This window comes from Bactrocera latifrons, unplaced genomic scaffold (genome assembly GCF_001853355.1).
Source record: "Bactrocera latifrons isolate USDA-ARS-PBARC rearing strain unplaced genomic scaffold, ASM185335v1 scaffold_175, whole genome shotgun sequence".
Lineage (NCBI taxonomy): Eukaryota > Metazoa > Arthropoda > Insecta > Diptera > Tephritidae > Bactrocera > Bactrocera latifrons.
Window position 1 is genome coordinate 509289 of NW_017535241.1, and position 69807 is coordinate 579095.

General features: G+C 33.3%; 1 protein-coding gene across 2 annotated transcripts; it reads right to left on the reverse strand.

Annotated features, from left to right (window-relative positions):
* Positions 1 to 11043: 11043 nt before the first annotated feature.
* LOC108967078 (diuretic hormone class 2) lies at positions 11044 to 57501 on the reverse strand. Of its 2 annotated transcripts, none has more exons than XM_018930322.1 (4): positions 57225 to 57501; positions 16101 to 16249; positions 13807 to 13917; positions 11044 to 11477 (listed from the first exon to the last, which is right to left on the reverse strand). In XM_018930322.1, the coding sequence occupies exons 2-4, from the start codon at positions 16196 to 16198 to the stop codon at positions 11342 to 11344; spliced, it is 345 nt and encodes a 114-aa protein (XP_018785867.1). In that variant the 5' UTR covers positions 16199 to 16249; positions 57225 to 57501; the 3' UTR covers positions 11044 to 11341. The 2 variants fall into 2 exon arrangements, with proteins under 2 accessions (XP_018785867.1, XP_018785868.1); XM_018930323.1 differs by lacking the exon at positions 57225 to 57501 and adding an exon at positions 28995 to 29078.
* Between the last annotated feature and the right edge of the window lie 12306 nt (positions 57502 to 69807).

Here is a 69807-nt window from a genome sequence, read left to right on the forward strand (position 1 = left end):
GCCAATCCCTTACCTTTGACATTCCTTTTTTCAAACCACCTTTTAGCTTGTGATCGTTGTCGTGCTGGAACGTCCAAAAAATCAGATTTTCTTCACCGGCATAGGGCAGCATGGTTTTCGGGAGTATTTTATAATAAATCGGTTCTACACCTTGTCAAGAAAAAAAAGAAACCAAACCGGTATTGGATGGACTTCTTACATATTGAAGCGATCCCTTTCCGCCTTAATTAGCAATCTTCGATTCGTCCAACCATAAAATTTTCCGCCTTTTTGTCGAAGATCAATTAAAATTTCCTTCAGCGTATCAAAGTCTTTGTTCAACATCTGTTTAGGCAATATGACACGACACTTTTTATGGAACGTGGGCACCCAAGTCATGATCACGCAAACGCTGGCATATAATTTCAATACTTCTAGTTACACTAAAGGTGTCGTTTACCTCTTTAGCAGGCGCAAATGGATTCTGCCTTGGCTATCTGACAATGTAATTGACTTCTTTTATTGACATTTCTGGCTTGCTTCCACGTTTTTTATTACTTGTATGGTATCTGATACCATTACATACCAATATGGATCAGGAATATTTTGGGCTCCGCTTTAAGTTTTGTCCTCAGAAATCAATTTACAATTCTTATTTTTCGACATTGCTAAATGAATAACTGTAAACTTTTAACATTAAAATCAAAATTTTCTATTAGGTTTCACCGTCGTTTTTAAGTTTTTAAAAAAATTTTCAGATAAATATAATTTTTCAAAAATTTCTTCCACGCTCTACTCACATTTTAGACGACCCGAAAACGTTTTGCAAGTAAAAAGTTCCGTAATTGTAACAAAAACCACTAGCCAAGTGAAAGAAGTTGTTTTTCTGTTGACGTAACCGATTTTGAAGTGCAACCAAAAAAAAAAAAAAAATTAAGCTGTAATAAAAAAATATGATCACATACATTTATTAAATGAATGCCTAGTACAACTACGAATTTGACCGCAACTATGTATTGAATAAATAAATAATATGAAATAAAAAGAGTTTATAAAATTAAATATGTCAATTAAAAAAAAAAAATAATAATATTTAATAGTATGGAAAACTAAAAATAAAATATGAAATAAAAAAAATAAAGATCGACATTCAAAAACTGAAAGACTAGGCGCTGGCTCGTTTCGCTGATCTTTAATTAGATATTTTTTAGGGCTCCGACGCTTCCTTTTGGATATTACAAAATTTTGTGGACAACAGGGTATGTCGGTGTATAAAAAATTGCAACAGCAATAAATAAGTCGATCGCACCTTAGTATTTGATGTTAATATGAAGCTACGTTTAAACTTCCTAATGAATATTAGTTTTTGGCATCCCATCCTCTGGAATCATCGTTGCTCTGTTCAAAAAATGTTCATTTGATAAAAACGCTTTTAGAATTGTAGGCGCTAAAGCGAGCTGACCCGGACAAAGCAATACAACAAAGCATTGGACAGGGACATTTCTTCGAAACTTTATCGATTGAGATTTATTTTTATAACTGTAAAGTGTACAAAATTTTTGATTGCTTAAAACTCCGCTACTGGCCTAATAATTTATTTTAAATATAATATAATAAAACAAAAAAAAATAAATAAATAACAAAAAAGTTATGAACTCCAGCATGATGAAACAAATTAACTAAAACATCAAAGAGATCAAGAAGAAATATAATTTTTCAATAACATTTGATTCTAAATAATATAAAAAATTTAATTAAACTATGTAAAGTGAAATAAAACATGAAATAAAAAAGCTATATAACAAAATGCCATGTATACAAATATACCATAAATTAAAATATTACCATATAAACAAGTTAAATATTTGAATAGAATGTATTATTTTGTATTATTATAATAAATAATTATGATGAAGAACAATATAAAGCTTCTAAAATTCAATTGATGTAAAAACACATATTACATAATATTAAAAAAAAGGACAACGTCACTTTGCTTAGACATTAAGTTTAAGCTACTGATATACTTGTAAGCCGCGGTATGATTGAAAACCTACTATAGTTATAGACTATTAAGGTGAGCCAAAAACTCAACTATCAATTTTATGGGTTAAAATGAAGCTGTATACGCAGAAAAAATATCGCGGCAATAATTTGTAGATTTGTCATTAGGGGTTACATTAGTTTCCTCGGACAAAAATTAATTTTTGCAAAAAAAAAATTCTTCGATCAGACCGAGTTTATCTATTTATAAAACTAATTTGTTTTGTCCGACTGATTTTAGATGAATCTTCAAGCACTTATGGTTGTCACCGAAAGTAGCTTTTTTTTGGAACTGGGTCAACACAAACAACTATAACTTTGGAAATAAAATTATTTTTTTCTTTAATTTTCGTGACTTCAAGTCAAAACATTCTATATTACCACTTTTGTAAAATAACACGATTTAATAGCAAAAAAAAAAAAAAATCTGAAAATTCGTGCCTCTGACTATCCCTAACCCCTTAATGCTACGAAAAAATCTGGATAAACGATACTTTAGAACCATTGATTTAATTTTTTTTTAATCAATATGAATATTTTTTATCAAAAAATATTTAAACAGAATATTAGAATGTTTTCACTTCTCAAAGCTTTTAAATATGCGAAGTTTTGAACTAAAAGAAATAGCACTGAGTAAGACTTTTTAGGAAATTTTTTGCTCTACAAGAAGCCGCATTGTAAAAACTTGTAACATAGACATTTCAATACAATTTTTATCCTGCCTTGCAGGACTAATATTTTCTGTATATCGGCTTAATTTCACACATAATTTTGATAGGTTTGTTATTGGCTAACCCTTATATATATATATCGTCACCTGAAATTCAAAATAACGTATCATCAAAAATGAGTGTCTTATTGCTTACGCTTCACTACTTCAAATTACGTACATAATATTACATATGTTCAATATTTTCAGGTTCTGAGTTCAGTTTTTACCAATATTAAAATTTTTTTTTCACTCATGTTCCATTTTATTTCGTGTTTCATTCATGCCTCTGTAAATTTCCGAAAATGTTGTTACGTTATTTTGCATTTCAGGCGACGATATACATAAACATAAAAGTATTTATGAATTCTCATATTAACAGTTAAGATATCACACAGAACACTAAACTAAGTATTAATGTAAAAATATCATTAAATACATACATATATATATAATGGAATAGTGTCTAACAGCATACAAACCTAAAGTGCCAATCTTCTCACTAAGATATTCAAAATATAATAAAGGAATATGAAGTACTTACCAACTTATGACATATTAGTTATAAATTTAAAAAGCTCATATAATATTTTTGAATTGTTTTTGGACTGTACTTACATATACATATACGTATATGCGCGTATATGCATGTAAATCATACAACTCTTTATAGAAAGATATATAATAAATAAGCATTTCTAGTACTCATAGTTAAAAGGATCACTTATGTAACATAAGCACAGTACCCGGTTGCATTTAAATGATGACACAAGTAAGTAATTATGAATATTTTAAAATATTTCCGCACAAGTATTTAAATGTCATTACACTCAAAACCGCGTAATTTGTTGAAATATCGATTAATGAAATAATCACAATAGATTAAGGCATCGTTAGAGGAAATAGTAAATCCGCACACCATTTATAACTGTATTTAGTTAAGCACACATACACATATGTTTCCACAGCAGCGCTATAAGATCATTAAAAACTAAATATAATTATATACATACCTACATATAATAGATTATTAAAAAAATAGAATACATACTCACCATTTGTAACATACAAAAGTATACACACATATTATCATATATGTTAAACACACTCTCGTACAAACAAACATACAAATGCGAACTAATTAATATACGTACATACATACTATACATACATATAATATATGCTAGGAGTGTTGTCAGCTAACATGACAAGCAATAAATGTTCGAAAGTGCAACTTTTGTATTAAAATACACGCAAATTAGTTTATACAAATCGATATTAATTGCAATAAACAGAAATATTTTTAGTAAAAAAAATTTAACTTTTTCAATATTATTACATATAGTATATTATTAAGTTCCTATTTTCATTTTGAGCACGTTTAACATTTTACTGAATTTTAGTGCTTTATTTACTTAATATAATCTCAGTGTCTCAACACTTTTAAAAGTTATGTCAGCATAACATAACGTTTTCTGCTTTTATTGATAAAAAAAATGTTATTGTCGCTACGTGACGCCAATTCGAGACACAAGTGCAGCCAGGGCCTTCTGCACCTTATCTTTCCCTACAAAATTGAGGTCTTCCTCTGCTTCCACCGACGGATATTGAATCGAAAACCTTCGACGCTGGAGTGTTCTCTTCCATCCGAACAACATGACCTAGCCAACGCAGCTGCTGTCTCTTAATTCACTGAACTATGTCAATGTCCCCGTATAACTCGTACAACTCATCGTTCCTGGAGTTGCCATAGGATCCATGGTAATTGGCACAGATTGTGGTCCTTACGTTTGCTGTGGTCTTTATCAGAAGAAGGGTTTTTCATCCGAGGCTGTGATACGACTGTAACTGCTTAACCAGAAACATGACTATACGCCATTACATCCCTCGTCATGCTGATCATTTATATATAGTTTTTATATAGTCTGTGAGGTTTCTTTTGGTAGTTAGAAACTTCGTTACAAACTTAGTATATCCTGTTCAAGATATAAATATGCTAGTTGTGAACCATTGCCGATTCTTATACTAAGAGACCAAGGATTTTAAAGAAAATAAGTATTAGGACTCAAAGTAAGGCAATTCGAGAGCCTCTACTTTAAAAATTTACTCTAGAATATTAACCAATAAAATTTTGAAGACTAATATACTTTTCCTTTTGTATTGATATTTCAGTACAAAATCAGTTTATATTTAGTGAATTTTAAAGCTTTGACTGGATAATTCCAATTCTTTTGCATACAAGTTGGTATATCTTCTATGTACTAAATATAAGTTCCTGAATTTTAATAATTTGAAAAAGTTTCTTGAACTTAGGTTAGGATAGGTTAGGTTGTAGGGCTGATCGTGGCATAAAATGTAGATCCCACTTGTAGAGCTGTGAACGCTGGTTCTTTGTGAATCCCAAAACTCCTACGTACTTATGAAAGTGACTAATATTGACGCTAGCCACTTCGCCAGAATCACCGAAAGCCATTTAGCGAAAGCTGGGAAGTCGTGAAGAAAGTGCCTCGATTATTCCACCAGGCTTTCTTCCCTCCAGCTTTGGCATGTGAGCCTATTGGACACACCAGAACACTATCACTGCTATCGCAGCAAGAAATACATACGAGCAAGTAGTTCGGAAATCTCCTGCGTTCCACTTAAGGCAAAAGGATTTCGTTGCTGAAGAAGTTTTGGTATTTGACCAGCGCTTGTCAAGCTTGCGGGTGATCCATAGATCCAATATTAGAGCGAAAGAGGAGAGAGCCCATCGGCTTTGCAATTTCTAGCGATCTCGCTGTGTTCCATTACCGAGGTCTCGAGATATTTTCGTGGCATACGATTTAATAAATAAGACAGACGAAGTAGTTAGCACGTAATTTCCATTATATCAGTAGTTTTATTTTTTGTATTTTTCTTCTAAACATTTTTCCACAGAAGTTAATCCCCAGCTATTGCACTCGGAGCTATATGACCTACCTCAGGAATTCTATCTTTTAACCCATTCCAAATGCCATTATTAAATAAAACTATTATATTCAGGAGTAACTGTTGCATGACCTCATCACAGATTAATGGAAGGTAATCATTCCCAAGTAACGCATGGATTATTTTTCACATTTCTTCTAGGAGTTTATTTCAATATTTTACAAGCATACGAACGTATTGAAGCAGCATTCACTATTACAGGTTTAGTTTATGGTTCCACCTGTTGCTATGAAAAACTCACCGCTGATTTCAGTTTTCTATGAGAGAGGCAGTTTTGTGTGAGTCTAGAAGCTCTTTTATACACCGTGGTCTATCAATTTCAATAGGCCTCTCGTCATATAAATTTTCAAATAAATAATAAGCTCTGAATTTTAATTTTCTTTCGGCGAATCAAAGTAGCTAGTTTTTTGTCAAAAATTTCTTAGAAAGTTTGTAGTTTTATAAATATGCATTATTAAATTTTCCATTTTCCATTCAACAAACTAGTTGAGACCCTCATGGAAATAGTTCACGCCTAGTTTTCCAAATGTACCAACAACAATTGAAGAGAATATGAACTTATCCACTTCTGAAGCCATTACTTTAAGGAATCTACTTAAATATAAGTATATACATACAGACACATATCCATAAATTCATATCCACCACTGAATTCCACCTTTGCGATGGTGCAACAATTTGTTTGCATTAGCGTACAAGCATTTGGCAATCTGTGTTAATACTAAAAGGATAAAGATGTTCAATTAATTTCGCAAATTAATTGCGGCAGACCAGACAACAAAATGCCAATAAAGCCTTAAATACATACAACTCTGGGTAGCCACCACAGACAAGTATAACCCAATTTTCTAACAGAGTGAAATATTTTGGTATTAAAAAGAACAGGTGAGAGTGAAAACTCGATTTGAGATAAATATTACGATCAATTTAGAACTCATATTTATAGATAACTGCCAATAAGTATCGAGTTTTGAAGAAGATGGCTAGCAAATGGTCAAATTTACTTAGTACTTACCTCTCCGGATTTGTCACTGTAAAAAAAAAAAAATTTTTTTTGGTAGTTTTTACACCATAATCATGGCATAAAAAGTGCCGAAAATATATCTTTGAGTTAAGCAGCCCAAGTTACCTTCCAACAATTTTAAACACTTCCAAACTAACACTTACGATTTATTCCCTTTAATTACAACGACATTTGGTTTAGTTGTCTTTGCTACATAATTTTTTTTTTACTATTTTGTCAATTTTTGCGATAGTATAAGTACTTTCACGAACTTCCAAGCTGTTATTTTTGTATACTTTGTTAATATCGTAGACAATACAATAGTAGTCTGAAGGTACATATATATGCATATATGTACTTATATATTTATACATATGTATATGCGTGAGTATATGCAACCTTTAAGAAAATTGTACTGAATATTTAATATTGATTTAAATTAGAAGCACACTCATTGAGATGCTTATGTGTGTGTATGAATGTGCTTGTGGTTCAAGCAATGCTTGCTTGGAACACTTTCATTCAACTACTCACCAGACACTTCCGTGTGACTTCTATGACTTTCTCGAGTTCCAATTTTGCAGCAGATAACAACTAAGATGAGTTTTGGATGTTTTCATTATATTTATATACTATATATATAGGGTTTTCCAATGGTAATGATACGATTTCTAAGCGCCATTTCGCCATTTTCAATAAGTATGTCATGATCTGTAATTTTTTTCATTGCATACAGTAATGTTTACAATTTCATCGTAGAAAACATATGAAAGAACAATTAAATAACATTTTTCTCACTCATGAACTGAAGCAATTAGATCACCGCAAAGGTCGTAAATTTATTGATTGCCTTGAATAACTTAAAAAGAATAAGCTTTTTTTCAAGAAAATCATCTTCTCTGATGAGGCTCAGTTTTATCTGAGCGTTGCGGTAAATAAACAAAACTGTCGATTTTGGTGCGAAGAAGACCACAAATTATTCATGAACAACTATTACATTCACCTAAATAGACAGTTTGGTGTGGTATTTGGTCTGGTGGAATCATCGGTCCGTTCTTCTTTCGAAATGAAGCTGATGACATCGTTACTGTCAATGGAGAGCGGCATAGATCGTTATATAACCAAACTTCTATGGTCGTAAGGGGAAGAAGTTGATTTTGACAACATGTGGTACCAAAAAGACGGCGCTACATGCCACACAGTACGTGCAATAACCGAGTTTTTGCCAGACAATTTTGGAGATTCGATTATTTGAAGCAATTGTGATATTGAATGTCTTGCAAGAAGTTGCGATTTAACACTATTAGATTACTTTTCGTGGGTTATTTGAAGTCATTGGTCTTTAGCAATAAACCAATCTCTCTTCAAGCTCTAGAAGTCAATATTAAACATGCTTTTCATGACATACGGTTTGATTTAGTAGAAAAAGTACTTGAAAATTGGGTTCACCGAATTCGTTCCTGCAAAAAAAGTCGTGAAGGCCAATTGAATGTTTTTCTAAGAACTTAATTGCATCGATTGTTCTTCACACTAAATGGGAAACATTTGAATTTCTTTAACAATTAGTGTGTTTTGAAAATAAATCATATACTCTTATTGGAAAACCCTGTATATATGTGTGTTTGTGTATATGGCAAGGTGTCTATTATACAGCTGGTATTTATTTATTGCTATATATTTATTCGTATACCATATATTGGAATTGCGAAAGTAATTAACATTAAAATTAATGCATAAACATTTGATTACCAAGAGAGCAATAGAGTGGGAGGCAGATAGAGTGAAAGGGGTGGGGAGCACGCAAGAGACTTTAACAAGGAATAAAGCAGAGATGGCTTCACAAACAGTCTTGTATGCAGCCTCACAGAAACAGTGTACGCAATTAGTATGTGACACATTAATGTAGGTGAATATACATATTTATATGCATATTAAAATGGCGGAATATATGTATTTATTGAATAAACTGTATATTAATAATATTTTCACAATTAACTCATTTATAGCAATTATAGGTCAATACTGAAGTTTGTGAGATTAAGAAGTGAAAAAATTATAGCAAAATGAGGCTCATCGCTAGAGAGAAATAAATACCAAATATGAAAGGAATGGTTTAATAATGTCTTTTTGTACTTTCTGAGAAATGTTACTAGAATAATTTTTATCCTCAACACCCTTAAAACAAGCAGATTCCAACGAACACAAAAACCAGCAAATAAAAAAATTCGGTCGAGCGCTTTTTGCCATTTTTCCGCTAGAGACTTTATTCCATCAGTGTAAATCGAAATATCGAAATTTCCAGAACGGAAGCGATCGATCCATTGTTGTGCTACACTTATACAGCATTGTCTGTGTAAACTTCATAAATTTCATTGGTGTTTTCCGTAGCATTCTTCCCTTTTTTATACAAAAATTTCAAAATATAACGAATTTTTTAATTATTTTCACTGATTTTTGAACAGCTGTAACTTTTTTCATCTTCGTTGAATTTATTTTGTTTTTATTTGGTACATGAATAAATAAAATCTCATCTTTCCAACACAATGTGACTGATAGCACTGGATGTACGAAAAGTCTTTTTAGACTACCAATATTACGTGCTATACAACTGTACTTCTATATATTCTATTGTATATAGCACAAAATTTCCCACATTTTATTTTTCAAGGAAACGCTATAATATCTAAAGATATTTCCAAGATAGGATCACTATATCATTTGTCTGCTATATGAACTGAACGAGCGAAATGAAGTTCTTGTAACGAAAATTTTAATTTTTGAGAAGATATCTTCAAGAAATTTGGTATATATTATTGCTCAAGGCAACGCTACAATATTCAAAGAAAGTTTTCAGATCGGATCACTATTTCATATAGCTGCCATACAAACTGAGCAATCCAAATGAAGTTCTTGTAACTTTCTTATTTTCAAAGATATCTTTATCAAATTTTGGCTTAGGTCATTTTTGAAAACAACGCTATAGTATTTAAATAAATTTTCTGGATGTGATCCCGATATCATATAGCTGTCTTACAAACTGAACGATGAAAATGATCTTTTTCTGTGAAAAACTTTTTTTATTTGGCAAGGAATCTCCCCAAAATTCATATCAGGTTATTTTTCTAGACAACGTTATAGTATCTGAATAAATTTGTTAGTTTGAAATACTGTATCATATTGTTACCATACAAAATGATCGATTAAAATCGAGATAGGATTTTTTTTTAACTTTATATGCTATAAGAAATACAGTTGTGCCGATCATTCTAGTTTCACTGTAACCGAAATTAACGTTTTTTTCGTCATTTTTTATTATTGTTTCTTTCTTCTGCAATGGGTTTTACCCTACTCAGATTTCTATTCTCTCGAAAATTATCTTCGCAGCTCTACATATTATAATGTGAAATACGCTTTCTTTATTGTTTTTTCTCAGTACAATTTATTTTCATTTAATTTTTTTTTATTTTGCTCATAACTGTTTCACATAGTATGTATGTATGTATTTCGTCACTCTTCATATTATACAAGTAAGTACATATACATTTATATATATATATATTTTATTCGTTTCATTTGAATTTTGTTTTTGTAATATTAAATATGTGTCCATGTTGGTAGTTGTATGCTGTTTGTGTTATAATACAGTTAATATAATGTTGCGAAATTTTCTAAAATTCTCACCTTCTCTCGGGGGCCTTAATGTGTTTGTGTGTGTGTGCAATTTTTCGTTTGTGGCATTTTTTTTTGGTGGCTTCGGTGGCTTTGCTGCTGTTGTTCGTGTTGTTTTGTTGTGCTGTTGTTATTGTTGTTGCTGTATGTCTGCTTAACCTACATACCTACTTAAAGATTTTTCTTTAAATAATTTGCATTAAATACTCTTTAATTTGTTATTATTTTACATGTGTTTTTTCGTCTACTCCTCGTACGCACTTCCTGCTTTATTTTTTACTAAATTTCTCTACTAAATTTTTCTAAAATATTTTTTATGCATTTTTTGTCGCATGTTTTGTGCACACTTCTTATAAGCTAGAGAAAATGCCAACATCGATCGTTTCGTTTCACTTTATTTTTGCAATTTTAAAACTTTTGGAGCAACAGTTTTTTATATATATATTTTTTTTGAGAATATACATATGTATGTTGTTTTTGTTTTTAGTTTGCAAATATAATTTAATGTGTTCAACACGCATAATTTTCATTAATTTACTTTATTTAATATTTATTTATTTATAATAAATACAATAAATTGAAGCTAAATACTTTTCACATTTGTTTTTTCTTTCATAAATATAAATATGTTTGTTTGTAAATATGCTTACAGTGTGTGTAGATTGTAAATAAATACGTATGCTTTGTTGTTTTTGTCTTGTACTAAATACATATACATACATATATATTTAGGCTAATAAAAAATAGTCACTATATTCTTTTAGGATGCAAGAGGCGCTTTGGTCCGCTGTTGTTTGTTTATTTATTTGTATGCTTGTATGTATATATGTTGTATGTATGTATTTAATAATCAACAAATTCTTATAGAGTTCTCTAATAAATCCGGCATAAATTCAGAAATTTTCAAATCAAAGTTTTCATATTTTCATTCGCACGCTTGCTTGCCTGCTGCCTGGGCGTTCTGAGACACTTTAGACTTCGGTTTCCGATCGTCGCCTCCTGCCTGGACCGCCGGGGAAATTGGCAGCGGCCAAGCCCATACGATGTTTCGCCTCTTGTGTGCCTGAGTAGCCGCGCGCCAAGCCAAAGTCCACAGTGCGTTTAGAGCTGCGGAATATAAGTGGAGAAAATAGTGATGTTTTATAAGGAGAAATCGAGAAAAAAATAATATATAGCATAGCATTGATATATAATTTTTTTTTATTCCAATTTAAAAGTGCCTCAATCTCACTTCTACCACCAAATACTTTCTCACAAATCTTAATTACTCAAACACTGTTTCGACTTTGCCAAAAAAGTAGCGACTGCTCCTTGAACGTTTCAATATTATATTGTATCCATAACTATATTCGTGTGTGTTTTTTTTCAATTTGAACCTCTCCCAAGGGTTGTGCTCCGGGGTTGGTACCCGCCACGTAATAAACACTACCTATGAAGAGAAGAAACGTCGTCCGAGTTTTGAAAGTGTGCAATGAAGTACCCGCCGGAGTAAACAGTTAACTCGGCTATAACCACGTAAACAATGTCTACGCGGTTAAAGAAGAAGAAGAAGAACGTGTGATTGTCCATTTTCTTCATTTCCTAAAGAAGAAGAAGGTTGTCCGTCTGAAGCTATAACATTTTCCCATCTTTCTGGCTCATCTGAAGATTCCATCACTAAAGAACTGCGCTGGCCTAGAAAACCAAGCATGAATAAAGCTAATTCTTGATTTTCTGTTCTGATCTAAGCCATGTTCCAATGAATTGCAATGACCGGAACAACTGGTAGTCAGAAATAGACTACATATAAGGAGGATAAGACAAAGAAGATAAGTCTTTTATTCCAAAACGTTTACGTTTTTCCAATGATTACCGTAAATTTTACTGGCATTTGTATATTCTATTCCAGTTAGCAAAAGGTTGCTAAGAAGGTTTGAGGGTTTATAAATCGTTGTGTGACACCGTGAACTTTGTTCGAACTGAAGCGTTGAGGACGGCATTTGATACTACACCGAATTTTTGATAAGGAGCAAAGTTGGTGGCTTTAATTACATATATTTTCCGATTAGATAATTTAGCTTCGGTTTAGTCAAAATGAGGCCGATACTACCACGCAATAGCTTCTAAATATCTAAAATGAGTTTCTCAATATTTTAACTGGTTTGCGACTTTATACACTCATACAAAATGTTGCCTACATTTAGGAGATTAATTGATCAATGAAATCAAACAACACTGGAATATAAGTAAAAAAAAGTTTCCCCATCACAATCAATATTTAAAAAATAAATAAGCAATTAGTTAAACGTTACTGAAATATGTTATTTTTGAAGCATATTTCTAAAAACCAAAACCTCTGCTTTTCCTAATAATGCTCGAAAAATATACAGGCAGTTGTATCTGTTAGTGTGGCCAATATTATTATGAAGGTTAGAATGATTTTATGATTTATTTTTTGCGCAACGCTACTAACTCGTTAAGAATTTGATAAATCAGGAATAGGCATTTGAGCCTTAACGCTATATCTATTATGAAAAATTTTAAAGTTTCTTTACTGTTTCTGAGTTAAAACTTAATTGATATTTTATTGAATATCAACTTCAATATTTTCATAATGACTTACTAACAATACTTAACATAGCTACCAAATATTTAAAACAAATTTATCAATCTCTCTTAACAAGTCATATAATACTAAACAGAATTTCTAATAAGGAAATAGTGTGTACCTTTAACTTCATATATTTTCCGATTAGATATTTTAGTTTCGATTTAGACAAAATTAGTTTGATACTAAGCTACAATAGCTTTTAAATATCAAATAAGTGAGTTTCTCAATATTATAACTGGTGTGAAACTTGGCTAATTTTAAACTATAATAAATTGTTGCCTACATTTAGGAGGTTAATTGATTAATGAAATCAAACAACAATGAAATATATGAAGGAAGTCTCTGTACCACAACAAATGAGTATTACATTTTAAAATGATAAACTGTCTAGCCAACACCAACAGAGGTTACAAACTTACATATATCCTTTCGTTGAAATTTTGCCTTCCTTGCAATAATGTACCTTAATGTACGCAGCTATCACTGTTTACAAAATTAGTTGCGACAATATCCGTTTAAAATTTGGGTAACTTTAACACCGCAATTATATAAATAGCTTGTAATTAGCAACAAACGTCGGCGAAGGGCACATCCGCTTGCCCTCTAACCTAACACCCACAATGTATGTACCCATTTGGCGCCTTTAAGAGACACATTTGCACTGCGACGATAGTAAATTAATTGCGGGTACACACAAAAATGTATCGCCTGCAAATTAAACCGCCCTAACGCCTACCTAATGTCAATAACCCACACGCACATTTGCACATTTAAAAGCCACTACGCCTGCATTTCATACTGAAATTATTGTTAGTTTAAGGTTTCTTCGTGTTTTTTATTACTCACTTTTCCAGATCGTTGCGTGCTCTCATAATAGTTTGTCCGAAACGGGCCATCAGCTCCATTAATATGTCGTCGGGCACCTCCTCAAGCTCGTTGTAGTAGCCGCCGCCCTGACTGTGTTTGCCATGTTGTGTTTGTATGCATGTGTGTGTTTTGTGTAGTTTTGTGCCAGCGTAAGGATTTATGTTTACATTGCGTTTTACGTTTTGTTTCGTTGTTAAGTGTATTGGAAAATAAGAAAATCTTCTATTAGTATCTTAAACGCACATTTATTTATGGCTTGTCAATATATTCGTATATAATATGTCATATGCTCGCTAAATACGCCTACATAATGCGTTTTGAATTCAAGCGATATGGTTAAAATGCAGAAAAAGGTTTGGTTAATTGAAAATAAATATGGAAAGTGAAAGGATACGAAAAGCTTTTACGCCAAAAGAGTTTTACGGAATTTAAATTAAATCAGTTCAGAAATGACATGAAAGTTCAGCGAAGCTCGGAAGGTTTATATTGTATTCTACTCCTTGCATGCCGGATAACAAACTTTCCAAAAACTTCTACGTCAAAGAAGTCTAAGTTGCTGAAAATTCGGTAGGTGTAACTATATATTTTCTTCTGAAAATTCGTCACTATATTTCACTACTTTAAAGAGAACCCAATAGAACAGAAATATAAGAAATATCACTTCAAGAGGTGAACACACTTAGCATACTCGGCGTTGCCGTTCGGTTATCTACTTTAACTCTTTAAAAAACTTTCATACTACAACCCTGAATGTGCTTTCTAATAGAGATTTCATAAAACTCAAACATTCCACTTGCTACTCCTCACCTTCTACCACTTGTTATTTAAGTTGAAAAGATGCCTTCTCTGCCTAAAAATGTAAATATGCTATTTTTTTGAAACTGTAATGTGCCTAAAATAAGGTTTATCCGTATTTAAAACTTTTACCCTATCGAAATCCGAATGGCTCCTCGGTATTCAAAAGTCAACTGGAGAAAGACTTGACTTCGCTTGGTCTTAAAGAATGCGAATATAGTATACTCCAGAATATATACTTCTGGCACTTTAAAGCGTCAAAGAGGAAGATGGCTAATCTGATCCCTCGATATTCGGGTCTACGTACATAGTAAGAAGCCGATCATATATTCGGCCAGGGACTAGACAGACAGACTAGACTTGGCAGTATTTCTTTAAATGATCTTAGGATGACTTTTCGCCAGCATAGCATTTAAAAAACAGACAGTTATTCCGTCGAAAAATTGCAGAAAATATCATATTTCGCTGTGCGAAGCTGTCATAAGTAAATGTGTTGAGTTAATGCCTTCCGCACTTCAGTTGTTACATTTTTACCTAGGTAGAGATAAGAGAGCTGTATACCATGGTTGTAAGGACTATTGCCACTTATGGAGCGGTTGCTTAGGCATCTAGGCCAACGAAGTCTTCGGTAGGCGTTCAACTAACGAATCTACAAAGACTCGCCTGTGACTGCGCTTCAAGGGCAATTAGCACTTGCCCAACCACAGCACTTGCAATCATGCTAGAGATCACCGCTGTATCTAGTGATCAAACAGGTAGCGAAACATACCATCTTGCTAATGGCAACAGAGGGTTTTGTCAAATTGAAGATAATGTCATCTCAAAAAATTAAGGCCCTAGGGAAAGACATACCACTGATCCTTCCTCCAAGGGAAGGTTTTACGAAGAGGGTAAACACTACCGCAAACCAACTTGTCCATACCAATGGAACAAATGTCGAGCATCTTTCAAGCAGAAGTCTTTGCTATAAGTCAGTGTGCAACCGGATATACCTAATCTGAGTGCCAGGGCATAAAGCGGTAGCCAGCAATGAGCTGACTGACGAACTTGCCCGCTCTGCGGCAGCGTCCACAAAAATGGGGTTATAATCATGCATTGAAGTGGAGTACCACACTTTAAAACAGCTAAGAAGAGAGTCGGGAGATAACAGTATTGGCAGCAGGCAGCACGAACGCGCCATACGAAACTAATTCTGGGACGGTACAACCTTGACAGGTTGGTCACTAATAACTTGATACTTATGCAAATTAGTTACAATTTAAATGACACCTGAGCGGCGCTCTTTCAGCTGTTTTAAACCTTAAAGGTTGATCTTAGTCAAATAAAACGCTACTGCGCCAGCACGCACATTGATAATACAAAATCTAACTGAAGCTTTTCGAGTGCGCATTAAAAAATCATTGAGCAAAATGACAGTAAATATTATACTTATGGGTGTGTATGTGTGTGGGTGTTTACAATTTTGACAAAGTTACAACTACCTGGGAAATGGCGCTGCTTCCGACGTCGACATACACAGCGCCAAGCAAACGGCGACAAAAGCCAAGGACCAACAGAATAACTTGTTTGACATCATTGTTTTTGTTATTTTTGTTTTCCTTGCTGCTTTCACTTGGAAGGGTTGACGCTGCAAAAGAAGAAGAAGAAACGTAAGTTAATAATAGGAAATTATGTAAATGCGGCTATTAAATAGCATTTTAAGTTAATAAGAAAATTGAGCTTATGTTAAAATCAGCCAAAATGGCAGGCAATGTTTTACCTTTCTTTCATTAGCCGTTAGAAATAAATTTAAAGATGACGTGTGTTGTTTGTATGTACATATATAAATTGTAATTTTTTCCACACCTTAGCAGTAGCTGGCTGTATTCTATTACTTTGCGCATTATAATTCAATCACGATAAAGCAATCAAAATAAATTAACTGAGCAGACGCAGAATAATTTAAAAGTGACACACGGTCTGTGGTTATGTGGGGTGTGTGACTAGTAATTTAAAGCAATCAATAACGCATGCCGGTTCACCTATTTATGTGTGTGAGAGAAACCCTCGTGAATTTAAAAACTGACTGTCGTTGCGTTGAATTTAAAAAAAATTTGAATAAAATAAAAAATGTAGGATAAACACACGCGTTTTAAGCTTCATAGATGAATGATTGTTTCTTCCTTGAAAATAAATGATGCATATTTACTAAATGATTGCAGCCAAAATTGTGCAATATTTTTGGCTATATCGCAAAAAAATTTCAAGATTCCCTCAAAGAGGAAATTTCGGGACTGATATCGAAAGCTCGATAATTATTTTATGAAAAATATTTTTTTCTTGCGATATTCATAATTTAAAACTCAATTCATCTAATCCCGAAATTTCGGGACTGAAATTTTTTGAGCCAAAAAACTTGAAATATTATTTCATGCAGCATATTAATTTTTAAAAGTCTTATAAACCCGAAATTTCGGGACTGAACTTTTTAGATCCCGAAATCCCGAAAAGTTATTTCATAAAAAATACTAATTTCTGATGAATAGAATAATGAAACTAATGAATCTTTCCAAAAATGAATGCAAAGTCCAGCTCTTTTCATATTTCGCCAAAAATTAAAAATTTATAAAAAAAATTCAGCTCGAAATCCGAATTTTCGAGACTGATGTCGAAAGACCAATAATTATTTTATGAAAAAAGCTTATTTTTTGCATTGCTCGTAATTTAAAACTTAATTAATATAGTCCCGAAATGAGATTTTTTGATCCCGAAATCTTGAAAAACTATTTCATGGAGCATATTAATTTTAAAGGAATCGAATGATGAAACGAAATTCTTATAATTTCGGGACTGATATCAAAAAATTGACAATTATTTTATGGAAAAAGCTTATTTATTGCGATAATCGTAATTTAAAACTTAATTCTTATAATCCCGACAGACTTTAAAAAATCCCGAAAAATTATTTCATAAAAAATACTAATTTCCAACGAACCAAATAATGAAACTTAATTTATATTTTCCGAGAATTAATGCCTCACTAATTTCTCATCCAATCTATATGAATTTCCACGTACACAAATTCCAATCAAATGAATGTGTGCAAATTTTGATAATTCAACGCACACATTTGCATATATACACTGCAGCTTGCTTTGCTTTGAAATATCCCTCACTCAGTAGTAAAGAATTTGTTTGCCTACAAAAGTATGTACCCTCCACACACACGCCCCACCGCTGCTGCATTTTTAGTTGTACGTTAAACTATTTATGCCACACAATATTTAATGGTGCAGCAAAATGTTGCAAATGTATTTGTTGTGTCACATAATGGGTGCATGTAAACAAGCGATGCTGTGGCACGCCAATGCGTGTGCACGTGTGTGTGAGAGTAGAGTGGAGGATGACGCGACTGACACATCGTTGACACTATCAAAACGTTGTTGATTACCTGCTGAGTTATGTGCATTGAGTGCAAAATCTACCAATACCAATTCCAGCACACAGCAAAGCACGCAAACAAAAATGTTAAACCAAAACCGATTATGTGTTGAGTGTGCTTATCTGGAAGCCTGTTGACATGTTGATGGACGTTACAAACAAATCGGGCGGTAAAGCAGCTGGAAACCGTATATTATGGTATTGGTGTAGTATATGCTAGCAACAACAACAAAGGCATTTTTGCAATACTTTCAGATTTTGCAGCGACTTTTCACATCCGCAAGCAACATGGAAAGGGATAAGCAATCGGAAGACACTCCACTTGCAGAGACTTTAAACTTGCCAGGATGAGTGTGGGTATCTTTGTGTGTGTGTACAGCTGAGTGACGTTGTCTTTCTGGCTATCAACTGTAGCGCGGTAGCAACAACAACAGGCAAAGTGGCAGCAACATTAACAACCGTAGTTGCAGCAAAGCATATCAACAGCTTCATTGACTTGAGTGCCGCAAGTGTTGTGATAAAGAGGCAGCAAGCAGCTAGTCAAGTGCTTGACGAGCGTGTGCGAGCGTTAGTACTTTCAGTGTAAGTGAATAAGCGCCCAAGTGCTTCGTGCATGGCTGTGGGGAAATTGTAACTGCTACACAGGCGAGCACGTGCCGTTATTACTTTGCTAACGGCGTGTTCAACACTTACGCCGCTTTGCAGCTCAGGCTAGTTGCCACTGAGGTCATTTCCTAGTTGCAAAATTAATCGCCTGTATATTAAATTTTAATGTTCAAATATTATTAAACTGAAGTAAAAAGCGTGCAGGCAGTTGATTGTCAGTGATGTGCAACATACTAATACAAATTGCACTCGTTGACCTCAATTTTACGCCAAGCACAAAAATGTTATGTTATGTTATGTACATAGTTGAAATTAGTTATATATAAAAATTAAGAAAGTTTATAGTTTTAAATTTAAGGTGATACTGGTATATATTAAATCTCCTAATAAATAATTTCATGCTACAAAAAAATTGCATGAGAGAGGAAGATACCTGTGTCTTACATTTATTACAAGCAAAATAATAATATTGTGTTTTAAGTGCCTTATGGACTCTTAAAGTAATATTTCAAAGTAACCCGTAAAGTTTTTCTTCGAGTTTGCTCGCGCTAAATTTAAAATAAAAAAATTTAATTTAAAACTTAATTCGTATAATCCCGACATTTCGGGACTGAGATTTTTTGATCCCGAAATCTTGAAAAATTATTTCATGAAACATATAGTACTTATTAATTTTTAAAATGAAACTTAATTCTTTTGATCCCGAAATTTCGGGACTGAGATTAAATAATCCCGAAAAATGATTTTATAAAAAATACTAATTTCCAATGAATCGAATATTGAATATTAATTTTTGTTTTTGTTTTCCCAGAATTAATGCTTCACTAATTTCTACTCCAATCCATATTGACTTGTAAAGAGTGAAAGATGAAAGATTCTTGTAATAAAAATAATATTATAATCAAGTAGTATGACTAATTCGAAGTTGAATTAATAACTGTAAGTCTATAGTAGATGAATAGAATATATTACTAACTGTTAGTCTGTAGCAGATAGTTTATTTGGAGCTTAGTGGACACTCTGTTACTAACAATTGATGAAACTAGAAAAAAGTAAAATTCTGATAATTCCTTCATAGGTGCTAAATTGATCCGATATCAGGAGTCCGAAAAGGACTTTTAGAAAAATCGAAAGTTACAAATTATGAAGATAGCAATTGGTGTATATCTTGGTTAAAAGTATGAGAATTGTAACTGTGTCTTCGCTAAAATCTTAAACGTCTGGAAATCTGCGTTGACTAATTATTAAGAAAGAAATTAGAAATTAAGAATTCTAAAAGAGAAATTTAATTTTAAATGTTTACGTTGACCATATTGCTGAAGTCAGATGGAAAGAAAGAAGTTGATTTCCATAAATATTATACATACAAACAACTGATTTCGGCAGTTAGAGGCAACGCGAGTGCAGATTGAGTCAAAACCGTATTTTTTGATTTCAGAACTAAAAAAAGTGCTTAGAAAAGATGCTTGTTATGATATAAAATGGGTGAAAACGTTACATATTTGGTCTAAGTTTTAGTTTTAGTAGTCAGTAGCATCATTCTATTCAAGCTAACTGCAATTTTACATGCTGTACAATCCTGAATACTGATCTTTTAGTGGATCTAATATCCTATTTCACGTTAATCAAGCAATGTGTTCCTGGACATTGTGATATTTCTGGAAGCTGTCAAGTATATAAACTATCCAGAACAGAAACCACGCTACAACCAACAGACTCCGGAAACGAGGGAATTTATACGATGCTTGCCACTTCTAGATATTTAAAGCTGAGTCTCGTTGGAATCAATTCTGAACTTGCTCAACACGCAGTCAGACGTTGCATGCATGGCTTATTGCCGACTCTTGTTTTTTGAGGAGTTCTGGAAAAATAATTCGAAGAAGTTTCGAAATGTTTTCTTTTTTTAATATAATTGGCCTAAAGCTAAATTGTTTAAATCCAATTTGCGAGTTCGAGAGTGGGGTGTATAATCGTGAAAAATTTACCTTTAAAATGCAATTGTTTGTGTTTTTATATTTCAGGTATTTGGTGTAGCTGCTCATAAAATATTTAAATTTCTCATAAAATATTTTGAATTTCATCTCTAAATTTTTTGAGTATTAAATATTTTTTTTTTGATGAGCATATGCCCAAACATCTACGCACATTCCCTTCTGGTTTAGATTAAAGCAAACTTTCGGCTTATTTTTTTAAATATTTGTAATACCACCGCGGGCATAGATGCCGCAAGCTGCAAGCCACGAGCAAACGCCTGTTTCTGATAGGCGCGATAGGCTATCCCTAAAAGCCAAATATTTATTTAAATTTTTGTATATTTTTCAAATCTACCTAAAGCAAATTTGCACCCCTTCTGCAGGTGTAAACGCCAGGCCAAATCTACATATTTATACATGCTAATATAAATAAACCAAGAAGAAAGCGCAAAATGCCTCCACAAATAGAGCAAGCCGCCGTTATTTGCACCGACAATAAAATTCTGGATATTGTGCTTTTTTGCGCTTATTTCGGAAATGCTCACATTGCTAAAGCAGCTGAAATTCTCTTGGCTGAAATTGTAGCAATAACAACAGCAGCCGCAAAAAATGCTTACAAGAAATACCTTCTTGTGTGTACAAGTACGTAAGTCTCTGCTAAACAGATACTTTGTGCCAAGAGACACGCATTCAGCTTTAATCCACTCGCTTGTCTTGAACTCCCCGGGGCGCCAGAGTAAACGAGCCCACGCACCACACGGCAGTGCATATACACCCCACTTATGTGTGAGAATATATATTTCGCTATACATATGTATGTGTATGTTTGTTTGTGTTCTTAACGCTTGCCAAATAGCACCAGGCGACCTGCTTGGTCCGCAGTTCCTGCCAAAAATGCTCGGTGGCAGGCAAAGCCATGCCACAAAGAATTGCTGTAATACTCGCACAAACACGCATACACTTTTCTCTCTATATATATGTATCATATATCATCTTTATGTATCATAGCTGCTATCCTCCTGTGGCTGCACTCAGCATTTGGCTTGGCTTCTTGTTGCGCATTTTCGCCGCTTCAGATTTTTGCAATTGCAGCTGCGCCTTTTGTTTTCCCTCGCAAACACTTTACAACTCATAACGTTTGGCTTTGTTTCTGCTGTGGGTTTCGCTGGTCTCTGCAGATTTTCATAATTTCGCAACTATTTAGACACGCGTAAAGTACACTTAAATAACTCCAGCCTTGGCGGTAAGTGGATTTTTGGGTGAATCACAAAGTGTACTAAACACATGTTGCACAAATAACCGAAACATACCCCCAAACGTACAGCAAGCATACCCGAAACTTACGTAATTGTTGTACTAAATAAATACTTGTGCTTTGGGTTCAAGTAATGTTGGCATGACTACACATATGAGACAACCCTTTTTGGCTTCAACTTTATAAGATTTGTAAGTTAGTTTAGCTATTTACATCTGATCGCAATTGATATTTGGGAATTCAAGGTCCGTAATCCTTTATTACGCATTTTTGGGATTTTCGTAATCAAAAATATGATCTCGGATATTGTCTTCTCTTGCAGAGACGATTGAGAAAAAAACCAGAAGAACCACGGTCTGTGATTTTTTTAGTAAGAATTTTAACGATTTTTGTAATCCCATTTAATTGAATTAAAATTGGATTCCCAATATTGGCGTCCCTTGCAGAGATGAGTGGGAAAGGATCCGTCTAAAGTAAACAATCGAGTGGGAGGTGGTGTCTTTTCAGCCAAATTAGATACCAGAAGTGCCTTCCGTCTACCAGACAACTGCAGTGACTTCTCAGTGGAAATCACATCACATCAATTAAACTAAGCCTTATTGTTCTGACAAGGAGTGTGCGCACAAAATCTGATTTTAAATCACTAAAGTCTCTTAAGTGAGGTTATCTCTCAAAGATAGTGAAAAAATTAATTTATCTCTTAGTTGATCTAATAACCTTTCAAAGAGCAATGGGTTTGAATACATTGTGATATTCCTGGAAATTGTGAAGCAGATGAACTAGCCGGTATAAAGACAACACTACAATTAGACTGCAGAAAGGAGGGTTTATAAGGTTAACGTCAAACGGTCGTGATAGAGTCGGAGTCAAATCAAATAACTGCTAAGCATTTAGTGACGATCAAGGGAGTTTCCTGGAAACTGTGAAGCAGATGAGCTAGCCAGAACAGAAACCACATTACAATTAGACTCCGTATTTACCACTTGTAGACGTTTAATCGCCAAACATATTGCAAATAGTCTCGATAGAGTCAATTCTTAACTTGCTCAACAAGCAGGCAGACGTTGCATGAATGGACTATTGGCAATATATGCCGACTATTAAAGTTCAAAAGGAATAACATAAGAACCCTAGTAGTAATGCTAACAGATCTTTAATTGGCAGACATGATAGCAGACTAGGAAAACCTAATACTCACTATTGTACAAGCTTTAAGGAGGTAGACGAACAGGTGACTATAAAACTTATTCTATGCGGATCTGAAACTATTGGTCGCGAAAGTTTCTTGTCTTGAGGTTGCATAAATAAAAGCTTTCGAACTGATGAATTTCATCGAAAGAACAGGTGGTTCAGAGAAGATGCAAAAGAGTGAGGGGATTATACTCTCGTTGATTTCACAAAGGATCTCTTAAATACCCAGTTGCATCACTCTGCCTACCTAGTACGAAGCTGTTACTTTAGATTTAGTCGAAATATATAAGTTCTAATAAAACGAAATACATTGTTTTCCAATAGGTGACTTTAGTGAGCTTTTTCTCATGTTGTATAAGTGGGACCCAGTTACGCTATACAACATTACAAACAAACGATTTCAAACTAAAATATTCTTATCAGAAAACGTTTTGACTCAGTGATAGATACCAGCAAAGAGAAATATTGGCTACAAAAATTAATTTAAAAACCCATGTAAAGGCTATGAGGTTGGACCGGTTTTCCACGAGCACACTGATAACTGGTGAGCCGGAGTCGAAGCTGGATCAAAGTCGGATAGCCAAGCCATTAATTAACGGTCTGGAGAGCTTTACTATATTTGATGAGATTGGCAAAGACTCTTCTATTATGGGCAGTTAGCCTACAACCAAACGCCTTATTTGCAACTGTACTTTCGTTTGAAGGAAGAAATCACCCAGAAGTGAACATTTTAGGCGAATAGGTGAGAAATAATGTTTCATAAGGTTAGCGCAAGGCCTCATACTTCTATAGTGACTCAGCAGAAGCTCCAGGGGCTTGGTTGGAGAGTTCTGGTGTGTCCATCTTATACATAGTTCGCAGCATGTGATTACTATCTGTTCTTGATTAAAGTGAATTATTGAAAAATTCTTTAATACAAATATACAAAAAGAATTTTGAAAAATAACACATTTGAGTAGCTTTTACCTTATAAATATAACCTCAATTCGGTTTCTAACAAAACAGTAGTATTTGAAGGAGAACTTACATAGTAAACTCCAAAACACACTAACTAATTCTACTGGCATGAAGTCGACAAACTTTAAGCAAACAATATCTAGCAGACTTAAAGAAAATTACCTGAAACAATTCTCACAAATGCCGGTGCTACATTACAATAATTAACCATTCGTTTAACCGGCCTAGGTTTAGCGATATAACACTGCTGGAATTAGGAAATCGTTAGCTTTCAGTCTACATTTACTGGAATTACTTTAAGTTAGAAAGAAGAATGACACTGAAGAATTGAAACAGATTGTAAAAACCCTTATATTCGAGAAGAGTGGATTTCAAAAGCAAAAAATTGCGAATGCGACGACTGTTTGTTGGATGACAGGAGATATTTCGTCTTGCTCTCGATCGGGTGCTGTTTGTAGATCCTCTTTTAACGGGTCTTTTTCCAGATTTGGGAAATGGTGAATATCTAGTAAATTGTTGATTTTTTGAATTGTTGTGGACTTTAATCTTTCACACAATACGCTCGATAGAAGCTTATATGCGATAATGAGGAAGCTTATCCCACGGTAGTTGGCGCAGATTGTAGGGTCTCCCTTTTTGTGGATTGAGGTAGAACACAAATAAATTCCTATCGTGGGGTATGCTTTCATCCGACCATTCAACAAAGAAGCTGATGCATGCTCCTTATCAGTTCTTCACGCCTTTTTGAAAAGGCCTTAGACTTGACTGAGTTGTATCAAAACAAAGCTTTAGACATAGCTTAGCTCTGATTGAAGTACTTGAGTTTTGTTTTAAAAACTCACCTTTGAAAATTTCGAGTGAGATTTTGAGTCAGAAGGCAGGGCTCTTATCTTCAGCTATTCTGTTCTTAAACTGTGACTACACCATTATTATTTTCAACTGATCCCTCTTTTTTTAAGAATTTTACTAGGAGCATAATTTTCTTTTCGGTTTACAGTATTATCCCACCCAGACACGACATAATTTGAAACTAATCCCTTGCATTCAAAGTACAACTCTACTGTTTCATTTTGTATGCTCGTCGCCGCTGTCTACTCTCCTTTTAATCGCTTCCTATGCTGTAATACTCAACACTAAATCTAGTTTTCGTTTTATGATAAAGGAATGCAAAACTATTTCTCTCACTTTTTATTTCCGTGAAAAGTAATACGTTTATGTAATTTGACTTAAGCCCATAAAGACTCAACTCTCTTTTGATGGTTACACCAACAAGTTTAAGCTTGAGCTCTTTAAAAGTAAATGTAGAAGCGACCACACTGAGTTAATGCAATTTAGAGTACACAAAGGGGGCTTAATTCGAAGAAAATTGTAATTTAACGAATCTACTACTATTTTAAGGCAAAGAAGTAGAAATTTATTCTCGTTATGCTTGAAATTAAGCAATCAGCTAAGCGCATTCCACAAAATTATTTACCAGTGCGACAGTTGTTCGTGCCTTGTGGCATGAAATTTCGCTTTGCCCTTTAACTGTATGTTTGCTACACTCATATTGCATTCCACAACTCCAACGAGGCACAGCAGGAGCGCCAACAAGCCACACAGAATTCAACGACCAACAAAAGTCTTCTGATGACTATCAATTTCGAGTCTGTTGAAGAAAAACCAAATCAAAGTCAGAACAGTATGACTGCATGATTAGGCAGTTGTGGGTATGCCGAGCTGTGGCTGACCACCTGTGGCGCTTGCTAAATCAAACTATAAGTGCCACTAAAATATGTCGGTGATTGGCGAAAAAATAATGTTTAAATGAGTGCTAAGAGCTTTTGAGCTTGGATGAGCTACGGTGGGAGGCATGTTGCAGAATGATTATCGTAATGAGTGGTTTTGCAGGGATAGAAAAAAAGCAATAAAATAAATCAACAATACAATTGTGAAAATGTTGCAAATATTCGGCAAATCATGACAACATATGGAGCACATGAAAACTGCTTAACTTAACGCAAATTGCAGAATATTTTCCTTGAATATTAGTAAATTTATTTAATGTTTCACACATTAAATATATAAACAAATTTAAGAGAGCATTTTGAAAGCAGGAGAGCTCTACTTATTAAACGTTTTCTATACGCCAATTCACTTCTCGATACATTTAAGCTCTACTCTTTTTAGGTATCCAGTTTGCAAACTCTTTTTAGTTATGTGAATTTCTCCAGCTTTTGCTTCTTCGATTCACCACTCTTCAAAGTATAAATTAGATTAGATCGTAGGGCATCAAGGGTGTAAGAACTTTAAGCTCCTAGATATAGATCACCAGGCTATTATAGATCGATTAAGTGCTTTGAGCATGCCACAAATGTGTTAAGGTAGCTAATACTTCAGCAACTCCCCCAGATTCACCTAAAGTGTGTCTATCGAGCTGTTGCAATCTCAGTCTCAACCTCGCATTCAATGTAGCTTGGAAAATTTGTGTTCGACAAGATATGTAACTTCACTCCATGTGAGCCTATTGAGCAGTGTTCAATTCGAACGTTTACAATAGTGGCGATATTAACCCTATTTTGAGGAAATATTTACTGGAAATCTTGCGTTGCACTTTGATCCAGAATAATCTCACAGCCGCGCAAGTTTTAGTTTTCCACCAGCATTTGTCAAACTCAGGGGAGGTCCATAGATCCACGTTGTCATGCTTATGAAAATAAAGAAGGATACCTCATCGTAACCGTCAATGGAGGTCATTATCGCGACATAATAACCGACTATTTGAAGCTTGAAGTTATAGCTCGTAATCTTGGCTCTAATTTGGTTTCAATTAGACAGCACCACTTCCTACACCTTAATCAATGAATTTATTGAGAGAACACTTCGACATAGATAATTCCACGTTTTAGGCAGGCCAATTAGCCACCAAAATCGTGTGATATCACATCATTAGACCTTTTTCCCTGAGGATATGTAAAATGCGGAAAATCCCGCTTAGAATCATGCCTTGGAGCTAAATATCACGGATGTCATTCGTCAATTAGCTGTCGAAATGGGCGAACGAGTCATCGAAAATTGAACTCAACGGATGGGACATCTGAGACGTAGCCCCGACCACATTTGAAAGAGATTATCTGTAAAAAGTAAATAATAAAGAATGTTCTTTTAAATGATTATAAACTTTCCTTCTCTGTTTTTCTTTAGTGAAGTGAAGGATGTGCTTTCCACCTTATTCAACATTTGTCGAGGAAGTACAGCTAACTTTTTGTACCTGACGATCTATCAGATTTATATTTCTTTACTACTTTTTCTTTATGGAATTTATAGTTTCTCTGATTAATTAGAAGAAGAAAAAACTTGTGAAGTATTTTTTACAAGAAGATTAATGCGGTAAAATCTCCCATATCATAAGAAGAGCTTGGTCTTGGATATCCAGAGAAAAATGGAACCGCTTTTAAGTGATAAGATGTAAAAGATGTGTTTTTCGTATAACTTATCGTCTCCCTTTCTATTCTGTTACCTTTTTCAGCTCTTACAATTAAATTGTTATAGCTGAAGATCGCTCGGAATTTACAGAAAGAGTAACTGACCAAGAGCAGATATTTGAGCTAGAATTATAAGGTATTTGCGCAGCTCAAAGTTTTTGGTAATTATTTTAATCCTTATGCTTGTAGGTCTGCAGTTCTCAACAAGTTTATAAAACTTTTTCTTTAAGTCTAAGCAGTGCTACAAGCTAATATATTGGAATACTCGTAAGATATATCATAAAATATATAAATGTTTTTGAAGGGAGCTTTACTTTAGGTGGTTCTATATATAAAATAAAAACACTTCTTAAACATTTCTATATTTCATGATACATATATCTTACGAGTATTTCATTATATTACTTGATCTTCCATTTTCATCAATCTAATAATGATAATTCAATAATAAATATTGAAATTTATTGCCGCTCGTGTTGAAATCTTAAACCAGCTACTCGACTAATGTATTATGACCAAAGTTTAATGAGTTTATGAATTGTAATTACATTTCTATTTTTACTAGAACAAATGCAAGATTGCTTTATCTATTCAAATATGCATAAGTTGACCGAGTAAATTAGCTTATCTTAGAAAGTAAATGAACTTTTTGCATAGAAATATTAAAGATGCATGAAAATAAAGCAAATATACAGATTGTTATATAATATGCTTGGATTTATGTTTTCTAGCGCGTGCTTGCGGAAATGCAAAAATGTATACCACTGCTGATAATATGACTGGCATTGACTTCAAAGCGGAAATCGGAGTAGAAATGATAAAGTAAAAAAATAAATAATTTTTTCTTTCCTTTCGCCGTAGCATTGACAGGAAACTGTCCACACTACGAACAGGTGCGAGTAGTGGTAGCACATGCAACAAGGAGATGTAGAAACTACAGATTGGATATGACACTGATGTAATTGAATTAATGTGTAAAGTGTGCTATGTAGCAAGCGCTGTTATTGTTGATGTTGTTGTTATGATTGGTTCTAACTTACTTACAGCAGCACGAAGTGACTAAATGACCAAACGAGTGACTGTTTGAATGACCAGCTGCGTCTAGTTGATGGTAAGTTACAGTTATTTTGTCGGGAGTCAGTTGGCAATAACTGCTTGCCTAAGAAATAGATGTGAAGCAATCAATGCAAGTGAGTAACTACGTTGAGTAGATTGATGAATGATCTTCTCTGCGTTGCGCTTTTATATTATTGTATATTAACAAGTGTTTGTTGTTGTTTAAAATGTAATAAATGACCAAGAATAAATGACCAAGTGGTAGAATGTGGCAAAGATAGCTAGTTTGGTTGACATACAAACGATATCTGTGCTAAGTGACGGCATATTAGCTTATTTCACAGAATAATTACATAATGCGTAAAATTATTTAATTTATGTATTTGTGGGTGTAACTGTATGATATTTCATGAATTTATAATAGATTGCCGTCATTTTGCTTCTACACACCTTATCTAGCAGTTTTTTCTGTTTCTGTTGCTATTTATCTCTCGTCGTTTTCACCCCTGTTTCTGCCTTTCAATTGGCAGTAAGCGATTCTGCAGCTTTTTCTGTTTTGTTCCAATTTTTTTGTTATTGAGTCTTTTTTGTTTTTCTGGTTCCTTTAGCAATTAGTATTAACCATGGCTGCTACTCATCCTGTTTCCGTTATTTTTTTAGTTTCTTTTATTATTGATATATCCGGCTTTTTTCTCTTTTCTTGTTACTTTTCAATTAATATTAACCTTTTCTACTAAATCCTCCTGTTCTTCTATTACAGTTTCTGTTTCTGTCGCTGTAAATGTGACTATGAATATTTTAGTTTTCTTGTTGTTTTTCGATTATCAAACCTCATTTCTACTGTTAATTTTATTTCTGTATGATATATTGTATATTCTGGTATTAATTCTGTTGCTGTTTCTGTCCTTGGCTTTTTTCCTTCTTCGGGTTGTTTTTTAAAAACAATTTATTTTTGTTGCTATTTTTTTCCTTTTCTGTTATTTTTCAACCGTTTGAAACCGTTTCTACTGCTCATTCTGCTTCTGTTGTGGGTTCTGGTTCTGGTCGTATTCCTGTTTCTGCGTTTATATCTCCTTTGCTCTCTCTTCATATTATTTCACTTTTAACTTGCTACACCCACGTCGATGTTGCAATATGCGATTTGCGTAATAATTAAGAATGAATGAAGTTTAATAATTTAGATTTATCAAGCAATTAAAGTGTGAGTTCAACTATAAGCATGCATAAATCTATATTTAAATGTTTTAGTTGTTAAAATGTCTGCTCATTGAGTTTTATCGCTCAACTTGCGACGCAGCTGTCAGATATATATTTTTTGTTAATTTAATCATTTTCAATTGAGTTGCCACTGGCGCAACATGTTACTTGCGGGCCTACGTGCCGTATGATTAATGTCCCAGCGGTCAACTTTCCATATACTAGTATTTAAATGGCTACTTATTTAATTAGTAACACAAAATTTAACCAAATTATAGTTAATAGTTTAAAGCAATGTCAGATTTCTTAAATTCAATTAAATTTAATGTTGCTTTTATCACTAACCTTCATTACATTACACACAATTTTCGAATCAAAGTTCAAATTATGGCTAGAATTTTTAATTTTGTCATTACTCACACAATATTATATTCGTCTAAACACGCCCACTTGGCTTCCGCTTTGTGATGAATCTCTTTTTACGCATTTGCTCATCAAAAGCACATCTTTGCGGTTAGCACGCAATTAAGCGTTTCTGTGTGTGGGAATTTTATGTTTCCATTCCAGTTGACTGCTAGCTATGGCAAATATTTCCAAAACAACAAAGTCAAACCGTTTATACATTGCGTTTGCGGTAGTAGGGTCAGTAAAGTGCCATCAACGAGTCGAAATATTTCTTAAATATTTCTTAAATATATAAAATTATATACAGTGGTTGATTTTCACTTAACTGACGCCTTAAAATAATTGAAATTAATTGTAAACCAATTTATTTTAATGGAGGAATATTTTGGTAAATAAATTTGATCAATTAAAAGTACAATTTGTTGAGATTTTTCTAAATTGGTTTACTTATCGGCAACAAGTGATCAAACCAATCAACAGAAGATTGAGAGAAACCGGCTTTTGAAGACTCAAAAAAAAATTTTGCTGTAAAATGCTTTTACTCTACTTCTTCTACCTTAGCAAACCAATCGTGGGTCGGTCTAAAGAATACAAAATTTCGCCAGTTGCCTCTATCCTATGCGAGGTCACTGCAGTTATACATCTCAAGTACAAACAGGTTTCTATGCACTTGGTCCTTCCATTGGAGCTTTCTACGGGAGCTTTATCTTCCATTCGAACGACCTAGCCTAACCAACGCATTCTTTGGATTCATACTGTACGTGGTTCCATCTTCTTCGATATTAATCGGCCATGCGGAAGACTTACATGATTTTGCAGAGAACAGTTCTCTCGAACGCTATAAGGGCTTTCTCATCTCGTTTCGTCATAGTCCATTTTTCTGCGGCGTATAATAAATTGGAACTGCCTACAGATCCCAAAGTAGCACTTCTAGGCAAAAGTTACTCTGAGTTTAATCTCCGGCGATAGGTTATTGATGGAATTTATGTTGGTTCCGAGGTATGCAAAGTGTTTAAATTTTTCAATTTTTTCAAATTAATAGCTGTCAATCGCGACGTATTTCCCAAAACGCAAGGAATCTTTTACAACTTTTGGCGTCGTCTTTAAATGCTTTGCTTCACTTATTGTAAAAAAATATCTGAGACAAAATGACTGTGAGAAAGAAGAGAAGAAATCCTACACTTTCTTTATCAAAAAGCCTATTCGATGTCAGTGCTGAAATAGAAAAATCAGCTACTCGACGAACTTTCCATTCTACGCTTTTTGTACTAATTTTCATAGGCAATAATTCCAGAAGCCAAAACAATTATTACTCCAAAAGGTTCTTTTAGAACCATCTCCACAAAAAAGGAAGCTGAAAATCAAGACGAGAATAAAATATTTATCTTCAAAGAAATAATATATATTTTTTATTAAAATTTTTTGTTTCAAAAAAAAAATTTTTATTTTTTCAAATAATTATTTTCAAGGAAATTTTTTTATATTAATATTACTATTTTAACAACAGCATATTTTTTATATACCAAAACTCACCGTCCATCGTTTGACTTCAACATCTTATCGAACTACCTTTAACCGAGGTCCCTACCTCCTTATGACAACCACAATTAAGATGTAATAAAAAGCGCGCTCACACAAAATGTCAGCTACATACTATATATATACTTACAGCAACATACATAAGTATGTAAGATATAGAAGCAGGCATGTCAACCCAAGCTACATATAAAACATGCCACAAGTTGACCAATTGACTGCCTTATGCTGGCAGATCCTACCCGAACCTTTTTTTGCAAGCAGTCATGCAACATCTGCTCGCCTTATCAGACAGCAATTGGCCGTTTACAAGCGGAAAAAATAACAAAAACCAGAAATAAGCAAAAAAGAAAATTTCACCAACAAGCCTTGAAAGAACTAAATTCGTGCAGGACATTTCACATATTGTACAAATAAAGAAATCGAATTTTCCGCTTGAGCTGACACTAATGCGAAACTCACTCCGATCTGAAGGCCGCAGCAAGCAACTCGCCATAAACACACACACACACACACACCAAGTAACTCTAATACTACAACAACAATAAAAGTGGACATTTGGTACAAAATTTCGATATTCGATTCGGTATTTTTAGTAGCATTTGTACGTATTTATTTATTTTTCCGGCTTTTCAAACTACACTCTCTTACTGTGTTTGTTTGTGTTGTGTATTCACCAGTTGCTCATCTGTGGACAGTAAACGATTTATTAGCTTGGATAAATAGCACAGTGCAAATGCATTGATACGTGAAGTGCCATTCGTTTATATGAGCATCATCATTTTACTCCGCGGCAGTAGCGTGAGCAACTGGTTTATTGTTCAATCCAAAGCTCGCTGGCCACATGCTGACTTTTTCCTCCATAAAAACCTCCCACAAATATGCGTTTATCAATCATTTATTTTCCAAAATATGATTTATTGTGCAGTCAGCATTTGAAATTTGTTTATTTGTTTGTGTGTAGGTCTATATAAATACACGTGATGGACAGTAATCAGTTGAGTTTTATGGTAAAAGTGGTTATATGCCTCATTTTTGGCTTTATGTATTTGTGGCAGAATGTTATTATGTACTTTTATTTGACATTTATCTGTTGAGCTCATCATTTTTCGTTACAAATTTATGAATGAGTATGAATCTAAACTTGTTTTTTAGTAGCGACAGTTCATTATGCCAAAATATTACTACCTCGCAGGTGCGTCATAAAGCGCTTGAAGCATTTGTTTGCGATAAAATAAAAATACAAATTATGTAAAAACGATTGAGTTTAACGCACAAAGTGTGGAGATAATAAATGTTAAAGGACTTCGTGCCGTTTATATTGAATGAGTGGTTTGAGCAAGAAATTGTAAGACTTGGTTCATATTTTTGAAGAGGAGAACATATGTATATGAAAAATAAATTAATAACTTTAAAATGATGACAAATTCTTAATATTTTGCTCCCACAGGCCAGCAAACACACAAAAGTGAATATAATATATTTAGTCGTCGAAAGAGTCTTTTCGTAAATCTAATCAAAATTCAACTTATTTCATTTTTATATTTCTACTAATAAATAAATAAACAAGTATTTTGGTCGACAATTTTTTGTCATTTTTCCGTTAGAGACATTATTCCATCAGTGTAAATCGAAATTTCCCAAAACTATAAACTCGAGTTTATTGATCATTTTAGCGTTTAAAGCTAATACATAATGGCTCCATTTTTCCTAATTTTTTACATAAACGATAACTATATAGTTAAACTCTCACAATTTTTTATGGTTTACTCGAGTTAATTGAAAAAAACTTGATTCATTGATTATCTTGGTTGATTATCCACTTTTTTAAGCAACTGACAGTACAAACTCGCCCTTAGCGATGCTTTCTCAAATTCTATTGGTAAAAACGAGTTTATTTATAAAAGTTTTTCGTTTTACGCTTTTTTAAAATACTAAAAGTACAAACTCAACTTAAGCGATCATTTTGGAATTTAACTCTCACAAATTTTTTTTTTTTTGGTAAACTCGTGTTTACTGATAAAATATTTTTGTTTCTCCATTTTCGCAAACTATTAAAAGCAGAAACTTGACTTTAGCACTTATTTTGTAACTTAAATTTCACAAATTCTTATGGCAAACTCTAGTTTACTAATAAAAAAAATTTAAGGTTTGAAAATACATTATTGTTCTACTTTTACTGATTTACGAATTTAATAAACTCGAGTTTATTAATAAATTTGGGTGGAAAAATCAAGTGGTTCTCAATTTTCTCTAATTGCTAAGACCACATCCTCAAATTAATTATTACTGTTGGTATTTGAAGCTGATAAAATATTATGGTTTTTCATTTTCCTAATTTGCTGAGACCAAAGATTCGAGTTTAATGTTAATTTTCGAGTTTAAGTCTACAAAAATCCCTCGATTTTCATTTTACTTAAACTCGAGTTTATTGTTAATCATGGTGTTTAATGGCGTTCTTCTTTTTCTTAACTTCAACTGTTTTTTTTTTTTTGTAAGACTGAAACATTTTATAGTTATACTTTTTCTTAATTTACATTGACCACAAATTCAAATTCTTTGATAATTTTAATTTTGTTATTCAAAGTTAATAATTTAATATTTTTGACTGATAAACTACGTGATTCTTCTTTTTCTTGAATTATTGAATCGAAAAACTCGAATTTATTGATACTATTGACAATTTGCTGAAATAAATTCGAGTAAGGCTCTTTCAGCCAAAGTGATTAATAAGATCCTTATCTTTCTTCATTTTCCTAAATTACTGAGCCTACAAAAGCGGGTTCACCTATAACTTTGGAGTTCAAGTGTCATAAACTCCTTTGAGAACAACTTTTCTTAATTAATGAGATCATTAACTCGAGCTTCTTGATAAAAAAAATTTTGGACTGAAAATTTATTGTTTTGGTGCTTTTATTAATTTTATGAGGCCACAAACTCGAGTTTATTAATAAATTTGGGTATAATGCTGACAAAATATTGTGGTTATTCTTTTTATCAATTTAGTGAAACGAGATGACAAACTCAAGTTCATTGACAATTTAGAATTAAAATTTGACAAAATCTTATTTATTAAATTTTTTTGTTGTAGATTTCAATACATCTATAATCTGTTTAAATAAGTAAAACAATAACTAAATTTCATGAATAAATTATTATGGTTACCGCAAAACTTTTTTGACAACTTATTATTATTTTTTTTTTAGTTTCCTTAAACCAATAACTAAAGTTTAATGGCATTTTTTTGGCTGAAAATATATTAAAGTTAGATAGAGGAAAGACAGAGAGGGTAAAGAAACCGAGTTGATATAAATAGAGAGAACAGCAGGCAGGGAGAAATGTTGTTCTCCTTTTCTTTAATTTTCTGAGTCCACAAACTCGAGTTTATTAGTTTAGGTTTTAACATCATTGATTGACAAAAATTTTAGAATTCAGCGAAATCTTCCCGTAACTCACAACAATGTCAATATTTTTGATATTTATAGGAAATAATTTTTTTTAATAAAATTCTGCCGCTCACTTGAAAAATTTACTCTGATATTTACTGCTAAATTTGTTAAATATACTCGTATTACAATATATTAAATCAAATAAAATTATATATTTGTAAATATTTACAATAAAAGTTGGCGCGGTTCATGATGTAAGCGGGACCTAGCTTGAAACGCTCCAGCGGAGGTAGATCTTAAAGTTTATTGTTAGCCTGAAGGATATTTCTATTGAAATAGTCAGATCCTTATCTGTCCTCACATCACCATATTGTCAAAAAAGTGTTTTATTCAACTTTGAGTTTGTTAAACTCAAAAGACTTCTTCTTTTAATAGGGAGTTTATGTGCGTGAAACACTATTGAAACTATTATGTCTAAATATCGAATTTACTTCTTGTATTTGAGATTGTTCAACTGTTGAATTTAATTCTTCACAACTTAAGTGAAGAAGATAAATTCATTTTTCTTAAACTCGGAGCTTTAAACTGGAGTTAGTAAGTCAACTTACTTCCTTTATCTGAGAATACTGAGCTTTTCCATTTAAACCTTAACTAGTAAAAGTTGAAGAAAATAAACTCATATTTTGTAAACTCGGAACTTTAAACTCAAGTTAGTAAGTTAACTTCCTTCTTTCAAGTGAGAATATTGAACTCTTTCATTTAAATCTTAACTAGTTAGGGTTGAAGAAAATTAACCCGTATTTCTTAAACTCAAAACCATAAACTCGAGTTAGCACGTGAACATACTTTTTTACTCACTTTTTATGTGATGTTGTTGAATTCATCCATTCCATTCTAATAAAGTTAAGACTGAAGAAAGTTAACTCGTTTTTCTTAAACTTGAAACTTTAAACTCGAGTTGGCGCTTGAATTTACTTCTTTTATTGACAACTTCACAGGCTACAACTGAATTAGGTAATATCTCCCAAAGCTATGTAGGTCAATGAAAACAAATTTGAGTCTTACTCAGCAAATTTGACTAATTTAATTACAACAATTTCATCTATCTAGTTTATATAACCAAACAGGTGAATGTTTACTTAATTATTTATAATTTGTTGTGTATAAATACAACAAAATTTACTTCAGAGCACACTATTCAGCTCTTAAAATAAGCGAGATAAAGATAAAGATTTCTTAACAGGAAACAAATTACTCACAACTAATTGCGCAGGAAATTTAAATTTGATGAAGTACGAGAACTCGCCGAGCTTAAATTGCCTTACGCATTTAATTATAAGCCTCGTTAAATTCAAAACATTATTAAGTGTACATACGCAGCTATTCGTACACTAACTGTAAATACGAGTTCTTATTGTAAATATGTAGTCCAACTGTGAATACGAACTCCTACATCGAATATGTAACTGTGAATACGAGCTCTAAATGTGATACGAATTCATACTATAAATATGTACTCTAACTGTGAAGACGAGCATATTTATACGCATGAATGTGCGTTGTTGAACTGAACTTTATCTAATGCCGACCAAATCTGCTTTTTGACTTATGAAAGCAACATTAAAGAATGTTGATTAAAACAAATTTTTCAGCGAAAATTCAACGGTACATATTAAAGTCACAATAACAAGGGAAACATTACAAAAATATGCTTAAATCAAGAGCAGAAAATTGAGATGCACGCAAAAAAGTTTAGCAGCAGCATGAAACCTGCTTATCGCAATATCAAGCAGACTTTTAATTTCGATGCGAGCATTTTTACCAATTGCGTATACAGCGACGCGCAGCTCTTGTGGTCAGAGAAACAAAAACCGAAATAAAATTCAGGCATATTTTTCATATCGCATCTCTTCCGTTTTATTATGATTATAATTTTTCGTGTTTTTTTTTGTTTTTTTTTACGACTGTTTTGTTTTTGCTTTAGCTTTTTTTTTTGCTTTTTCTTATTTTATTTTTGTTTCCATTTTTATTAATATTTTGTTATGACAACACGTTTACCACAAACTGTATTCAAAAATAAAAAGCATTAGCCCAAAAACAAGCTACAATAATCCACAATCACAAACATAGATATTTACATACACACAACAAGTATTTGTCAACACACACACTGACCTTCAACATCTAGCACACACTCTGACAATCACCATCTCAAACACATACACACGCATTCTCACGAGCCTATATTTGTTTAAATTATTTGCTTTTGCTCATCATTTTTATTGTTATTTTATGATAAATGCAAATAATATTGTGCTTCAAGTGCGTAAGTGGGTGACAGTCCATATAAGTCATAAGGGTTATCCGAAAGGACATCGCTAATAAAAAATTACATTTGCTTTAAGGGGCAAAAATGTACAGGTAACAAAAAATTTTAAGCAAATAATCTCCGAAATGCTTTGATGAAAGTGAGTTTTTAAATTTTTACTGAGAAAAATATCTTTACAGTGGGCGGAATTTTTAATGGCATTTTTATGTATCTTTGTGCTTGGAAGTTAAAGTGAAATTGTGCTTTAAAATATTTGTGTACAAATACTAACTGTAACTAAAATCAATACTACTTGTATTTTAATGCTTTAATAATATATATGGTAAGTGGCATACTTTTTTCTTAAGCTGAATGCTGAATGTAGAATGTTGAAAAGAGCTGAGTAGTAAGTGAAAATGTGAAAGTACTTAAAAAATTTAGCAATTATTTGAACCCTAAAAAGCTATTCCATGCTAAATATTTATAAATTTTCTCTACTCTAATGAACTCGATTGACTACCTTCTCTGCGTAATTTGGTTAACTTTTTGAGTTCCATCAAATTGTATTTTTTCCAAAATTTATCTATATCTGAATATATTTTCATGGTGTTACAAACGGTGCCTGTTAATTTTTTCGATGGTTTCCTTTACAGTGAACAACTTTAAATATCACATAGATCATCATCATTTGAGTGCCATACGTCCGATCGGCGAAAGTATTACATTAAAAATTAGCAACTTATTTTTCAGACTTCTTGGGATAAGGATACAGCTTTAATCTCTCTTTAGTTTTATGTGATCTTTTCAAGTGCACATCTTAGCGATTGTAATCGCCAAATATTTTTCTCATGTGTATGTTGGTAGCAGCTATTCAAATTAAGCCACTGGGAGTATACTACTTTTACTGACTTTTAACTGTTGATGTCAATGTTCCATTTGGTGAACAACAGTTGTAGGGCATTCAATTGCAGCTGCAGCTTTCTGGAAACAGTAGTAAGGTTATCACTTGATACTAGCAGTGCAGTGTCATCAGCATAGGCTACCGTCATTGTGGAGTCAGAGTTAAGCACTGGAAGGTCTGCTGTATAAAGTATGTAGTGGTCAGGGGTGAGTATACTTTCTTGGTGCACGCCAGTCCGAACCAATCTCTAAAGCGATTGAGCAGCACGCCACTTAACGGAGAACGTCCGACTGTGCAAGTAAGGCTTTAGCAATAATAGGCCTAGATGCCAGACATTGTCAAATGTTTGTCGGACGTTAAGGAACACTGATGAGCAAAACAAAAAGTAACTTGATGTAGGTTAATATAAAGCAACTTCAAGTCGAATTAAGGACTTAATATGGATAAATTATTTTCTATGAAGAAATGTACTGATCTTGAGCAAGCAGTTTGAATTAGAAATCGTATTTTATAGTTGTATAATTACAATTTTTTTTCGGAAATTGTGGGATTTACTTGACCAAAAATGTTTCCTAAAAATAACTTGTCAAATGAAAATGTTTTGCTCAGAAGGCTTGATTTTTATCGATCCGTTTTTTAGGCAGTTACATGCCAGTTCGACATTGGTGCTTTCAACAAATGAACGGCTCTTAGCGGGAGAAGGACTTGTGCCAAATTTCATATCGATATCTCTTGAGCTATCTAAATATAGCACGAATAGTTCATTGACAGTTCTATAATAAAGCTTCTGACATCAGTATTATTTGTTTTATGAAATAGTTTGAATGTTTTGTATTGAAGGAACCCATAAAGCAATCTTAAGAAACTATTAGAGTGACCACAAAATAGCATGGTAAATGAGTATTCTTTTTTCTTTAAATGAGTCAGCCTAATCATCTATAAAGCAATCAAAATTCAGCTCAAAGTAATATATTTCATTTTTAATTTTCGACTTTTTTAATTGTTGTTGTAATATAAAAAGACAATAAGGTGTAAAAAAAGTTATTAAACACAATTTTAGAACATGAAGAAAAAGAAAGCTCTTCATATTTTTTTTAATTTTATAGTTGATATAAGATCTTAGCATATAAGATCTAATTTTTCGAAGTTGACTATCCGAGAGTAACTTTTTATGGCATTTATATTAATGAGTCTTGTAAGTGAGTTAAAGCCAAGCAACTTTGTTGACTACCTTGAATTCAAAATCTCAACTTTAATAATATATTTCAATATATGCTTGAGACACAGCGCAAAGATCTTTCCCTCTAATTTTTAAAAATATATTTCAAGTTATCTATTCTAAATGAACTGACTCATTTTTTGCTTCCAAAATAACATGTTGACTACACTGAAAGTTAGTTTTACGGATAAACCTCTTATAGAACATATATACTGTGACAACTGCGAACCAAACCATGACCCCATTGTATTTTTAAATTTTATAAAGAAGATTAACGCAAATATTGAGGTTTGTATTGGAAATCAGATGAGATGATATTCTTTTTAAATAGTAGTAAAAAAAAAGTGAGTTAATTTTCGTTTTAGTATCTCGTTGATCACACTGAACTCAAAATCGTCACCGCTTATATGGTTATATGGTTACCTGCTGAGGGTCGTATAGTAAAAACCAAATGATCTTTTAGTGGTATACCAATAAATGTTATAAAGGTGACTGAATGGGGAAGATCAAGTTGGGTTGAAGACGAACTGGATTCGTTTTGGCTATTGCGCCTCTAATAGTATGCTTCGATAACTGCTGGAGATCGCAGCCTTAAAAGTCAAATCATCTTTTGGCCGTTTTTTTTTTAGAGTTTTATGAAGCAGACTAAGTGTAAATTTCAAGTTTGTGTTGGAAATGTACTGTGTACGTTTTTTTTCTATTGTCAAAATATTTTTTCCCTTTTCGCTTCAGTACTTCAGATTAATATTATTAGCAAATCTTCTAAATAATACGTGTGCCTTTTTTCTTCTTGATAATGTCAACTCGTTCGAAGTCACATTATAACATATTTTCGAAAAATTTTAAGTTTCACTCGATTTCTAAAATTTCACTATTAAACCATTATTAGAAAATACAAAAGATTTTGAAATTAATAATAATAAATAAATTTTGTGGCTGACGTTTTTAAAGATATTTGTTTTTTGTTCAGTATGTTCCTAAAACTTGCAGAGGGATATTTTTATGGTAAAAAAACTGTGTGGAGAAGAAAATTTTTTAAATCTAAAAATACGAAAGTTATTAGAAACAAATCCTACATAATTTTTATATTTCCCACTGACTGGCATTTTAACCATCATTAATGACGTTTGTAAACCACTCACCTAATATTGTTGCATATTTATTTAGCTCTCTACACACTAAAGCTCAATAATGCTTCCGTTTGACACTAACAATCCCACTAAGCTGCTATTATTGATTAAAGATGCGATTTTGCTGCCTGCTAGGCTTGTCACTGACCTATCAAAGCACTTTAATCTCAAGCTCTGCAAGCATAATCAAGTCAATCAAATGTGTGCTGACAAACAAACATCTTGAATTTAATGTTTTTATGATTTAATCCACACAAGCTGTTGCTTATTCAATTGAAAACTTTTCAAATGACCAGCCCACACACGCATACCCACACATACACGCACACACTGTTGCAGCAATAACTGCGACAAGTGAAATGTAAAGAAATGGAAACATTGTTCTGCGCGAGTGTTGCAAGTATGAATGGAGCGTAAGTTTGTATGTATGTGTGCAAGCGCTTGTATACTTTAAGCACAGAGTAGCACACACACAAGCACATCACTTTGGTAGCATATTTTGTAAGAGTTCAAAGCAAACGTAACCGGCCACATTTAAGAATTGAAATCGTTGACACTTACAAATGTATTTTCTATGCTTAAACACCTCTAGTTATAGGCTCTAACAACAACAAATGCCTAGTGACGTGGGCTAACAATGATATAACTAACTTGTGGCTATAGTCTGCGTGTGTGAATATTGAGATTCGAACGAGTTGCGAACGGCAAGCAACGCTTCAATGCTGTGGCAATTGTTTGAAGTTGTTTTTTCCGTATTTGTTGTTGCTTTTGTTAACGTTAAAACACACATACATACCGTTGACCGCTTATAGTTGTTAGCTTGTGGTCGGTAGAGATTCGTTAGCGGCGGCTAAGTTCAATAGGAAGCCAAAGTTGGGGTTATTGTGTGATGCTTGAAAGGCACTAAACAACAACATGTTGTATACACATTTTTTTTTTTTTTGCTATCGACAACTAGACCTTCGAACATCAATGCGTTTATAAATCAGCGCTCTGCCTACACAGACACACACAAACACTTCACTTCACACAAAGTTGAACGTTTTGTTTGAATGAACTTTGCAACATGATCCACGCATACGTACATGCATATACTATATGTACGCACATACATATATCTATATATAATTTCTGTGCAACACATTCTTTTCACTTCAGCCAAGCTGCTTGCGTTTCTCGTCGCATCACAAGCGTGTATTGTTCAAAGTTTAATTTAATGTTGCTCTCTGTGGTAGTAAAATCACTCATACGCCCCGTATGTCGTTATCATTGGCTGTGCTGGTGTTATAATGTTGTAATTTTTTGTTTTTATTGCGCTATTCTGGTGACATTTTCTATGATTGTGGCTCATTTTGTTGGTATTATGTAGGAATGTCAGCCAAGAAGGTTTTTATTTTCTACAAAGTATTGCCATAATTGGTGGTTAGCAATAGACGATTGAAGAATTTCGCATAGACTGCATTTATTTGTTTTTAAAGTTACGCTTTAAGATCGAAATAACGGTATTTATATAATATATACATAAAAGCAAATAGTGGTAAAACGCAAAACTAGAATTCCTTAAAAGTATTTTTTTTAATATCCCACTCTGTTAGTATAATAACTATGTACTAATAGTAGACAAGATAGACCTGGTTCTGACTGATATACATGCATATACTATTTACTGAATCAAAAATAACTGATTTAACGGTTTATTTTACCAAATACTCTCTCTATCCAACAAATAAATCATATTTTTGTTTGAAAACAGAATCAAAGCAAGACATCACCAAGCGTATAAAGAAGAGCAAGCAAGTTTTCAATGCCCTTAAAGCGTTCTGGAACTTCTCGATCTTTACCTGAAGTACGAAAATAAAAATATTCAACTCCAATATTAAGTACACACTATTAACTTGTAATCTCGTAGCTTCTGTCTTCCAAAAGCTGCAAAGTTTTCACAGCCTTCACAAAATTTTTTGCAGTTCTTGTCCTGTCATCGTCTCTAACACACATTTGTGCACATGCAAAAACTAAATATCTGTTTTTACCGAAATTTTCAATAAAAACATCACCTAGAATGCTGCTTGTCTACAAGTGAGCTGAGGTAAAATTCGACCGGCTCTAACCTGAAGAAAAATTTTGACAACGAAATATCCGCGCTATTTGACTTCAAGAGTCAAGCTCGAGAGAAATGGAAGAATCTCATTGTAATTCTTTGCTCTTAAACACAGTGATGGAATACAATATATTTAATATAATTAAATATAATACATGGGCAAAATGAAAACATCTGACAAAAAAAGTTATTGTAAGCGGCTTTGATTTTATCAGTTGTTCAAGGTTCCCAAGAATACCATAAATTTCTTAAAATCATTTTAGTTAGTGAGTTTTAAGGAAGCTAGAAAAATATTATAAAAAAAAATCGCGGCAAACTCACCTTTGCTTGTAGGATTAAGAAGCGGAAAAAAACTTATAGCTGACTGGCGAAACGTATATGCGCACGGATCGAATGAAAAAGCTAGTTGGGCGCCGTCCACCAGTCCCTTTTGTTGATTGTGTTTGGTGTCCTCGTGTGTGGTGTAGATGATGCCGGTGTGTTGAGTGTGAGGTGTGGATGATGAATATGGTGTAAATGTGTGGAGTATGATGTGTGGATGATATGGATAGTGTAGTCGTGTTGAGTATGGTGTGTATGTGTGGGGTGTAGGAGAATTATATTAAGAGGGGGGTCAGGTGCTCATATAGCCAGAAGCGATTAATGATACTTCTGTAATTGTCTTTTATCTCTAACCTCTATCGATCTCTCTCAATACTTAAGTTTTTTTTAACATTTTTACTCCTTCCCCCCACTTGCAACCACCAACCAATCTCTCTCTCTCTCTCTCTCTCTCTCTCCATCCAAATATTTATCTATCGTGCTCTCCATCTAGCTATCCCTATCTTTATATATTCTCCTCTTTTTCTCTCATGTTTTGCTTTTTGAAATCCAATTAGTTATGCAGTGAATTATAAACAGGAGATTAATGCCACTTTTTAATTTTCAAGCCTTTATTTCTGTTATACTTTCAAAATATCTCAACTCTGTCTCTCTTCCAGTTCTTCCTCTCTTTAATTTTCTTTTTCACTACCTTCCTCATTCTTTTCCGCCCTCTTTCTCTATAATTATCTTAGCCTCTCTCTCTCTCTCTCTCTCTCTTTCCATATATCTATCTATCTTAGTCTTTATATAGTTCTCCCTATCTTTCTATATTTTTCTCCTTTTCTATTTATACTATTTCTCTACATAATTCTATATCACTCTACCTTTAATTCTGAAATTCATTTAGTTGTACAGTGAATTTTAAGCAAGATATTAATGTTATTTCTTTAATTTTCTTTCTCATCCTACTCTATCTGTGTTTCTCTGCAATTATTTCAACCCTCTCTCTCTTCCCCTTTCTCTCCTTACCTTCTATTTCGCTCCCTAATTTTCTTTCGCCCTCTTTCTCTCAAGTTTTCTCAACCACACACTCTCTCTCTCTTTCTCTATTCAAATATCTATCTAGCCCTTTCTATCCTTCTATATTCTCTTCTCTTCTTCTGTTTCTATTTCTTCTATTTCTCTCCATAATTTGGAGAAAATGATAAACCGAACCAATTTTTCACTAGTATGGTAAGTGAAGTTTTGATTTCACTATTGTGAGGGAAAATTTATATTAGATGACTTTGTAATAATGCTATGTAACAAGTAGATAAGTGCTATTTAATAGGTAGATTAATATGTTTTAAAATGTATTAACTACAAACATTGGCAAGTTGTTTCTTTTTGAAGTGAAAGGAAAAAGTATAGTGTTCGCGTATATTTTACAAGTATATGCGAAGTAGGCCTGCTCCCTAAGAAACTGCATACTTTTCGGAACCGCCAATATTAAACCACTATAGGATATGGTGACCATACAAACCAACCGATCAAAATAATGCCCTTGTATGAACATTTGTTTTTTTTTTTTTTTGAGAAAATATCCTGGTAAAATTTTGTATGGGTTATTAACCAAAACAATGGAAGAACCTTTGCATAAATTGTTAAGATCGGGCCACTATAGCATACAGTTCTCATACAAAATTACTGATCAAATTAAATCCTTGTATGGAGACCTTTTTTATTTGAAAATATGTCTGCAGGAAACTTGACACTGCTCATTTTCCAAACCAACGCTACAACTCCGAACTTATTAGTCGGATTGATCTACTAAAGCATATAGCTGCCTTACAAACTGACTGATGAAAACAAAATTAAGATTTTGTATACCCTTTTCTGCTATAAAAAATGTAGCTTAGATGCCATCGAATTTAATGTTTTTTCTATATCTTAATATAAAATAATAATAATTGAATATAAAAAAACAACACAATTCTTTTCCCAACAAAAGCTCTTCAAGCTAAGATATAAACACCGGGAAACCCTAGTAATATATATTCACTTGCTTTACTGTTTTTGTGTTGTTTGATGTGAATGCTCTCTTTGCATCCACACCGTCAAAACGAATGTTAACTCATTGTTGCAACATGATTTTGCTTCTTCTGACCATTGTGATCGCCTTGCGGGCAACAACAACAACTTCAACACACATACGCCGAATAGCTGATGGATTTATTTGTATTCGCATTTGAATTGTTTGCATTTGTTTCGACATGTTATGCTGTTTAATAAAATTGTGCTACTTGTTAAATAGAAATGCTAACAACAAATACAATACACACACAAATAAAATACATCACAAACAACGCGTTTATGAATGTGTAAATAGCAGAAAACTCGAAAAAAGCGGAAGAGAGGGGCAAAAACACAAAAATAAAACATATTTCTTTTGATCTACCAACTCGTTTAAGACAATAAATTATGCTACCTGCCGTAAAGCAGCACCAAAGCGGCACTTACAGCACAGCGCCAGAGACAACATGACGTATGAGCAACCATTTGACTGACGCTGCCAGTTTAGACGGGCATATTATACGAGCATTTAAACAAGAATAAGGAATTTTAAACAAAAAAAAAAAAAAAATTGTGCAACAAATCCCACATGTAGCTTTCAAGTTCAAGTTAACGCTTTTGCCGCTTAGCTGGCGCTGTTGTTCGCGTTTATCTCCGGTGTAAACTGGAAATGAAATTTTACGATATTTTAATAAGACACTTCACAAGCAAGTACGTGTGCTGAAGCGCTATCAAAATTACTTAAAACTGTGGATATGTGGTTGGAGAAAAGCGTACGCCTCCGCACCGCTTCCTGCCTAGAATAGGTGGTTCCAAAAAACGAAAAAAAGTAAAAGAAAAGAGCAAAGAAGAACAAAAGCACAACTCCAAATGCTGCTCATATTTGCCGCTACCGCACATTTAAGCACAATGTTTATACAAATATATGACGTCAAGCGCTGCCGAACATTTGAAGACATTCTGCGGCGTTAGCTGCTGGCGGAGCAGCAAGCAGCCCTAAAATAACAAACGAACAACAAGTATATTGTTTACTTAAAATATATTCATTACTGTGTGTGTATTCTTCTTTTGTTGTAGTTGCTTGCAACTGCATGTATGTGTGTATTTGTGTGCGTGAGCGTGTCTGCTTTCATGCGGGTTTGCCTTTCTTGCGCTGCGTTTGCGTGGCTTTTAAATACAAATACAACAAGTTTTAGATTCTGAATTTTAACCGCGTCTTGCTTATTAAGTGGTGTTTTCTACAAGTATTTAGTTGCCTTGATTTAATTAAATTAAAATGATACTAGAGTACTGCAATATATATGTTCATATATTTATATGCAGCAATATAGCAGAAAAAGACATGAAATTGAAATAAAAGAATTATTAATAACGCAAAAGAAATTAATAACTGAAATGAGGAAAGCTCTTCTTTCTAAACTTCAAACGCATACTTGTTTAAAACTAATACAGAAAGACGCTTTAACAACAGAGCGTGACAGAGTGAAGAAAAAGAAAGATCTATGGTTCAAAGAACTTTGGAAAGCAGCCTTAGAAAAGCTATAGGTTAGGAAGAAATTTAAGCAATTAGCAGAAATTTCACGAAAATTTATTTTGCTAAACTGATAGGACTGTCCTCAATTACTGCGCCAAAAATGAGCGCGATATGTCAACCGCTTAAATCGACACATCCCAGGAGAGCGCTGCGCATTTTTACAATGGGTAAAATGTTGAACAAGGAATTTGTTTTAAATCTTATATTTCTAACCGCATTTCATCTGTGGAGTCATTGTGAATGTTGGAAACGGCTTGTGGTGATTTAATTTTATCAAACGAAAGTCTACGAGTGGTAGAAAGCCTTCAGAGACGGTCAACAGATCGACATACGTCGACCGCTTCAACTGATGAAAATATTAAAAAAGTGAAGGATATGGTGCTTGCAAATTGTCAGGCAAGTGTTAGAGAGATGGCAAAAGAGCTCAATATTTCTCATCTCTCGCGAGTTGGAATGATTTTGGTGAATATTTTTGGTATTAAACGCGTTTTAGCTCAACTAGTCCCGATAAAGCTGAATTTTTTTCAAAAGGAATATCGTAAACTGATCTCTTTGGACTTGCTTGATCATGCGAATTCCGTTCCCATATTCATGGAGCTTATTATAATTGGATTTATGAGTTTGACATGCAACAATCGTCGGAATGGAGGAAAAAAATGAGCCTTAACCAAAAAACCACGCCAAAGCCACTCAAAAATCAAGGTTATGCTCATTGTTATTTCGATTTTCCTTGTTTGGTATATCATGAATTTGTTCCAGAGAGACAGACGGTCAATAAAGAGTTCTATTTGGTCGTTGTGAGAGGCTCTCGTAAAAACATCCGTCCAAAACGGCCGGACTTCTGAAAAAACAATTCATGGATTTTATACGATGATAATGCACCATGGCGTCGAACCATGATTGTGACAAAATTTAAGGCCAAAAACGACAGGATGCCATCGATCAACCACCGTATTCATCAGATTTGGCTCCGCGGAATTTTCCTTTGTTCCTTATGATTTCATGTAATATCGTTTGATTTCTTATTAGCCAAAGGAGTATAATATTAATTTAAAACTTGGAATAAAAGTGTTATGAAAGAGTGGAGAAGAGCAAAGACATCACGATTGTTTAGAAAGCAAGTAAGTGATATTTACTGGCATATTACCATGAAGAGCTTCAATAAATTGAAATTAATTTATAATTTTTATGAAATCTTACATATTTTATTTAGTGTTGTGCTGTATCTCTAGGATGGTGTTTAAGAGTTTTTCTTAAATATTAGAGTACTGGTATTACTGGTATTAAAGAGAAATAGATGAAAGGGATAGCGAATTTAATAAGAGGTTTGAGAAGAAAAAAAAAATGTTGTCTGCCAAGCACCAGATGTTATTACTAATTTAATATTTCCTCAATGTTTTTATTAGAAAAATGACCTCAAGCATCTTTCAAAAAATTTGGTATGAAAAACAGAAATAAACAAACTTTAAGGATAAGGAAACGACCAAAACAAAACCTTTTTTTAAAACTAAATCCGATATAATTTCGATTAAAATTATTATTTTAATATTGAGCAAAAAGAATTACGAAAAAAAATATTTTTTTACAATTCAATCGAAAAAAAAATTTTATTTGTAAATTAGAAACAAATTTTATAAACACATCTAGATGTGTATAAGAGACAGATACAATAGTTAACAATTTTTTTTTTAACTTTGTTTTTTATATATATTTTTTTAATGTTTCCATAAAAGTTATATTTCCTTATTTCTACTGACATTTCATTTAATTTTCATACTATTTTTTTCATTTTAAAACTTTAATTACAAACCACTACTCTGAAAGGTCTCTTTATACGTATATATTTCACATGAGTAAAATTAGTCTCAAAACACCACTAAAAACTTCATACTAATAACATTTCCATTACTCCCAAAAACAGTTATATCTTAATAAATAATAAATATGAATGACATTCGGCAACCTCGCATTGCTTAATTAATAGCACAACTTCTGCTATATAAATATTTACGACTGCCACCAACATATCACAATCACAGCAACTGTTAATGGACTTTGGCCCCAAAGTCAAGCGAAATGTAGCGCAACAGTTTACCGACGGCACAACCGAAGCAGTACAGTGGAATAACGGTAAGCAGATGCGCTGCGCTGGCATGCTCCTTATGTTTCCCACAGGCTTGCGGTGCTTGTAAAACACGGAAAAGTCCTTAAAGAAAATTAGCATAGCAAGCGCTGGAACATAAACAAAGCCGAAAACCGACCGGCCACGTAAATGACCAACTTTATGAGCGACTAAAAACACCTGCGCTGCTTAGCGAGTGACAGCTATGAAGGCGGTGAATAAGCGCAGAAGTGATGGAATTTATTAATTAATTTTTTTTTCTTTTTGGAATGAAAAATGCAAACTGGTTTATGATACAGGGTGTGGTGTTGGTTTTTAATGCATTTTGGTCTATTTTAAAGCATTTAAGCATATCACTTGTAAGTGCGAAAAGACGAGTTAATAATAAATTAAGAAATGTACACAACGAGAAATTTATGTGCAAAAATAATCAAATATTTTTTTTCAAAAATTTTGAATTTGTTTGATCGGCTACAAGAGGACCTTCTTCACTAAAAAAAATTGTTTGGCCTTGAGGAGGATTTTTCACAATTCTTTTTTTTTTATACCGTAAAATAATATTAAAAGATCTTAGTATTTATCACTTTGGATGACAGCTATAAGCTATGGTCGTCTGTTCGGAACAATATGCTCGGATATTATAGCAATGTCTCGAATAACAATCTCCGCAAAGTATCTTGAAAATAACTTATCAAATGAAAAAGTTTGTCATACAAAGCTTTAAGTCAATTATGTGACAGCTAAATGTTTTAGTAGGCCGATTTGAAAATTGCCGTGATGCCATGATATATATATGAAATTTTAATTAGATATCTCATCAAATGAGAAAGTTTTCCATACAAGTAATTAATTCCGGCCGGTAAGCTTGTATGGCAGCTATAATATAATATGTTACAGTTGAGCGATATCCTGGTGAAAGAAGGACGTGTGCAAAATTTCAGTGCAATACCTCCTAAACTGAGAGTTAGTTTGAATATATGCAGGCGGATAGACAGGCAAACATGACTAAATTTATTAAGATCGTCACGCTGGTCATTTACGTAAAATGCAAAATAACGTAACATCACTTTTCATAAGTTTACAGGCGAAGGAAAAACGTTATAATAGAAACCACTCATTTTGGAACAATTTCGAGGTTTGGGTATAAAATGCTTATAAAATTATCATAAACTCATATTGAAACCAAATTTAAGTTTTGGTTATCAAATGGTTATATATCGGTTATGTATTGGTTATTATATACTCATTATTGAAAAACGTTATAATAGAACCCATTCATGTTGAAGAACAATTTGAGTTTTGATTATACAATGATTATAAAGTAGTTATATAATGGTTATGTATTGGTTATCTTACACTCATATTGATACAAAATTCAGTTTTGGTTATAAAGTGGTTATATATTGTTTATCTTACACTCATATTGATACAAAATTCAATTTTGGTTATGAAATTGCTATTTATTGGTTATAATGTCTGACAAAGATTTTCGAGTTTTTTTTATCACACTTTGTTTCACATTTTAGGTGACGATATACACTTTATATGGTTTTCGACTTTCCTACTTGGTGTTGCAAAAATCGCGGCAAACTTAATATATACTAAATATAAACTAAATAATTTTCAGGGTATAAAAATCGTATCATTTAATCGTTATATATATCTCATATTTAGTATAAAAGAAGTATGCTATTTAAAGTCAATCGGTCCAGCCGTTTGGAAGATTTTTTTTTTGTTACCTCTGAAAACAATTTGAAAAAAACGCGAATTCTAAAAAATCATATATGTATATGTATATCATATCTCTAAATATTGGGAAGTCGAAAAAGTCTTTTCGTATTTTGTCAGTAGATGTCGTTGCAGTCATATACCTCCAGTGCAACCAATCGCACTTTGTCATACCATGTTGAAAAGGTAAGGTTTTAAATTTCAATCGGAGAAGTTAAAATAAAAAGTCACAGCAGTTCAAAAATGAGTAAAAATAATGAAGAAATTCGCTATATTTTGAAATTTTTCTATAAAAAGGGAAGAATGCCACACAATCCATCAATAAAATTTGTGAAGTTTATGGAGACGATGCTGTATCAGTCAATGGGTCACTCGGTTCCGTTCTGGGAATTTCGATTTACACTGACGGGATAAAGTCTCTAGCGGAAAAATAGCAAAATGCACTCGACCAAAATGGTACATATTTGTTTATTAATTTTTTAGTAAAAATATAAGAAAAGGTTGAAGTTTGATTAGAAATACGAAAAGACTTTTTTGACTACCAACAATTTCCAAAAAGAAATTAAAAACACAATGCTAAAATATTAAACACTTTTATACTTTTCAAACTCTTAACACTAAGTGATTTCGCTTGCAATTATTAATTTATATGTAATTTTTATAGCAGTTGCCAAGCTCTGATAAGAGTAAACTTAAATATTGTGCATGCTAAAAATTCCAAATCAGTCGGCAAATGCATGTGAGCCGAAAATAGACGCTCAAAGTTATTTTTAAAATGTAAATATTTACCAAATGAATATGCTGCACTCACAGCATATGGCTAAAAAAATGTGCGATTTCTAGCACCTCGCGCTTGAGCTAACGCGCGCACTACTACACTGCGTATACGTAACCAATTTAGCTAAGGCGGCAATTGAGTCATTACAATCAACAAGAAAATGTTGCGATAAGCGTTTATTAATAAAACTAAGCGCTAGCAGACAGAGCTGCGTATGTTTATACATATATAGGTATATAGATATTATATATATATATATATATATATATATATATATATGTACATACATAAATTGAAAATAAGCGCGTGAATTTTTGGCTGACGCTTAAAAATTCATGTGTTGTCTGCTCAAGTTGTGTGCAAACACAATTACACTTATATGTATGTCGGTATATGCGGTATAGTTCGTATATAAGCTGCGCGCTTGTTAATTAAAAACAGCAGCACAAGCAGTAATGCACAATGTATATATGGAGGCTGACTGGTGCTGCTGCTAAATGACAGCTAAGCCAGTCTCACCAAAAATACTTGAGTCTTAATTAAATTAGCATATTTGCGCACCAAAATTAATTGTTTGAATATAATAATGGTAGATATACATACAAGTACTCGTAGTACATATTTATATGTACACACATACATATGTATATGTATGTAGCTTAATACGCAACACGCGTTTTAATCAGTTGGCTTGCGTTGAATGACAGCAAATTGCTACAAAAGCACAAATAAACATTCATACATACAAAATATATATGTACAATATATATTTATAGCCAAATATGTATATAAAGTTAGTTCCCTAAAGTATGCACATATATTGAACAACACCAGCGGCATTTAACGCGCATTCCCTCGGCATTTAACCGATGCCTCATTTTTCCATTTGACAACTGCCGTAATTTGCTGTTTAAATACTTTAGCTGTCATTCATTAAGTCGTAGGTAGATTTAAAACTTATGTATGAAGATATTAATTAACCTCAATGCCGCAAATAATTACGTGTGGCTCCTTTTTTATGGCTGACTGCGTGTAAAATTTTGTTATATGCAAACTATGTGTGCTAATATGTGAATGTGTATCTTTAAAAATACATATTAATGCACTTTATTCCTTTAGTTTTGCTATTCCAATAAATAATTTGTGTTTTGGGTACATTTTTTTTACGAATATTCAATATAAAAAGAATTAAATTTTTAACGTATGCTGAAAATTTACTTCATTGCCATTAATAATCTTATATTTTAATAAAAAAAAATATTTAAAAAAAATTTAAAATTTATATATTAGGTTGTCAAAAAAGTCTTGCGGTATTTTCGCTAGTTGGCGCTGAGAGCGCGTCGTATCGGGTCGTGCTATACCTTTTTGGAAAGCTCATTTCACGCGCTAACACGAGTTTGATTTATGGTCGTTTCTTTTAAGTTGTTCGTGAGTTATAGCGTCGCAAACATGGAGCAAAATAAAAAGAAAATACGGCATATTTTACAGTACTACTACGATAAAGGCAAAAATGCATCTCAAGCCGTCAATAAAATTTGTGCAGTTTATGGACCCTATACAGTTTACATTTCCACTACAGAACGATGGTTTCAACATTTTCTTTCTGGTGTAGAGGTGGTCGAAGATGCGCCACGCTGCGGAAGGCATGTCGTCGATAATTGCGATAAAAGCGCTGAATTGGTCGAAAAAGACCGGCATAGTAGCAGCCGTAGCATCGGTCAAGAGCTGGGCATGAGTCATCAAAAAAAATTTTATCAACAATTGAAAATTCAATAAAAGTACCGCAAAAATACCGCAAGACTTTTTTGACAAACAATATATGGATTAAAAAATATTTTAATTTCACTTATTTATGTTTTTCATTTTCATTTTAGTTTTTTTTATTATTATTGTTAAAGCATAAGTGTTTTGAAATTCAACTCGAAAATCCTAAACTTTTTTTTTTTATATTTTGTTTAAGCCAGAAAATATAAATTTAAATAAAGTAGTTGTTTACGTGTTCCGTTAGGTTATACCTTTAAATATACCATGCTAAAATCTTAAATGGATATAAAAAAATTTAGCCTTCAATAATGTAAACGCACAGTTCTGTATGCAGTTTATCTTTAAAGGTATTTTTATCAAAACCAAATTTTTCAAATTGCTTAAGTTTCAAATTGTTTTCTCAGAGGCAACTGATCCAATCTCATAATTTTTTTCATGCTCTGACATCACTTTTCTAAAGTTTACAGACTAAGGAAAAATGGTTATATCTGACAGCGGAAATTTTATTTAATTTTTTGCATTTTTGGTGGCGACATATTTCCCCGTACAATAACCTACAAATTTTTTATCTATAAAACAGACCAAAAGCGAAAAAAAATTGCTAAAGTTCACCTTTTTTTAGCTCCACAAATGTTAATTTTTCTTCAAGGCAATATATTCCTAAAATATGTATAACCCTCTCTTAAAAGATCGTTAAAATGTTACAACCAGATACATTAGTAGTTTTTAATCCCAAAAATCAATTAGTTTAGGCACTTTAAGACCACTTCCAAAAATGCGGCAAAATCCTCTATCTCAGACGCGTAGCGTTAATCTAATTGACTAATTAACAAATCTGACCAAATTAATCGCATGTATCTCACACATTTAATAAAGTAAATAAATAATATAAATGATACACGAACAATTACAGTGAGTTAACATTGAGTAAACTGTTAAATAGAAAAATATAGGCAATATCTTTACATTAATGCAAAATAATTTTTATCTTTATTGCAAAATAAAAAAAAACATATGTTGGATAACTGTTGCATTAAAATAAATAATTATGAAAAGGAGCTCAAGAAACTCTTCAAAGGCATACTCAAATCAATGGTAACTAATATGGAATAAGGATGAGCGATTCATTTAATTAATAAGCAGTTTTCGTTAATTTTATAATTTATAAGAGTTCATATTTTTGATATTTTGGTGATTTTCTGAACAAGTGGGAGTTTCAAGTTAATAAAATTTTAAATCTATTCTTCTGAGCATTTTTATGACTTCTTTAGGGACTTTATGAACAAGTGAAAGGTTCTAACGAGAACCTAAATCTTAACTATTTCACTTTTTCATAAAATCACTAAAGAAATCATCAAAATGTACATTAAAGAAATTAATAAAATATACCATCGCTAATTAAATTGATTTTTCCAAAATCCAAATTGATATTCGCATGACTGAAGGTCGCATTCTTGCTGATTTTGCCTTATGTATATAAGTTTTATTTAACAAATCTCTACTGAAAGTAAAGTTTTTTTTTAATCCTTAACTAAATTTACAATTTTGAATTATGATAATCAAAAAATCTGAGGAAAAAATTTGCGACTGGTGTGCTTAGAGGTTTATGGGGTATTTGAGGTATTATCATGTGATCATATGACACATATGTATATCTAAAATGTAATATTTAACATTTCTATCTAGCCGTTTTCTTCTCATCAACTCTGAAAACAACTCGGAAAAAACTACAGCCGATTAATCCAAGTTAAGAAATTCTTACAAATATGCTCATATCTCTAAATATACTCGTATAAGCAAGATCGACTTTAAATTTTCGCAAAATACTCTCAAATATATGTAAATTTATTATAGTAAAACAATATTAGATTTTTGATATTTAAAATGCGAATTTATGTTCAAAATTCTTCCATTATCTACAGCCATTTTTTGTCATTTTAGTAAATGGTGGTGCTTTGACTCCACAAAAAACCATTTTAGGAAATTTGTACTATCAAATTTATGCCATCAATTCGTGAGCATTACTAATAAAATAAAACATTGACGCGATTAACTAATATTTCTCTCTGATGCGATTATGAGACCGGAACAACCTAAAATGAAACCAACATATATGAAAAATTGTTCACGATTAATAAATACAAAGTTAAGCAAACATTGCCTACATTTCGGCGCATTTATTAAATACACTTCTGTGTATCAATCGCTACAGATGAAATTAGAAAACTGACGGTGTGGCTAGTAGTATATAACAAATAGTAATAAATAAATAAAAAAGTAATATTTCAATATTAAGAAAAATAGCAAATATTGCCTACACTTCGGCGCATTTGTAATAATTTTACTCTCAACAATTAGAGAGTTTGACAATTGCGCAGATGAAATTCCAAGAAAAAGCGGCGTTATGTTAATATTTTCACTTAAATTTCAATGAAAAATGTTTATATATTAAGAAATCTTTATTTGGAATTTTATTAGAAATTTTTATATCTTTCGTTTTTATCTTTATTTAATCTTTTGTTTTTATAAAAATGATTAAAGCTTCTTCAAAATTACGAAAGTTCTTTGTTAACGTATGGAATTGAGTTTCTACCCGCAAGCTTTAAAATTAGTTTTATTTCATAGCTCTTTTATGCTATTTGTATTTTGAAAGATATTTTTAAAATAACTGTTTGCAATTTTAGACAAAGCGTCGCTATTTCATTATTATTACTAAATATGACAAGGAGTTGAAAAAATTATTATTATTTTGAATATTATTAAAAAAAGCAAACATTTTTAGATTTTTTTTCTTGCATAATAAATGAAATATTAAGCTTTTCAGGGTTACGTATGTTTGTTAAATTCGCTTTTACTATTATTATTATTATTTTTTTTGAATAATATTAATGTTTTTTTGAATCTTTGTTCCTTATATATATGAAATCTTTGCAAATTTTGTGATATTAAATTAAATTTATATTTAGTTTGTCAGCATTATATGATTTACCGATACGTAATAAGTATATTACTTAACTAGCAATATGATTGAAGAGATGAGCTCTTTGAACTAAATGGCAAAAAAAAATTATGTAAAGAAGCCAAGTCATTTGGATAACCATATGTTGCTTCTGCTTTGACTTTTTCTAACAAGAAAAAATATTATGAAATGCAAAATATAGTAACGTGTATGCTCTTTAATAATAAAAACATTATAACATTAAAATATTGAAAGCACGATGTATTGAGAATATACTGTAAAAATTTCAGACAGAAATTTGAGTTTCCTAGAGCGCCAAACTTATAGTCCAACTTTTAAGGTTGTTGAACTTTGAACGCTTTTTTCTTAAAACATTGTTTTTCTGGTCGGCCTGGGTCCGAACTTTTTTTCTACTGAACCGATTCCTTTCAAATTTTAACAGGCTGTTCCACACACTTAGAGTTCTCGTCGGTACTAACGAGAATTTTTTTCACAACTAACTTTTTATTTCTCCACTTTTTCTTTTGCTAAAATAAAAGAACTTTTTTTTCAAAGTCTGCCCATTTTGTTATTTACCCTTGCAATTTAACTTCAGTAGTTCCAACCAGAATGACATGTCTATAGATTAAGAATATCCAAGAATATTTGATTCCAGATCACCCGGGTGGCCCGAGATTTTGCATTTTTTTGTGGTTCCAACTTCGAGTGGCAATAATAATAGAATAAAGTATTAAATTTTTTCAATTAAATTTTTTTTTATATTTTCAATATGTAAATAAAAACACTCAAACATTCAAGATAATTCATTTTTATTTTTATTTAAAAAACACCTTCCAAAAAAGTCATGAAAATAGGCATAAGTTAACAGACTACTATCTTAATTTCAAACTCCAACTTTTAATAGAGAAGTATAACTTCGGTTACAGAAGTTCTGCGAATGTTTTTTTAATAACTGCTAGAATATATTTTTTTGACTTCAATATTTATATAATTTTTTCAAGAACTTTTTTTTCTTTTTATTTTCTTTTTTATTAAAATATGTTTTTCGATTGACTTCAATATTTAAAAAATTTTTACAAGAAGTTTTTTTTTATTTAAAAAAAATGTACAAACCTCAAAAACTTTGGTTTTACATTTCTTTAACTTAATTTTTTAACTAATTTCTGCGAGGTTTTTGTTTTTATTAAAATTTGTTCGATTGTACTTTAATATGAATATATCTTCTCTTTTTGCTTTCACAATGCTTCAAGAACTCACCTTACAGTAAATTTAGAAATATGTTATTTCTCACGATTTACACAATTTCAGCTTTTCGCTTCGCAAATTTTGGCTTTCCACAGTTGTATGGCAAATCTATTTGATTTTTTGCCAACACTACGTTTCACTTACACTTTTCACACAACGCCTGCAACACACTGTCGACCTTTCAAATATAACTGTTATAACAAATAGGTACTTTTGAAACAAGTCAAGTGCTTAAGCACAGCTCAGACTGTTTGCTGCCTGGTCACTACCGCTGCTAGAGTGCACCACTTTGGAGATCTGAATGAACAGTGAAAGTAACTCGGCACTGCTGGCGAAATTTATAGTGCACGGCGGACGGCGACGCAGTGCCATGCAGCGACGCAACGACGGCGGAAAGCAGAGTTTTACGAAACACGAGGCACACGAATGACGAACTTCATAAGTGGAGTAGCAATAGCAATAATAATAATAACAATAGCAACAACAGCAAACAGAAAAAGCACGAGCAAGCGACTGACGAGCACGAAATATGAATGTATATGAGTATTTACTGTTGGCTCATAAATATGTGTGCCAATTTTGGATGTGTGCGTGCCTTTTTTATATGTATATGTGTGTCTGAGTTCGTGTAACTGTTGAACAGTTATCAAACAACAACATTTAACGGCAATTTTTGGCGGCAACAGTTATGTTTCAAAATTCAACAATCAAACGGAAGTGGAGAGTTACGAGCACACGACAAAGTACGAGCTAACGAGCGCACATACATACACCTACATAACACGTTTACATGGAAATTATATATTATAGGTTAATGGGCGCCAACTTTCGCCACAGCTCAGCGCACACACGAGCACACTAACGATGAGGAGGACCATACGACCACAACAACAACAAAGACGAGGGCGAGGAGGACAACGATGCAACGAAACGGAAACGATTGTGCGCATTGACGGTACAAAAGTGGACAAACGCGCGGGCAGTTGGACAAATAGACACACATACTCAGCAGATAGACAGACAGACAGCTAGCACAGCAGCACAAAAAGTGTAGTGTGTATGGTGGCGGTGCGCAGAGCAAGCAACAGCCGTCGCTCTAGTGCACTCGCACTGGCCCAATGAGGCATGCCATGCCACGGTGGCGTATGAGCAACACTTGGCCGCTTTGTCAGCGCCGCGTCATCGTGCAACACGTGGTAATGTGGCAACAGCACATTTGCATCGTTAATTTTGGATTTTTCCAGCAATTCACCGAAAGCAAACATTTTACATACACACATACAAATGCATATAAGTGATCATCAGTGTTATCATATCTGCGCATTTCTACATTTGTAAGCTGCGGTTTGTTGTCAATAAATCGCTTTGCAATTTGCGCCAAATTATTTTGCTGCTTAATTGTTATTACGTTTTGGACAGCAAAACGCTGTGGCAGCTGTCGATGCGCTTTTTGCGATTTCCCCTGTTTTCTATTTTCTTATTGTACTTTTTGATTTATGTACATAGGTGTGTCTGTGTGTGCGTGTGCTTCACTTTTGCTTATCAATTTATCATCAATTATCAATTGATAATTATCGTTTATGGTATTTTTTGTTATTATGTACAATTTAGTCAAAGCAATGACAATGCGGTATTGAATGATGGAACACTTCCGCCTATAAAATGTAATTAACTAACAAACCTTTTTTGTAGTTCATAACAAAACGATAAAATATTTGGTTATAAAAAATTTGGTTTTAGGGTGTAAGCTTTGTATGAATATAGTATGATAATGTACACTTGAGTGAGCTTTGAGCTTTCAGTTCGATTGCACCGGAGCTACATATCCTACACAGGCGCATTTTATAGCATAAAAGGTCATTCTCTTGATTTTGATAGGTCAGTTTCAATGACAGCTATTTGCTGATGGTCTAAAATATTCGGAGATTCTGGCGCTGCTTTTCACAAAAATCCAATTTAAATTGTATGATGATATCTTGTGAAATATTGATTGGGTAATCGGATCCGACATCTTCTGATGTTATGCTTTCACTTTTATTCATAAAGCTTTAGAAATGTTTCTTATATAATTTTAGTATGCTCTGGGCATCGGTTACTAGATCACCTCTGGGGGTTCGACAAGAGAATGCTTCGGTCTTGAAACCTTCGGTAAGCCGCCGCATTTTTTCGTCGAATTTTCGAGCATTACCCCTGTCCGCCAGCTTGTCAAGCTCTTCATACTCACTCATTTCGACCTCTCTCTTTTTTGTCTGCCAATGCGTTTCGCTTTCCTCTTCAACTACCGGTATCTATCCTAACACGCATGTATTGTGTTATGTTCCTTTGCATTTTCAGAAAACCAAAGGTGTCGTTTGCGGCCCACAGTTCCCTTATACCGAGTTGCTGATGAGTGCTCTCAGAGAGCAAGAGTGATCGAATAGATCGGCTGTTTGTTGGCTGCAACAAGATAGTGGCCCAAGTCAATGTTAGGACCTCAGATCGTACGCACCTCTAAAACACTAGAGACGTATCTTCCTTCTATCAGTGGTCGATCGGTAGATAGCGTTTCGGTACGGAGATAGCCAGGTAGCTTGGTGAATTTTCCTATACTGGAATCTAGTACCACAGATAACTATACCACAGACGGGCATCGTCGAAGTCGAAGTCAGCCTCAACACTTTTGGGTATGTTTCATAATGGAAACTGAATTTACCTACCCTTGAGCCAAAGATACCTTCTATGTCTATCTTGGCGTTTGAAATTGTGCCGGGCAGCTGTCAAAGGTGCGCTCTAAGCGCTCATAGCAAACATCTTTGGTCACATCGTCCTTTTCTGCCATCGGGGCTTGGGAGCAAATCACTATAGTAAATACAAGATCCTATTCGCTTCAGTCCTAGACCCGTCGATCGCATTTCTTGGACGACGGTGATGTCAGACTTTACTCTACATTATTATTCTTTTCTTTGGGAGAGTTTTTTACTCCTGAGGTGAATGCGTTTCGCCTTCTAACTTTAACTCGCCGTTAAACGGATGTTTTTCGGTCTACCCAGAGGTGTAAAAAAATCATTTGTGGCCATACCCAAGTGAATGGCGGTCAGAAAACTTTCATCAATTGCGTGAATTTCTACTCATGGTTCCATCCTCTACCATTACTATTCACAAATGAAAAACTGATATAAAATATTCAAAAAGCAAATCTTGGTAGCATCGAAGATCACGGCTATACTACCTTCTTGTGGCGTCTGCATACTATCTCGATAACTGTCTTTGTTGCTTGGACATGTCAACAAACTGATTGGACTTTATCAGTGTTGCTTCAGGTCAGGAAAATCAACTACTCACCAGATATTCACCATGCGTCATATCTTGGAAAATAATCGTGAAAAGAGGATCGACACTCATCACCTCTTCGTCAATTTTAAAGCTTTTACAGGCATTATGTCGCTATGTCTGAATTTGGTATCCCCCTCATAGCTAATGCGGCTGTGTAAAATGTCGTTGTGCAATACCAAAAGCTCTGTCAGGATCGGGAAGGATTTCTCCGAGCCAATCGATAACAAATTGAATCTATTACTAGAAAAAATAATTGAAACTGCAGATATGAATAGAGAAGGTGCAAGCTTCTACAAGAGTGTACAACTGCTGACGTACCGTTAGTTCTGCTTTCTTCAGACTGTATAAGGAAGTGAAGAAAAATGAGTCTGGAGGTGAACGAAATATCTCCAGCCAACGAACAAATAGTCGTCGGACTCACTACTTGGCTCCCATGTCACTGTTGATAGCCATAACTTTGAAGTCGTAGATAATTTCGTCTATCTTGGAACCAGCGTAAACACCACCAAAAATGTCAGGCTGGACATCCAACGCAGGATAACTCTTGCCAACAGGTGCTATTTCGGACTGAGTAGGCAATTGAGAAGCAAAGTCCTCTCTTGACGAACAGAGACAAAATTCTATAAGTCACTCATTACTCCCGTCCTCTGCTGAGTCGGCGTTACGACTTTTCGAGAGAAAGGTTCTGCGGAAGTCAACGGGGAATATCACATTCGATGGAACGATGAGCTGTATGAGTTGTAAGACGAATTTTACATAGTTTAGCAAATTAAAAGACAGCGGCTACGCTGACTAGTTCATGTCATCCGAATGGACGAAAACTCTCCAGTTCTAAAAGTATTCGACGCAGTACCCGCCAGAAAAATCAGAGGAAGAGGAAGACCTCCACGCCGTTGGCATGATCGGATGGAGAAGGATCAAGCTTCGCTTGGAGTCTCCAATTGGCGCCACATTCCGAAAAAATAAAACGACTGGCGCGCTGTTGTAAACTCGGCTCTAAACGCGTAAGTGGTGTCTACGCCAGTAAAGAAGAAGAATAAGACTTAAAATATGGAATTGGGTATATGTATACATGTATGTCTCACACTACATGTATTTGCCGAACTATGTGTCAGCATATTCCTCTACGCAAACGAACTCAGCTATTAAATTTGCATTAATTATTTTCAAACAATCGCTGGCTGATAAGATTAGCTTGACGATACCTTGATTTTATGAGAGAACTCCAGCAGAACGCAAACAGTTTCACGGTATAATTTTTGTTTTTTCTACGATTGATTCTACGATTAATCTATTCTTTCTCTCATTTTATTAACGGCATGTTTTATTAGCTGCTACTTGTGATTTCATACATTTTCAGGTGTTCTATGTTTTACCACTAACAACTGCACTCATAAATGATCAAAAATATGTAGCGATATGGTAGCTACCGAATTTCGTAACATTTCGTCAGCTCAATTTGTAATTAAAATCGTGCAAATCAGTTTATTGCTAATAATATTAATAAAAAATGTTTTGACGCATGCAACATATATGACTGCCAATTCACAGTTAACTTTTGGACCCTATAAAATTCTTTACTTGCAACGAATTCGTTGATGGTATTTCATGAAAAGCTTAGTTATTGTTATTCTAACGGATGATTTTAATTAACTTGCGTCATTTGTTTGGTGCCTGCCAAATTATGGTAGTTCGGAACTTAAATCAAATTCGTCATATAATCCGTTATATAGATATTTAATAGAGTCTTTGTGTCAACATTAACCCAACAAAATATTTGTAGAGATCTTTTTGCATCCCAAACTTATTTTTAACTGAAATATCACTTTTTGAGCATCTCAAACTTATTCTCAACTGAAAATGTCACTTTTTAGCCGAATTCTCGACTTCTGTGGGAAATATTGCTTTTCTTTTTTAATTACACGAAAAGTGCGGCTGAGGATCCGGCAAGGCTTTACTGAGGCTGACATATACATCGATAATACTATCATACTACCATCAATATGATTTCTATTAGGTATTAAAAAGATATAGAATTTTTGTAAAGCAACTTGTGTTGTTGTGGAAAAAATTTTTATACAATGAAGCCTTAAATTTACAAAAAAAAAAAAAAACAACGGTGGAATCAAAGTTATAGACCAATACTTTAGTTATACTCATTGCATAATGAAAATGAAATATTTTTGAAACTACAGTCGCTAAGTAAGAACGGAGTTAAGTAATATGAAGACTGTTTTGAAACTTGAATCTCACAGGTTCGAGATGCAGAAAATCACGACTATAAGTTGAACATAGCGTTCTTAAAGTAGAGGCCAGTGACTTCGCATTTCGGTAGTAGTGTTAATAATTTCGATTCGTTGTTGGATAGTGTAGTTTATCTTTCCCTATCGGTCTACTTTTGTAGCGTTCAAACAGACATACCTTTATTTTGGTCTTTTTGGTACGAGTCTGTTAACGCGACTTTGTCCTTGAGAAAATACCGCAAAATTATTAAAAAGATGACATCCGATCTTAATTTTGCAAAGAGGGGGCAGCTAAGAGGCAGTGCTGTGATAATACTTCACTTCACTTACTTCTTGCTAGGTGGGTAGTGGCACATGTCCTTACTTCGTATTTCTCTGCATTATTCACAAATCGATTCACAGGTGCATTTCTGTTAGTAACTTTGTCTTCAGTTTATATAAAAGCTGTATAATAATAATAATAATAATAATACCCAATGAAAGTTAGGTATAGTAATTCCTTCTGAAAAATTTTTTTGGAGGTTATATTGTTACCTTAACAGTAATCCATGCCAAATTGCGTCAAATGCGAAAGTTTTCCATACAAGAACTTGATTCCGATTGTTCAGTTTGTATGGCAGCTATATGCTATCGTCAACCGATCTGAACAATTTCTTCGGAGATTTTATTATTGCATTAGAAAATAATCTGTACCAAATTTCGTAAATATTTCTAGTCAAATGTGAAAGTTTCCATACAAGAACTTGATTCCGTTCGTTCAGTTTGTATGGCAGCTATATGTTATAGTGGTCCGATATCGGCAGTTCCGACAAATGAGAAGCTTCTTGTAGATAAAATGACGTTTGCAAATCTTCAAAACGATATCTTAAAAACTGAGGGACTAGTTCGTATATATACAGACAGACGGACAGACGTACAGACGGACATGGCTAAATCGACTCAGCTCGACATACTGATCATTTATATATAAGGTCTCCGATCCTTCCTTCTGGGTGTTACAAACTTCGTAACAAACTTAATATACCCTGTTCAGGGTATAAAAAGGGATGGTGTTGAAGTTTACAAAATTGTATCAGTATTCGATCCCAGAGTCACGTTTAAGGGGTCAGTAGGGTAATCTGGTCTGTTTTTTTTTTAATTTTTTTTTTTAATAGTTGGTGAATGAGAAGCGTCTTTTCACTAGCGAAAACGATTTCTCATGTTTGGATCATAAAATAGATAAACAGAAAAAACTTCTAACTTATTCTTATTAATATTTATTTTCGTCAATACTAGAATCATGAAAAATGTTAATTAATAAACAAAATAATTAACTTTTTTTTTTTGATTTTTCCCCATGTTTTTTACATAAATTTTGTCATAACTTTGTCAAAAAAATATAAGAAATTATGAATCTAGTAGGGCCGTTAGCCAGTCGTTTTGTGAACATTTAAAAAAATTAAGCAAATCGGTTGAGTAGTTCCACCGAAATCATGTCCGTCATTTTAAAAAAGTACAGTATGTGTTTGAGAAAAACGCGTTTAAAGTTTGAGGTGTGCACACCGAGCGCTCCGAACGTTTAGCGGTATTATTATTTTTGGGCCTTTTTCGAAATCTTCCAATGGTAAAGTGGTTTTCTACATTAATACTAATGGTATAAGGGAACGGAAAATGCAAAAAAGTTAAAGTTAAAGTTTTTTTATATTAATAACTGAATTAATTGAATGTGATTGCTTCTAAATTAATGAAACTATTTTTATACTCAGAAGGAAACGTCGAAGCCTCTATAAAAATGGTATGAGCAAAAGGTAGTAAGACTTTGTTCATAATTTTAAAATACTTAATACATTCTTTAAAATCTATGTCGTCCCCTCAAAGTTTTTATTAACCCTCGAACCCTCGTTGTTAAAGTAAATTTCCAGAATTGCGTAGCGATTCACGGTGCGTAGCGATTCACGTTTAATGTCTTTAATTGACTCAACTGGTATTTACCGAATAGCCAGAAGTCACGCGGAATTAAGTCAGGGGAATACGATATTGGTTGAAAATTTGGCGAAAAACTCACGAAGATTCAATACAGTGTGCGACCAAGAGAATAGCATTGGGCAAACGTCGCATTACCCTCATATGGTATTCCCTGTTGACAGTTTGGTCTGGCGGAAGGGATTCGGAGTGCACCACAACTCGATAATCGAAGAAAAACTTGATTTTTGACCTGTTTTGACATGGGTTTTGCGGCTTCGACCCACCTTTACCACGATATTGGGTCGATTACTCCTCTATTTCCGGGCCGTAACACATTTCATGACATTCTAGTAACCGGAAAGCATTGTTTCACAGTCCTTAACATCACGCTGTTTTTTAAACAAATTGTGTAATTTCAGAACCAATCGTGCTTTCACTTTTCTTAGATCCAAATAATCTTTAACAATGGTTTTCACTGATTCTTCCGACGCCTTCTCGATCTTCTTTGAATAATTTATATCGCTCAAAAACATTTGCTCTCGACAAACAATTATCAGCGAAGGCCAGTTCCAACATTCAGAATGTTTCGGCATTCTGATCGGCCAGCCGATCATATCGGATCGCTATAGCATATGGCTGTCATACAAACTGATCGATCGAAATAAAGATCATTTTATGAGAAAAGAAATGATCATTCCTAATTCCGATTCATCAGATGATGTCGTTCTACATGCCTCCGTCTCATATAGCAGGAGGGGAATGATAAGGGACTTGTGAAGTTTAGTCTTTTTTCGTCGAGAAAGGACTTTACTTTTCGGACTTAGCTTAGCTTTAAAAATGCCAAATTCGTAAGATTGTATCACAGTCACATTTCAATATTATCCTATTAGGTGTGCGACTTAGATAAATATATTGCACGCCTAACGATATGCAACATTTTACTTTTACTACACTTTTTAAATACGCCTAGCAAAATTTGGAACATTACATGATACTACGAGTACATGCATACTACAACTTTTAGGTAAGTAAACCCCAAATTTGAATAAAGTTCCACCAAAAATATCAATCAGTAATTCGGATTCCCCTACAAATTAATACAAATTAATGAATACAATCGTTTTTACTTTCATCCTATTCTTCCGGCATATCAAGGGCTTTAATATAATGTGTTTGTACGTCATGTAGTCAACTTCAGCTAAGTGTGACCACTCAACATGGAATTAAACACTAATTAACTGCCCACGGCACGTTGCTCATACGCCACCTTCATTCCTCAACTCTTCACTTTATGTATTTATGCCAACTTTTTGCCACAACAAAAACAATAAAAATTATGACTTTTATATATTCGGCGATTCCCAGTCATTAGAAAGTTCTCAATTAACTTTGCACAACTACACACGCACATAACACACATATCGTCAGTTGATTTTACTTTTGACATTTGTACGCCAGGTCGTATGAGTGATTTTCGCTACACAAATATTCTGGCTAATTTTTGGTGAACTCGTGGCGCATAGCTGGCATAACTCGGCGCGCAAAAGTGTCACGTATCATTGACACGGCGACATTAAAGCCCATAATGTGCCATAAATAAGTCACAATCCGCTTACTAATGCTGCCAGCGTTTTTATGGTTGTGCGCGTATTTTTGGCAAATAGCGACATAAAGCGCCGTAACATAACATGCTACTGAACATATGCTTCATGTGACTGTCGATATACGCCGACATTTAGATATCTGTGCAGCGTCGATATACACAGATATATGTGTCCCTACATATTTATTATGTGTGTAGCATTTTGAGTGGGGTTTGTGTTGCATGTGTATCAGAAAACAGTGGTTTGCTTTTCTACCACACACGTTTAACTAGAAACGGGGGCGCGAAGTTGCGATTGAAAATAGGTGAAATACATGAAATGGATATGTTTTTTACTTGTGTTGTACGCGAAACTTTTCTCAAATTAATTTTGAAAATAATTCAAAAATATAAAATCATAAATGGTTTTAATTTCTTTATTTTTATTTTTGTTTTACATTTTTTATTGTCTTTCAGACATTTACATACATTTTATAATTTTGCAAGATTTTTTATTTTATCTTGATAATACTCGAAATTTTCCTCAATTTAATTTTTAAAATATTTCAAAATTACAATTTTATATTTTACAAATTTGTTTTTATTATCTTTTTTACATTTTTTTAATTTTTCATGATTTTTTTATTTTTAATTTTGTTTTGTTTATTATTTTTAATTTATTAACAATCAGAAATATAATACAAAAACCATTTAGAACTGTTCAATAATTTTTGTACAGAGAAAAATTTGTTTTTTATTATCACGATTTTTTTGTTTCTCAATACGCGGCTTTTTTAGAAATTATAGGTTTAATTGATGAAAATGGGATGAAAACCCAGTCCACTCCCTATAGAACGGTTTTTAAACTGCTAAAAGTGCCATAAATAATTAACTAAACACATTGAGATGAAGCCTCTACCGTTCCCGCGAGAGTCGGGTCTATGTAGCCTGAACGGAGTTTGATTTTTATCTGGCCAAGGTCTGTCAACTCGACATAATGCTGCTGCTACAACAACAACAGATGAAAACCCATATCTCGGAACGTACTCGACCGAACCAAATAGTATTCTGACGTTCTTATATTACAGTGGGCGAAACGGGACAAAAACTATGCCTACTTCTAATAAGTATAACATAATTTTGAATTAATTCCATCTGATTCTTTCACTTTACAGTCTACAAATCAAGCATTAATCAAGCTATCAGTATAAAACTTTACACAAAGCCAATTCATCTTACGCACAGAAATTATCGAAATATTTAAGCTTTCAAAGACCCAAACACCAAATATATGGACTGCGGTGCATATTTTTATTGAATATACCTGTCAAGCTGTGAGATGAAATTTTGAGAGAATTTTTTGTAATGCATTTGTGTCAAAAATGGGTAAAATCGTGTAAATACCTTCCTTAGTTCACATATAAATATTTTCGAACTTCCTGTTAACCTATATAATAACAGTGTATCCTCCTGCTTCAAATACTCACTCGCTATAGTTTAGAGGACTTAAGCCTAGTAAAGATACGGTACGATATAGTAAAATTAAACATCAGTCCGTTAAAAACAACTATCATGGCTTTAACAAAAAAACAAGCACTTCCGGTCTTGAGGACCCTAACCATTGGTGACAAGTGAAGGTGTCTAAGGAATTTAAAACCCTAGATCTAACGTTAAACTCCACCTTACAGAGGAATAATCATGTAGAAATAACAGTGTTAAACGCTACAAAAGCACTCATCTCTAGACGTTAGATCCTGGAGAAGTCAGCCAAACCTCATCAGGTGGCTGTATACCATGACCATGAGGCCTACGGTTTCATTTGAAACGGTAGCTTGGACATCGAAGACACCGCAGAGCATAAGTCTCTAGCTATCGACGCTGGAAAAATTTCTCCGCGTCTGCACCTCTGGGACAATACATACTTGTCCAAACGCAGCACTTGAAATCATGCTGGAGCTATACCACTGGTCCTACTTCCAAGATACTTAAATGCTTAAATGTACAAACAAGTTTAGGCGGACTACAGTGACTCCTTACTTACTCCTACTACTGAGAGGCAGCACCTATTCAGTGGTACACTGCGGCTCGAAGACACTCATCAAATTTCTATTTCATTCTAAGATGGAAGTAATGTGGGCAATACTTCCTCTAGTCCACATATGATCCTAGTATATTGATTTTCAAACGTCCAATTAACTTTATACCTTAATGTTTATGAAATTCAGAGAGTCTCTATTTCTGCTATGATATATTGTAATACCGGAACTGTATAAGGTCGGGACAAAATTTTCCTTATAGCTCATATACATTAAGTAAGAAAATTTATAAGGCTTTAGTGAGCCACGCATTGACCAGTTTTGATCCTTTGCCAAAATATTCTGTTACGGAGTCCAAGAGTAGCAGTCAACAGAATCGGTAGCCTCACTGACAATACCTCCTCCAGTGTATGAAACCGTCGAGTCCCCAAATTCTTAAAGGGTAGCCTTGCCAATGTGGGACAAGGAGGAAGAGCAAAAGAGATGCTACACTGTTTCCCTAGTATCTTGCTCTTGATATTTCATGCGGGCTGTGACCAGTGAGTATTCCAATCATGCTTCTATAGTCCTTTTTATCGAGTGCCAGTAAAACTTATGTTGATATACGAATTAACCCAGATTCCATATAGTATATGTAATGAGTTTCATTAGTTCAGAGTGCAATTGGGGGAGCCCATATAATAAATTTAGCCTTTTTAATTGATTTTATATCAATATTATCGAATTTAAGGCGGCAGCCTGATTTAGAAACTTCAAAAAATCGATTTTTTTTGAGGATGTCTTTAGGAGGGAAAGAATTAATTGATTAAAACGAAATTTCTGGGGCTTATAGTTATATATTTAAACATCATTCTCACATTGTTTGAATATAAAATCTTTTATATTCTGCTTTTGGGAAGCAATTTCCCGATGCATCTCGCAAGTGCATTTATCGCACGGCGGCATATTTTTTAATAACATATCTTCTAATTAAACTATAAAAGTTATAAAAAAAAGTGTAAAATTCTATAATTGTTTAGAACTTGAAAAAAAATTGGGTTTTTGCCAAACATTTTCCGCTTTATGTTGTTTAAAAACATGTTCAAACTTGACTTTTCTTAGTTTAAATAGAAAATAATTTAATGCCAAAGATAGTGAACTTAAAAAATTGATTTTTTGAAGCTTTTAAATCCCCCATTAAGTAAATTAGGTTGATTTTAATATTAATTTTTCGGACAGGTAAAAGATGTAGGAATGGAACTAAATAAGTCTACGACTACATAGGGCAATAAGGTACCAAATTTGATTGTAATTCTTTCACCACTGTTGAATTCTTTCACCACGGTTTTTAGTGTAAAGATGCAAAGGTACTTCCCCGGCTTTGAGCTTTTCAAGTTGCGAGGGTATAAAATGTTCAGTTATTCCCGTACTTAGCCCTGCTTTAATTGTTAGTTTTGTTTTTAATTGTTCACATCATTTATTAATTTTTTATTATTATT

Coding starts and splice junctions, on each gene's coding strand:
- LOC108967078 (XM_018930322.1), bottom strand. CDS start 16,198: ATGATGTCAAACAAGTTATTCTGTTGGTCCTTGGCTTTTGTCGCCGTT. Junction 13,918..16,100: donor GCAGCGCCATTTCCCAGGTA/GTTGTAACTTTG, acceptor TGGCAAACACAG/TCAGGGCGGCGGCTACTACA. Junction 11,478..13,806: donor GCACGCAACGATCTGGAAAA/GTGAGTAATAAA, acceptor TATATTCCGCAG/CTCTAAACGCACTGTGGACT.